This window comes from Mizuhopecten yessoensis, unplaced genomic scaffold (genome assembly GCF_002113885.1).
Source record: "Mizuhopecten yessoensis strain PY_sf001 unplaced genomic scaffold, ASM211388v2 scaffold8807, whole genome shotgun sequence".
Taxonomy (NCBI): Eukaryota; Metazoa; Mollusca; class Bivalvia; order Pectinida; family Pectinidae; genus Mizuhopecten; species Mizuhopecten yessoensis.
Window position 1 is genome coordinate 312573 of NW_018407731.1, and position 72089 is coordinate 384661.

The following is a 72089-nucleotide window of genomic DNA, read 5'->3' on the forward strand; positions in this document are numbered from 1 at the left end:
TTTTAAGGCTACTGTGCCTCTTGTTCTTGTTGTGAGATATGTATACCTTTACAATTAATGCTGCTAACATTAAAAGTGCAATGTTTCTTTACGGGAAGCTATTTTGATCAAGTTGTTAGATTTTTACATTTTACTGCATATATACACAAAGGTTGTTTGTTTAGTGAGGTACCATAGAATAGTTTCAGTCGTGCCTAAGACACCACAACAAGAATGATACCATGTCATTCATTTCAGGTCAGTTTATTCGTTTAAATGATACTCGCCTGATGTGTCTCTAAATGGAACTCTTGCGTATCTCACAGTCACTATAGGGTAAATATACCTTATTCCCTTCAGCTAAAAAGTACTTAGTGCAATTGATGTTTCAAACAAATAGATTGTTTATAAAAAAAAATATCGCATTTTATTGCTTTATGAATACATGCCCATGAACTTTTAATTTACAAATAGAAAAATAATGAATACTCACAAATTCAATGTTCATGTTTTATAAGTAATGCAGTTAAGTTGTTAATTTGTATGCAACTTCTAAATGACTGAAGATATACTCGTAATGATACCATAACATCCTGTTAGGATGGACACATACTACATTTGTGAAACGAAGATCCTAAAACAGAGGTCAAGCTTTAAATCATTTTTATCATCAATTTTAAATCATGTGCTCATAATTGAGTGCAATAACTTCATCAGATATCTTAATTTTAAAGTCCAGCTAGTGATATTTTATAGAGACTAATATAGCAATTATACTAGGTAAAATATCTATACAGATGTGTCTATCAAGGCCATACAGCCTGAGCTACAGTAGAGATTATGACGATACAACATAGACCTGTGTACTAAACTCAACAAATCCATGCCAAGCTAGAGGACACATGTCCAGTAACTGCTTTTAATCTGATGGGCACACCACAAATTATTACATCTTGCAAGAGATATTAACAGTGTTGCATAACTTTCATCATGATTTTTAATGAATGGGACCAATTGATTTCAACAATGGTATTATATAATGAAATTTTGAATTTACTATATCCATTGGTATACTTAAAGGAGTTTGTAATTGATCTTGAAGCTGTTTTATCTCAAATATTTTCATGTCATTGTTTCACGGATAAAGGTTGTTTGTAAACAAAATATTTGTCATAATCATACAGATGTTTATATATTTTGGATTCATTAAAAAGCCTGACTTTCAATATATTGGCTTGTGTCTTGTATAGTATACCACTACTATTTGGAGACATGATCTGTGTCACACATGGTGATGACAGGAAAAATCATAATGAACCACATGTGGTGACGGGAGAACCACATACGATGATGAGGGACATCATACTGAGTGCCACATGTGGTGACAGAAGACATCATGATGAACCACATGTGGTGATGGGAGACATGATGAAAACCACATGATGTGGAAAGACATCTTGATGAGAACCACATGTGCCCATGAGAACCACATGTGCCCATGAGAACCACATGGTGACAGATGACATGTTGAGAACCACATGTGATAATGGGAGACATCATGGTGAGTGCCACATGTGGTGACAGGATACATGATAACGCCATCATTAGGAGAACCAAATGTGGTGAGGGGAAACTTGATAAAAACCACATTTGGTGACAGGAGACATCTTGATGAGAGCCACATGTGGTGATGAGAGACATTATCAGAACAACATGTGGTGACAGGAGACATCTTGATGAGAGCCACATGTGGTGATGGGAGACATTATCAGAACAACATGTGGTGACAGGAGACATCTTGATGAGAGCCACATGTGGTGACAGGAGCCATCTTTATGAGAGCCACATGTGGTGACAGGAGACATCTTGATGAGAGCCACATGTGGTGACAGGAGACATCTTGATGAGAGCCACATGTGGTGACAGGAGACATCTTGATGAGAGCCACATGTGGTGACAGGAGACATCTTGATGAGAGCCACATGTGGTGACAGGAGACATCTTGATGAGAGCCACATGTGGTGACAGGAGACATCTTGATGAGAGCCACATGTGGTGACAGGAGACATCTTGATGAGAGCCACATGTGGTGACAGGAGACATCTTGATGAGAGCCACATGTGGTGATGGGAGACATTATCAGAACAACATGTGGTGACAGGAGACATCTTGATAAGAATCACATGTGGTGACAGGAAATTCTTACCTTTCTTGAGCACCTAGATTTACCTGGGGTTTTATTTTAGGGGGGGGGGGGGGGGTTGGCATAAATCTTTTTGTGTACATAATGCTCATGAATTACTGTAATTGTCTTTGTCAATGGGCCAGGTGAGCTTATGCTGTACTCCGGCGTCTGTGTCAAGTTTTTTCTTTTGAATGACTTCTGAAAAACTGGAGGACCTAGGGTCATGATCTTTGGGATGAGGGTGCTATATAAAGTTTCCTCATTAAAATTATCTTGACCTAGTTTCAAGGACACATGGGTCAAATATGTTAAAAACTTAAAACAACAATATCCTAAGAACCATTTTGACTAGTCATAATCCTTGGGTATGTTATGCAGACAAGCTCACTGCTGTGTGAATCGTTTTCTTAATTACAGTGATGAGGTCAAAGATCAACTTTAAGTGCTAGCCATAGTCAAAGGTTAACGTAGGTTAATAGCTTTAAAATTCAAATTTCAAATTTCAAACAACAATATCTTAAGAAGCGTTTAAGAGATGTTAAAATGTCTTGTGTTCTAGTTACCAAATTTGGTCTGAAGTTACCTATGTCAGTTTCATGAAACAAAAGAAACAGGTGAGCGATACTACAGGCCCTCTGGACCTCCTTGTTTTGTTCACTCTTAGTTCTGTCATTGTGTATGTGTTGACCGTACAGTAGAGTTTTTTCAGTTGGTAAAAATCTAATGTCTGTCAAGGGTTAAGATTCAATCGCCTGCAGTGCAGCAACCAAGTAGCTTTAATTGCATGGTTGTTGGGTTCTAATGTCTCTTTAGAGTTGGAATTCAGACACCTATGATGGCCAGGTAACTAAGTTTCTAAAATGTGGAATAGAATTATAAACCTTATTTAATTTACAACAATTATGAAACAAATTATTGTAACTTACATTAACCACTCGATCTTGTTGGCTTGGATGATAGTGTGCAATATCTGTCTAGAGTTTGAGATCTATCTCCAAGTAGCTCAGTTGCTTCAAGAGTATGACATCGAACAGCTCATGTTCAATTACCAATGACCTAAGGTAGCATAGTTGGTTTGAGCAAGTAATATATGTCCATTGTTCGAGTTCAAATTCCAATATACATTGCTTAAAGTGTCTGCATAGATTTTAAAGGCCCTGGAGCCAGGCCTTTCGACTAAAATACAGTTAGGAAATGCAGAATATAAACTGTTCAAACAGTTCATGTACAACGATGGTTAGGCGGTACATTTTTTGCCAAGAGATGTTATATAAACTTGAAAAACAAGAGGCCCAGAAGGCCTATATCGCTCACCTGAATATTTAAGCAGTCACAGCAAAATATTCTCATTAAATACTATATTGCACTACAAATATTTCACTCGCAAACTTTGTCGGCTCAATCTGTTGAAACTACCAGCCAAATATTATTATAAGATTCTATGCTTTTTGGTTCTTCTTCTGAAGTTGTTTGACATATTTTCTCCTTTGACCTTGTAAGTAAGTCAATGTCATTTTCCTTCTCATACTTTGTTAGCTCTATCCCAAGAAGCTACCAGCCAAATCTTATGAATCCATTCCTTTTGGTTCTTCAGAACAAATCCTTTGAAATGTTGTTGACCTCTGTGGCCTTTAAAGTAGGTTGAGGTCATTTTCATTTGCAAACTTTGGTTAGCTCTATCCCAGGCAGCCACCCGCCAAATATCATAATTTTATACCTTTCGATAATTCAGAAGAAGTCGTTTGATGTTTTTGACATATTTCACACCTGTGACATTGTAGGTCAAGTAGGTCAAGGTCATTTTCATTCTCAAACTTTGTCGGGCTCTATCTCAGGAAGACAACAGCCAAATATGAAGGTTCTATAACTTTTAGTTCTTCAGAAGAAGTCGTTTAAAGAGTTTAAACTATTTGACCGCTGTGACCTTGAAAGTAAGTCAAGGTCATTTTTAGTCTCAAACTTTGTTGGACTCTATCCCAGGAAGCCACCAGGCATATATAAAGATTCCATACCTTTCAGTTCTTCAGAAGAAGTCGTTTGAAGAGTTTGACATATTTAACCCCTGTGACCTTGAAAGTAGGTCAGGGTCATTTTCATTCTCAAACTTTGTATGGCTCTATCCCAGGAAGCCACCAGCCAAATATGAAGATTCTATACCTTTCAGTTCTTCAGAAGAAGTTGTTTGAAGAGTTTGACATACTTAACCCCTGTGACCTTGAAAGTAGATCAAGGTCATTTTCGTTTTCAAACTTTGTCGGGCTCCTACCAACGAAGCTTTCAGTTAAATATCATGGCTCTATGCCTGTTTGTTATTCAAAAGAAGTTGTTTAAAGGAAAAGTTGACGGACGACTACGGACGATGCACCATGACATAAGCTCACTTACCCTTCGGGCAGGTGAGCAAATAAAAACAGAAGGCTTCTCTGGGTAGTATGCATAGTTAAAAATATCATTTTATTATCACAACTCATTGTTATGGTGTACAAAAGGAAAGACTGTACAAGCAAATGATTATCAAACATACAAGCCCCGCATCACCTAACTGGAATGAATTAGAATGTCAATGTAATCCTCAATGGTTACCTAATAATGTTCCACTGAAGTAACTCTTGTATTCACTCCTACTTCCAGGACCTCACAGTTCAAATAGCTGTGTAGCGGGCACAGTGACAGTAACACATTATAACACACTATTTCTGAGGATTGTTAATGCTGTCAAAGGCCTTGAATTCATACACATATACCTTGTTGCCCTTTGTGACACTGGTCACCCTCGCGGTGTCCTTTAACTCCTCCAGACATGTAGCAATGACTTGTTCAGCATCAGCCTTCACTTTCTGCCAAAAACAACACAATTAATATTCAGAAATGAAACAATTACAGTTATCTTAACTTATATTATTCACTTTTGTTGGCCTGGATGTTAGTGTGCGGGGGTTTTGATGTGGGAGGAGACCAGAGTACAGGAGAAAACCAAAATGGTTGGCAGGTGACCCCGTATCTTTTCACGTCCAATTGTATGAAACTCCAAATTAACATATACAGTAGAACCCACTTATTATGATATCAGTTATTATGATATATCGCTTATTATATTTTTCCCATGTACTGATTTTTTCCTTCTTTACTAGTAACTAAGCAAAAAAAAATGTTCATAATGATATGGTCAAAGGTGGGACCCCGCTTATTATGACATTTTTTTCTGCCGTGAATGGATTTTAATCTGTATTCAAATAATTGCAATTAAATTGAAGATAGGTGTACAATTCATTGAAGATAGGTCCAATTTAATAAAGGAAAGGTACAATTGAATTGAACCTATGTATCTTTAATTAATTGTACCATTCTTCAATTATTTGAAGATAGGTACAATTAATTGAATATATGTTAATTTGGCGTTCCATGCTATTGTGGAATCAAACTGTGGGTGTCTTGGAGCTACCTTACAACCCTCAATAGGATAGTGGAAGATGTGCTGTTTCAGCAGAATATATACAAGTGCTCATAATTTATATACAGTTGTGTGAGCGCACAACGCACCAAACACAGGGTCCATATATACATTGTGCACTAATCTAATCGGTACAATTGTTTAATGGACATAACGGAATGAAAATAATCTGGAAGGCTCATATAAAATAAGATACCTTGTATATATTATTTTTTTCATCGCAATAATTACGATGGATATGTTCAATTTTACAATACGTGTTACCCAGTATTACAATGGGTTTGGCTCCAATGCCACAGAACAGGTAAACAACATTTTGATGAGTGCCTTGAGTTTTACTTTGCCTGTGCCTAACAGAGAGCTGATATGTGATAGTACTGAATGATTTTTCACTCATACACCACACTTCAGAAGATATTAAACAGTCAAGAATCTTTTTTTTGACTGGTACAATGCAGACTTGATGTTGAGTGCTTAGCTGTTTCTTGATTGGTTCATGAAACATTTTCTGCGATATACAAACTTGGAATTAGATATATGAAAGAAAGGTGCCCTGTGCCATCTGGTATGTTCATGTTATGATCCATATCCCACTTTACTGTGTTTTTCCTACATGCAGTAACCTCCCCTTAACTTCCATTTAGATATATCTGTAGAACAGTTGGGCCAGCACACTTCCTTGGACCAGGTAGCTTAATCTGTTACAGCAATAGTTAAGCAACCTGAAGTTCAGGGTTCGAATCTAGATCTAATTACCCCACACCGTTTCGTTTTTACATTCAGATCATATCTTATTTATTTCAACTTAATCGTTTCTCATATTAGTCCCGCAAGGTATGGTTTTCTTTTCAGAAATGATGAATAAAATCATACTAGTCATCTAGTCATTCAAGAACAAGAGCCCTAATGGGCCTGCATCGCTCAGATCATATCTTATTTATTTGATAATTTCAACTTAATCATTTCTCATGTTATTCCTGCAAGGAATGGTTTTCTTTTTCTGAAATGATGGATCAAATATATAGTCATTCGAGAACAAGAGGCCTAATGGGCCTGCACTGCTCACCTGGTACTAATCTCACACTTGTAACCTTAAAAGTGGACCAAATTCATTTCTAGTACTATTTACAGTTTGAGGACTGGCTCCTGACAACTTTTCAGCCTGAGGGTATTAGGTTCTGATTTGTTCAAACTGGAATCACCATACTTAGTCTTACACATTGCATTTGCCAACTATTTGAAATTCAAATTACCATACTTTTATAACTATTTGTTATAATACGCTTTTGGCAAAAATTTACTTAACCTATGTTCTATTTATGATGGTAAAGGTTACACCATTTGGCAGACTATTAAAATCATCAGGCTTTTAATTCTAAATTTTAAAATAAAATAATTAGATGGACATCTGATGAAGTATGAGGGAATTGTCATGAGAGCATTAATTAGTGACCACCAATATACATCATGTACTTACCCCTTCCATGGAGTGCTGTCTGACTGGCTTCTTAGAATATCCTTGTGAAGACAACACTAGTTTCACACGAGACCCTTTAAGGAGATTCCTTTTCATAAGCTTTAGTTTCAGTGTAAGGTCTCTATCATGAATGTTAACACTAATATTATATTCTTTAAATTTCTCTCTGTGCTGATCTTTATCTTTTAAAATTGCTTTTTTTATATCAACTTCTGATAAAAGTTTGTATTCATCAACATGCGCCTCTTGTAACCTCTCTTTCCGAACATGAAACAATTTCATTCCTTCCTTTTGTGCCATGATATGTGCCCTTTTTAGTGTCATTTTCTGTACAAGTTCGTTATTAGAATCTAGAATGTGCACCATTTTTGAATCTGGATCTGTTGAGAAAGAACGAACTGGTCTCAAGTTCAGACAACAGACCTTCTGTTGAGAATTGAAACACACTACAGACACACATCGTGTCCACTGGGGTGTACATTGTGCAGCACAAGTCTTATGTAGTCCAAGTTTCCTTTGTAAATGGATACCTCTGGAAATTATAGAACGCAGTTGGCAAAAATTTTGCAGTCTGCAAATAGATGACAAAGGAATCATCTTGGCTTCTTGGTCCCAAACTCATTAATGCTCGGAGACACAGCTTCTAAAAAGAAAAGAAAGAAGATATTGACATTTAACATGTACAGGTACATGTAGATCAAAAGACTTTTTCATACTATTCTGTGCCTTTACACAACAGAGAAATTCCCTAATATATTATCAATAGATAATTATTTTTTTCTCTAACATGATGTGTAAAAATAATGTCAAAACAAATTATATAGTTACACTAGCCAATGCAAATGACAATAACCTAGTCGCTCAAAACTGCAAATTAAACGCATTCTGAATTCCCTCCAGTATTTTAGGAAATATATATGTTGCTTTTCTATTGTAACAAAATGGTCTGATTATTATTGTGTAGGTAATTAATGAAAAAGTATAGAAACATTTATGTATTGTAAAGTATAAAGTATTATTAGAGAGCAGCACTTTGGTCAAAAGTTCAAATCCTATAATCCGTCTAAAGCTGTGCCTTGGTTGACACAGACTGTTGCAGAGGTAGATAGTCCAGGCAAGCACATCCATGGCAGTTACAATGTAGGGGAGCGGCCACAGGGTTAAAATTAGAGATAACTATAGAAAATAAGACGGGATCTCTCTCAGAGATAGAGAGAGAGTGAGAGTACTCCAAGATAGGGCTATGGTCTCTGACTGTTATGGCCACAATTTGAAGTTAATTAACAAGAAGTCAACAATGAGTTGTTCAGTGTGCTATATAATACTATGTTAGACCGAGTCACAATAGATTGAATTTTATTTCGACTCAGGAGCCCATCGGGTAAAATACAGATAAGAAAAAGGTAAAAAGGCTGTTTCCTATCTGCGTCATTGCATTTTTTCCGGCACTGAAGTAAACTATATAGATGCAGGGTAAGCTACTATAGGTTCTTGTGTGTTCAGGATCTGTGTGGAAGGCCCAAGTAGTATAGCAGAAATAGGACTGGATAAATTACCTGCCACCATACAGACCTACTGTAGGTCCTGTTGGTAAAAACATATGTTTATGCGTTTAAGAGTCCAAATTGCAAATATTGTTAATTAGACCATGCCAAATCAGAACAAAATTCCTTTGACCTAAATTAGAAAAGAAGTCTTCAAAAGGTTAACCCCCTATACTAGTATTTCCCCTTTTTGGCCCTGCCTTATGCTTGAGTACTAATATTGTTGATGTGTGAAAGCTAAAGGAATATCAAGGAAACCAGCCGTATCCATCTCTGTGTTTCCTGCTGTACCCCAAAGTGGGAGAACTTTTCAATATACACCTTAGCGGCATGTTGGTAGGTCAAGGTCATTAACTTGAGGAAACTTTATGCTGTATATTCTATCCAACCATGCCACTGGTCAAATACTATCACCCTGGACCTACTAGTAATGTTGAAGGAGTTGTTTCAAGGTTCTTTTAACACATTTGACCCTTGTGATCATGAAGTAATATTATGTCAAGGTCATTTATTAGAGGAAATGATATAACACTCCATCTCAGATACCTTACTGTCCAAATATCACAGGTTTTCCAGTTCTTAAAAAGAAATCATTCAAAGCAAAAGGTTGGCAGATGGTGAACAAATAACACACCATACCATAAGCTCACTGCAGGCACTTTGAGAGCTAAAAATGACCAAACATCTTCTCATAAAGAACCAAAATACCTTAAGTCATTGTATCAGCCAATCACTTGCTGAGAAAAATCAAACATAATTTGCTCAGGTTCTGCAATATTTTCTTTTTTTTCCGAGATCAGCAAAGGAGCTATTTGCAATTGGTACTGTACCATTAACAGCACAACTCTGAACCTAGCTGTAGAACCAGGTGGGGATAATGAATGTATAGATAAACAAACTACATGAATGTTGCATTTATTGCCATCTTGGATTAGTGTAGCGGAACTGGACTGGATCGATCTTCAGCGACCAGATAGCTCAACTGGTAGAGCACCTGTCTAAGAGTTCGGAAGGTCCGGGGTTCGAACCCCGGTCTGGCCGTGCACTTTTCCTCTCCTGGTTCATTGGTTCATTGCAGGTTTGGCAGGGTTCAATTGTACATAGGATTAAGGTCGCCGTCTAGCTTCGAGCTAGAGGGAATTTCCCTTTAGCTCAGTGGTAAAGCGTCCGACTAGGAACCTGGAGATTGAGGGTTTGATCCCCGTTGGAAGCACACTATTCTCTTTCCTGTTACAAATGGTGTCTGTGGCCTGCTCTGTGGTGACAGGGAGTTAGAACCTGGGTTGTGGTGATTGAGGGCGAACACATTTAAAAAGGGGGGAGTAGTGTGGCAGAGTTCAATTGTACATAGGATTAAGGTCGCCGTCTAGCTTCGAGCTAGAGGGAATTTCCCCTTAGCTCAGTGGTAGAGCGTCCAACTAGGAACCTGGAGATCGAGAGTTCGATCCCCGGTGGAAACACACTATTCCCTTTCCTGTTACACAGGTAACACCGTCGTAAGCGTCTAGTCGCTTCTTGAGGTGCTTCTTAATACTGTCCACTTCACTTCAGGTTGCATTTGTAGGCATTTGAAAAAGACATTTTTCTCAAAAACTAGTGAAAATGATTGACATGTGCAGTGGTTGGTAACAAAAGTTGCATCCTAATTCAATATAAAATAAGAGTATTCATTTATAAAAAAAGACTGACAGGCCTGTATAGATCACAAATCTCAAAACAAAAAAAAACAAAAAAAATATTTAGTATGAATACACACATTGTGGTTAAGTTTTTACAGACCTTTCAATGAGCTGTACATGGAAGTATAGATAATAAAAGGTTGCACGAGTTAAAAAATACTGAATTTAGATTGGACTAATTTTATTGATGCCGGAAGTCTGTATGTATTACCCCAGCCACAGGGGCATGGATCGCTTTACTTATAATATTAAAAAATAGGGGTCTCCTATACTAATATATACATTAGTAAAGGAGACCCCTATTTTTTAATATAATAAGTAAAGCGGTATATTATATAGGAGACCCCTATTTTTTTAAATTATAAGTAAAGCGATCCATGCCCCTGTGACCCCAGCTAGTTAGTAGAAGCTGGTCTCAAACTTGTTGGGGTGATTTTTCCAGTGTTTATTTAACCTGGTCTTAAAAGAAAACAGAGATGGGGCATTTATAAATAATTACTGCACTTGATCAGAGAAACCATTCCAGTTATTTACAAGTCTTAATTGATTTATTGCACATAATAATCTAATATCATAATTTGCCATAAAATGTGTGTTTATGTTTATAGCATATCTACTGTGTCATTTTGTTGTATATTACAGCAAATATTAAAAAATAAAACTATAAATAGCTGCAATAACCAGATAGGAGAAGATGTCACAAGTTACTTTCTGTTTGGGCCGAAGTTGATACAATTGGTTTGTCAGGTCATTTATCAACAGTTACAGAATACATGAAATAAAGGACGACACACAGCAGATCTGTCATATGGATGTATGAAGAAATAATATCAAATATGTCTAGCAGGCGAAGTCTGATGTGTCTCACCTTCACGGAGTAATGGGCCCTTTATGCCTATTTTTGTAGTTTTGTCCCTTAACTTACTGACCACAGTTTCGTACACACTCGATGTACTTTATTTCGGAATATTTTGTATTCCATATTCCGACTGGTAGGGTTGGTGTATTGAAAATAATATCACTGATTGGTGTAATCTGATAATTTATTATTTTGATGAGTAATAACTCTTTTGCTGATCTTCGAAAAAGCGAAACTGTTACACCGGCATTTATAAATAAAAATGGCTGCGGTTGAAGCACCAGCCGCGCCAGCCGTAACAGAAGATGATGAAGCCTGGCTCTATGGAGGTAGCGTGAATGTGGACATGTTGTTGTACTTAAATATATTATTATATGTGATCTTAAATACTTAAATGAGTACTTATTCCATGTCTTATTTATTCGATAGTTACACATGTTGGTCGACAATCGTATCACAATCGTGCTTGTCCGTAAAGCTTGTGTACAGTAGACAGGAGTCTGACGTTCTTCCTCTTCTTAGCTGTACAGGGGTGTTTAGGTGTCAGGTCATTTCGATAACAAGTCGTTTCGGGACTTTTTTCGGGTCGTTTCGGGACATGTCAAAAGTAGTTTCGTTTTTTTTCATTTTTTTCCCATTGTCTTTTTTCTTTAAACATATTTTAATGTCAACTAAATTAAGACAATCGATTGGATAAATATTATTACAACTTATAATAGTCATCTCCCTTCATACATTTACCATTACATGATTTTGATAACACATGAATAAATATATATAATATTATCACCGACACAAATACACAACATTATGAACATAGAAACATCGTTCAAACTATATTGGTGGATTTGATGAATTGATTCACATGTCTAAAATATATTCTGCGTGTATCACGTTTTTACTTTCATGAAGTTTAATTTCAATATAGCAAAAATAAAATGCTTAATTAAAACATTGTTAGAATCAGTGTTAACTCATTTGTCTCTTAATGTCAATAACAATTATAACGGAGAATAAAGTGAATTGAAAACATATTATTACAATTTCAAACAAGAAATTAACCTATCATTAATGAAAGAAATTGATGTTGAATATCATAAGTTCCTCTAGATCTGTATTTAATAATATAATGAGATAAGTTTCATCAGGTAACAACACACTGCCAATCGGGTAAATGTTGGTAGGTATCCCCTCAAGCACTAGCAATCTGTTAACACCAACCAAGCATGGGTAGGTCGTGATACAGGTCATAGACTTAAACCATACTTGTGTATTTACATGACTTTTTATGAAACGGGAGCGAAAATGTTATTTATAATTGAAAATTGTATATGTCCCGAAACGACTTCGGGTCTCCCGAAATGACTTGTTAACGAAACGACTAGCATTAAATGTTTATGTCCTTGGGACCATGTGCAGAGGCGTGAAAAAAGGAGATTAATATTTACAGTGATTAGTTGTTGTTTTTTATCATTATACTGTACTGTACATTTTTATTGTATATTGGCCGGAGTATTTTTTATATACAAATTGTAACTATTACAGTATACCAGATACAAGACATTTTATTGATAGTCGTATATGAAAACAAAAACAAAAGTTCTATTGATGAAACGTCAGACTCCTTTCAACAGGCACCTGCATATGGTATGGAAATATGTCAAAATAAAAAATTGTCTGCCAACCCTAGGCGGCAGGCCTACCAGTTGTAGTTTCTTTGCTTTTGAACTTTGTTTGTTTTCTATATTATTAGCAATTGTGTTTATAAAATCTGTTCTTGCTCTACATGACATTAGGTAAATTTACTAGATAATAAACAACACAATACAAGCTGCTAACTACTTTTAGTTTTCAAAAAAGTATTAACCTATTTTATAATAACATTAGTCCGAATTATTCTGACGTTTTATCGACTTTTTTCATATCGAAAAAAGTCGATAAAACGTCAGAATAATTCGGACTATAATAGCATGTGATTGTGAAACCTAACAAAAGAATCAAACACATAGTACATTGTCCCTAGGCAGTACTGCAGATGGTACCGGCCCGGTTGTAATTTTGACATTATGATAGTGCGATAAATGGAAGTTGAAATTTGTTAAAGCATGACATTTCATTACATTTTATGAATATTTCTTAAAATAATTACTGATAATTTACAGATATTGATAATAAGGACATAACTTACTGAAAAGGACATACAGAACGATCACAGCGACTAATGATATAACTGTCAGTTGATTTTTTGTGTTCTACTTTCGTTTTGATAATCAATTTGTCATCCGACGCAACAAAAACCTTTGAATATGTAACTTTTCACACACAAGCGCCAAACGTAGTCTTCATGTCTAAATTTGCCTTAATAGGCAGCCCCTCAATGCCTTCTTTTTCTTGAGAGCAATATGTGTCCATATCCAGTACATTGTTCCCATTTATAATTAAAACGTTAACGTCTGTAGTGGTCCTCCATCTTGTTCCGTCATTGTGTTGAAAAATATGAATCTACGGTATGCCCTATATACACTTCCTACAACACGCTGAGCGAAGAAAAACTTTTGAGACGTTGCAGTTTTAAATAAATTTAGTAATTTAAGCAGTTTTTGATTATTAGAGATTGTAAAATTGAGAGCTTACTTTTTCAACAAAATTGATCGACTTTTGACTCCTTTCGATTAACAGAACACCACTAACTCATTGACAAAAGTGTTACTCTCTGAAAACTGTATACAGGGATAAACTTTGATTCAGCTTTAGTTTCTGTTTAACGTGACCATATTAGATAGGTGTTCATCTACATAATGTACAAGGTTTCATTTCTGACTTGTACATTTGTAGTACAAATGGAGAATATATGCTTGTCCTTGTATGAAGATTTCATGCAGAATAATTTAACTTTTTATTTTTTAGATGAAAATAAAGAGGGAACTCCGACAAATGGGTAATTATTTCTTTCCAGTGATATCTATTACAATAGAAACTTATATTATAGATATAATTCCCCCAGTTTCATTCAACATCCTGCTTATGATTGATTAGCACAAACATATAGTTCACAGTCTGCTTGAATTGATATGTTGCCAAAAATAGGATCAATGTCAAAAGCTGCCATTGTAGATTGGGTGTTATATCAAGTTTATTGTCAAACAATGCTTCTCATATGAAGTGGCTTCAAAATGGATTACATGTACTATTTGAGGTTTGTTTGTACATGTCAGAATAATTTCATACTCGCCACCTAGAGATAAATTACCTCCAGATTTAGTTAAAAGTGCCTGAAATTTTGTTCTGTATTTTGAGTTTGTATCCATCTTCATGATCATTGCATCAATTATTTAAATCAAGTTCTTTATTCTTCTTTGTGCTATATTTCCAAAATTGCAAATACGTATGTAACAGGATGGGAATATTACTATAATAACAAATGGTATCGTTAAAGTACTTGATGATAAGGCCAAATAAAAAAAATTGAGTTTCTGCTAAACCCTATCCGAAGCTACCTACCCTAGAATGTTGTGTCTACCCTGAAGTTTTATCGGCATTTAGTAATATGCACTGCATGTTAAAGTCAGAACTCCTGCTCTATATAAGTATAGTAAAAATATTTTCCAATATAAAAACAATTGCATACCTACCTACCTTTTTTTCTGTCGCATAGCTGAAACACAAGTAATTTTAAAATGATAAAAATCCTTGATTTTAAGCACTGCCTCCCTAATCTTTTCATATAAAAGTGACATGTTTTGCTACAAAAATGTATTGTAATTCAAAATCTGACTCGCAACATACACCAGTATAGCTGAATCATTCAATAACTTATTTGACAGCTGATCCCTCCCTAACACCTAGTTAATTATCAAACTTGTATTGTAGTGATGCTGCAGAGCCAGTAGAAGGTGCCAAAGATGAGAAAAAAGATGATAGAGAAGCAGGAGAGTTGGTAAGAATTGGTGATTATCAGATATTCTTTGAAATCGGTAGCCAGACTAGTATAGTTACACGATTCTGTGTATCTGGGTATGGGGGTAAATGCATTAGTGTAGTTTACTATATCTGGATACTGGGGGTAGACACACTTGTAAAGTTACGTGATATCAGGGTAGTCACACTAGTCTAAACTAATTACAGGGATCAAACCGTTACACTTACCAATGTTGATGTCTAGAGATAAAAAATGGGTATCAAAATGTAAGATGAATACCTTGAGGAGGGGTGTCAGGAAAAAAAACCACTTACTTACCTCATCTTTACAAATGTAAGGGAGCACACTCTTAAATAAATAATAATGATAGCGTTCTGTAATGGAATTCTTTTATATGATTATAAAAAGTGCAATGGTGCCTTTAATTTTGTGGTAACAGATATTGTTTTTATGCTTCCTATTCTCTAGATGAAATTCATTTGTAATTCTGAAATTAATGATGATCAACAAAAATTAATAAAGATAACATGGCAGAGTAATTTTCCAACTAAAATTGTAAAACTATCATTATAACAAAACTTACATTTAATGTTGCGTTTGCATATTATAAATGATAATACCGATAAAACAATGTTTTCCTTATTGACAACAAAATGAAAACAAAGTAATTCTATAACCTCATACCTTTATCACAAAGGTAGTGTCACTGATCTGTACTGATATTACTTTGTTTTACTTTATAGAGTGGTGAAGAGGAATCGCAGGAGAAAGATGACGATGATGATTCTGACGATGATGTTCAAGTGACAATTGGCGACATTCAGACATTTCCTCTTAACGAGTAAATCATTTGTTATATTTACAGTTATACGCTAGGGTTTTTAATTTGTTATAGTTACAGTTATACACTAGGGTTTTTAATTTGTTATAGTTACAGTTATACGCTAGGGTTTTTAATTTGCACTAATGAGTACACTTGTGTATCCCAATCCCAATGTATCACTAAGAATGCTTTAATATGAAATAATGCACAATGGACAAATTTTTCCAGGATTTGTAATTTCTTTTGATGAAGTGAATGTAAAAGAATCGGAGAAGGCAACCGAGAATTGTGATTTGCCATTTCAGCTGAAACTCTTTTTGTTCAAATTGGTAAACCTCTGGCAAATGTTTGTTCTCTGATAACTCCATGTTGATTTGAAAGTTTTCTGACATTATGAAATGTCTTCTGCATCAGAATGCTACTGGCTACGGAGACAGTAACACATGTTTTATAAACTCATCTTTAGATGGATTGTGAATTTACAATATTGATGAATATTTTAGAATGTTTGAGATAAGGTTATTGCACTTAGATGCATAAAAGAAAAATGTTGAAAAAAATACATGTATTTGTACTTATCCACATACTTTTATTCCTTACCTATTTTTCATTTAAAAAATACTTAATTTATTGTAAATTATTTGTTAACCATTGACTGTAGTAATCAGATCAATACTCCTATAAAGATTTTTGATCCTTTTATCTTTTATTGATCTTTTCTTTATTTCAGAGCTCCCAGAAATTTATTCAAAGCACAAAGTGGTTACCAAAAACCAGCTGGGGCAGGTAAGTAACAAAGACATACGAGTTTGTTATCAAGACTTAGTCACATAGACCTTGCTTTATGATCACACAATGTTTCCTGGCAAGGCACAAGTTGTGCAATCTAATGGTGATTATGATTGATGGAATCTTATAGTTAATGTTGACCAAAGAAATCCAAACAGGGAAAATCAGTGGTGATTGACTGTTTATACTAGTGTTACGTTTTGTAATATTAACCCACTTTGTTACTTTTTGTAATAATTCCGCCGCTGCCACCAGTTCAAATTACCTGAACAACACAATAAGTACATTGATATTTACACTTTATTTACAACACAAGTATTTTTATCCGTCATAGAATATACAAGTGTTCACCATTGTGAACGCAATCTCTCAACTCCAAGCTAATCTCCTACTATCAACTGTAAAACTTCACAGACGTAAGACTACAGCTAAAACTACTATTCTGACTAACTTCCTAATTCTTCAACTAATCAACTTTCTAACTCTCCTCTATGTCTCTAGACCTCTCAACTCGGTCTCCCTAACTAAACCTTCTCTCTCCAACTCTTTAACTCTGCTCCTCTATTCCAACTCTCCAATTCTACTCCTCTATTCCAACTCCCTAACTCTACTCTCTTTCTCGAAAACTTAACTACCTTATTATCTGTCCCCTTAGTAAAATCCTGCTTTTGTTGATAAGTTTTCAAAATCCTGCTTTTGACCCCTACACGACTAGGTAAAACTGCAGTCAGCATCAGCCAGTGGCGGAGGCACACACACTACGTCAAAGATTAGACTCCCCCACCCCCCACCCCACCTAGACTACAGACGGTCACACTAATCTACAGATCCTAAACTATATCACAAGCACAACTATCTATGGCTACTTAGCTACTATCTTCAAATAAAACTCTGACACTGACCACGAGCCAAGGCTAATAAAATGCGTAGCAAATCATCGTTACGCTTTGAACAATTTAATGGCTACTAAATGCATAACACTAGCATAGCCTATTATCAGAATTGTGAAATTGAGTGAATGTCACTGCCGAGTGCTGAATATGTACAACTCCTACAAAAAAAGGTTGAAAGTATTAAGTATTTTTCACATGCTGTAGTAAATGATATTGTCATTGTGTATGTTAATGTCATCAATCTTATCAAATTAGAGCAAAAAGAGTTGGAAGAGAAAATTTGTTACCAAATTTCTTATATTCCTATGTATCTGATATCTCCCAGTTCGGGATCAAGATTTCTGAAACTGATACTGTTTCTCTGTTAAGTTGTATATTCAGTATGATACACCTAACAATAATTACAATGGTACAACATAGTTCTCACCTGTTTCTCTGCAATACAAATTGTGAATGTTTATCTTTAGCGGCCGCTGCAAAGTCTCAGAGTGGCACAGGAACCACTGTGAAAGGTGTGGACCTTGATACTCCGGGAAACATCAATGGAGTGAACCAGTACGAATTTGATCTGGACGGATTACAAGCTGATGAGAAGCCCTGGAGGAAACCAGGTATTTATTTTTCAACTTTACCAATTCACCAATATTTCATGAGATTGTTGCCCTTTAATGTGATTAAAGAAAGGTAAATTCATTCATTTGTCGTTGTTTAGGTGCGGACATCACTGATTATTTCAACTATGGCTTCAATGAAGACTCGTGGCGTATGTATTGTGAAAAGCAGAGACGAAACCGAATGGAGGCCAACCCAGGAACAGTCACTAGAATTTACGTAAGCAAAGCCAGAAAATGTGTTACCTTGAACAATTACATGCGGCATTGTTGATAGCAGAATCAGCTGGTCGGGTCCGAGGATCATATCCAGAACCATAACAAGAACAATGGCACTCTGGTCACAATTTGAGGGATACCTAGATCCTTGCTGATCTGGTCACCTCCTCAGGGAATATCCAGAACCATGCCAGTCTGGTCACCTCGTGGAAGAATATATAGAACATAATATATATATCACACGTAAAGACCTATCAATACCTATTGCTCTGATAATCTGTTTATAAACAGGCAATACAGTGGGACTATTCAGTCCCCATAGGACAATTTTACTCAGTGAAGCTTAAAGATTACTTAACTCAGGACTGATGATGAACAGTCTGCGTATTATGTATACCCAAAAACTTCATTGTGTCTGACTTTTAATATACAAAAAGTTGCTGAGTACATTGTAGGGAAGTGATTTCTCTGGAGCAATTTTTCTTTGTCATATATTTCAAATGTTTCCTTGCCTGGGATGAAGTAAATATTGTGTTATTGATTGTGGTTTGCTTTTTGTCTAATTTAGTAAAAATATCAAAAATAGGTAAAAATAACTCAAAAGGAATGAGAAAAGAACCACTTTACAAGCAAAGAACCACTTTACAAGCATATATATGTACCTATTCATGACCTTATTTATAAAATATAATACTTTCTTCTGCAGAATGATCTCTCCCGTTTACCTTCTCCGTTGATCTTTTCAAGGCCTTTATACAGTAGAAAAGTGACAATACATGTAGTAATATTCCATTCTTAAAAACAAGTTTTGTGTTTTACCATTCAGGTTTGTCCTCCAACATTGTCTGAATGGCTAGCAATGAAACATATTTTTGTCTGTTTCCTTGTTTAGGTTCATCAATCTGCATCATCTATGAATAGAAATGAAAAGAAGGATGCATTACACCCTCCAGGTTTGTAACCAATATTTAAGTATGAACAATTCTGACTACATATAAAATTTTGTTCTTTAGCCTATTGTACAAATGTTAACTGTTTTACATCATACCACTATAAACATATAAATTCCCCTCTCCCACCGTCTTCCACCATATTATATATATTCTATATGTTCCTATCTGGAAAAGCTGCGATTGAAAATGTTGTAACCTGTTAAACTACTTATTAATAACAATTAGTTGGATAGATGTTTTTCCTTGTGCACTTTTCAAGTTCCAAGAATCAGATAATATGTTAATTTATATTATATCAATTATTTTTAGTGGCGTATATGATTATGATAATTTGCTGCTTTTATCAAAAGATGTATACCTGAACAAGATAACATATTACCTAAATCAATGATTTCTTCTGAAGTTTTAGTAACCACATAATTTAAGATTAATCGGCCAATTTTAACAAATAGTGCATGTATACGCTTTGTGACAACAGGTACAGAAACTCCACAGACCGTGCCTGTGATTGGCTCTCGTGGTAAGACCAACCCAACACCCAGAAAGATGGCCGGGACCATTGATGTTATTGGCAGCACAGCCAGAGACTCGAGACGTCCAGACGCTTCATCTATGGGAGACCCAATACCAGTGGCTGGGTAATTTGTTAAAGCCTTGTAATCTATAAATAGTAGGAATGTGTTCTTAGTGGAGAAAGGGTGATCAGACACTCCCACATTTCCCCTGTAAAGTAAACATCTGTGCTAAGTAATCTCTGGTTTTATGATGTTTCATTAGATTTAGTTATAGATGTATGTCTTGTTTAATTTTCGAATCATATTTTTCTTTAAAAGTCTCAAAAAAATAGGATTTTTAGGTCACCTGAGCTTTAGCTCAAGTGACCTATTGCTATCCGTGTTCGTCCGTCGTCGTCCGTCGTCCGTCGTCCGTCGTCCGTTAACATTTTACGTTTCAAACTTAAAGTCAAGTTCTGCTGGGCTGATTGAACTAAAAGTTGGTAGGAATGATCGCCTCATGGTCCTGACAAAGTGTTGTTATTTTTTGGGTCAATCAGAAATCCAATATGGCCACCACGGCCGCCATTTTGAAAAACTATTTCAAACTTAAAGTCAAGTTCTGCTGGGCCGATTGAACTGAAAGTTGGTAGGAATGATCGCCTCATGGTCCTGACAAAGTGTTGTTATTTTTTGGGTCGATCAGAAATCCAATATGGCCACCACGGCCGCCATTTTGAAAACCTATTTCAAACTTAAAGTCAAGTTCTGCTGGACCGATTGAACTTAAAGTTTGTAGGAATGATCGACTCATGGTCCTGACAAAGTGTTGTTATTTTTCAGGTCAATCATAAATCCAATATGGCCGCCACGGCCACCATTTTGAAAACATATTTCAAACTTAAAGTCAAGTTCTGCTAGGCCGATTGAACTGAAACTTTGTAGGAATGATTGACTCATGGTCCTGACAAAGTGTTGTTATTTTTCAGGTCGATCAGAAATCCAATATGGCCACCACAGCTGCCATTTTGGTAAACTATTTCAAACTTAAAGTAAAGATCTACTTGGCCGATTGAACTGAAACTTTGTAGGAATGATCGAATCATGGTCCTGACAAAGTGTTGTTATTTTTCGGGTCAATCAGAAATACAATTTGGCTGCCATGGCCGCTATTTTGCTACTAAGTTCTAATAGGCCGATCTCACTTAAAATTGGTCTAGGAATGATCAGCTCATGGTCCTGACAAAGTTAAGTTAACATTATACTATTTTTTACTCAAATTGGTACATATTTCAACAACAAAAATAAATATTGTAGGACTCAGGTGACCGTTAAGGCCCATGGGCCTCTTGTTTTCTACAGTCCAGGTTTCGTGATTGTCATTTAATCAATAAAATCTTAAATATGTTTATGTTTTCAGTAGCAGGAAGTCCTACAACACCTCTGTGCCTCCCCCGGGTATATCTGTACACCCCACCCAGGGGATGCCCCCCATGCCTGACTACTCCATACCCCCTCCGGGCATGACTCTGCCACCAGGCATGCATCCTCCTCCAGGTAGGTAGTTCAATTACAGCCGGAAAAGAAAAGAATCAATCTAACAATAAAGATCTCATCGTGTGTTGTTATTTATTTCATTGACGTACACTATACCAACATAAAAGAAATGGCAAAATATATTTTTATCATACATTCTTTCACATTGATTATGTGCTCAATTATGATATCAGTTTGCAAATGTCAGTGTGTGTATATCAACAACTGCCAAAATAGATTAAACATTTTGTTATTAGCTCACCTGTTCCAAAGGACCATGGTGAGCTTATGCCATACCGCAGCGTCCGTCGTTCGTCCGTCAACTTTTCCTTTAAAACGCTACTAGTCCTGAGCGGCCAAGTAGACTTTGACTAAAGGACTATGTATGTTTTGGCCCCCAAATGCATCAAAATTTAAAACCTCGAAATTACTGTTTCTTTAATTACAAATACTTCCCAAATACTATTATGAAAACATTTATTTATATTTCTAATTATTGTTGCCATGGTAACAAGTTCAAATTTGGATAAATTAGAAAAATTTGAATATTCAGTGAATATTGTGATATTTTGCATAGTTTTTCTCCTAGAAACTATAGAGCGCATGCTTGAACAAACTTATTATCAAAGGATAATGTGTAGGCACCTGTAATACATCTTCAGGAGAAATGTCAAAATTGACTGAATAATAATCAAATTTCAATCATTTATACAAATGTGACCTGGTTACCATGGCAGCCAAAATTGAAAACACAAATAAATGTTTACATAATAGTACTGGGGAAGTATTCAAAATTAAAGAAACACTCGTTTGAAAGTTCTATTGCAGATTTTTAATTTTGATGGATTTGGGGGCCAAAAAAGGCCGAAACCATACATAGTCCTTTGGTCTGGAGCATCCTTAGGCCAAGGGGACTCAATTTTGTATAAATGGTGGGTGTGGCCCCCCTGGGGGCAGAGGGGCGGGGCCCAATTGGGAAAATAGAGGTAAAACCTTTAAAATCCTATTTCTACCGTAGGGATTCAGGGATTTTTTCCTAATTTAGTCTGGAGCATCCTTGGGCCAAGGGGACTCAATTTTGTATTAATGGTGGGTGTGGCCCCCCTTGGGGCAGAGGGGCAGGGCCGAATAGTGGAAATAGAGGTAAAACCTTCAAAATCCTTCTCCTACTGTAGGGATCAAAGGATTTTATCCTAATTTAGTCTGGATCATCCTTTGGCCAAGGGGACTCCATTTTGTATAAACCGTGGGTCTGACCCCCCAGGGGCCTGAGGGGTGGGGCCCAATAGGGGAACATAGCAAATTATTCTTTAAAATCCTTCTTCTTCTGTAGGAATGAAAGGATTTGGTCCATATTTGGTATGGAGCATCCTTGGGTTAAGATGAACCAATTTTGTACAAACGGTGGGTGGGGGCTGAGGGACGGGGCCCAATAGGGGAAATATAGCTAATTCTTAAAAATCCTTCTTCTGTAGATATGGAAGTAAAACCTTTAAAATCCTTCTTCTACCATAGGGACTAAGGGATTTTATCCTAATTTAGTCTGGAGCATCCTTGGGCAAAAGGGACTCAATTTCAAATAAACAACGGGTGTGGCTCCTCTGGGGGCAAAAGGGAGGGGCCCAATAGGAGAAATATAGGAAAAACCTTTAAAATCCTTCTTCGACCATCGGGATTAAGGGATTTTATCCCCCTGGGGCATAGGGGTGGGGCTCTATTTGAAATTTGTTATATCTCAAGTGCTATATCTTTACTTCATACCAATTATTTTAAACATATTCAGGTGAGCGATACAGGCCCTCTGGGCCTCTTGTTGTTATATCGGTGATGTTGACATGTATTTTTTAGAGGCTTTTACCCATATATATCCCTACGCTAGTAGAAGGATCTGTTGTGACCATTTTCTGATATTATTACACAATCTTTATCGGTATAACCTTACTTTACAGGGCCAGCACCCCCGGGTGTTCCTCCTGGTATACCACCCCCAGGATTTCCTCCAGTGGAATTTGATGGTAAGGAAGTAACATTTTGTAGGGGAGCACTGACTTGCTGTCGTTCAGTATTACCACTTTATTCCTAACTAAAATATTAAGTTCTGAGACGTTTGGATAGGAAAATGCTAGATAATTGCAAACTTTAATGTGAATTCCTCTCAATAACATAAACTGTTTGTAACATCAAATTGTTGTATTAAAAAGTAATGTAATGCATGTATGAACAGACACAACAATTTTCTGTCAAAATAAAACACTTATATGAGGCCCCAGGGCTGTAACCAGAAATTATCTTTCAGTTAACAGGTTAAATACTATCAAAAACAAAAATACTATCTTGTTTACATGTGATACTTATGTTGGGTAACTGGCAATATTACATGACATTAACAGGAGTTTATATAGCAACACATCAAACAATCTAAATGACATGCACTATAAAAAGGGGTGCTCAATGATACGACATTATTACATGTAAACAAATCTGATATTAATTTGATTCCTTGGTATGTGTTTTCCAGCCTACTACCCGCCCACAGGTCAGACTTCTGTTAGGTAAGTAAATGTTGACTAATATCAATGTGAAAACTGAGGAGTACAATAATGATCATGTCTTATAACCTGTCATGTTCATTACATTACGATAGAATGATCTCATCATTAGTTTTACTATTAACTGTGTATGTCATGTCTTGCTTCTATTACAAACACACATTGATAATTTTTTCTTGGTTCCATGGAGGTGCTGAAGTTAAACAAGATATATAAAATTATTTTTAAACTTTACTTGCAGTCACTATGATGACCGGAATTTTTCATCCCATCCAACTTTCCCATCAAACTACAATCAGGCAAATCCCTGGGAAAACAAGTAAGTATACAGCACATAATGTCTGAAAACAGGTAAAAACAGGTAAGTGTAGTATGCAGAATATCTGTGAAAACCGGCATAAAGTGTAATCCACTGAATATTTAGGGGTTATTAAACATATTTCAAGGAGAAGAATTTAGTATAATGTAGTAAAATCTACCTGATTCCCAGAATAGCAATGAAGTATGCTCAACATTTCCACCTTTAACTACAATTAGTCCAATCCCTGAGATACCAAATGGAGAACCTTGAGTGGCATTGATTTAATCTGGTGTGTGATGTTTGGAGGAAAGACTGTCCTTGGATGAGAGTGAGTGTAAGTTCATTGTACATAAATTGAGATCATCTCTTGCGACTGTGTACTTACTGAAATTGTGAGAAACGGTTCACATTACACTACTGACTCACGCCCAGTGTGTACAGATCCTGACGTAAGTGAGGAATAGATTTCCAACCATTACTTTTACTCGGTTCAACACACCTTTGTTTTATGTTACAGTCGCCAGGAAGGTTACCGATGGGGAAGTGACTACAGCAGGGAGCGTAGTCCAGCGAGATCCGAGTCAGAATATAGCAGGTTGGTAAAAGTGGCATTTCAATAAAGGTCTACTTCACATAACAGCTGATTTAGCAGAAGAGATTCATTCTGGTTGAAACACAATCATATCAAAGGCTTCTTACCACAATTACAGCATCAGAAATCCAATATGTTGTATATATTGAATCAGTGTACATATACTAAATTCATTTTTGGCTTTGAACTGGGGATATATTGGTATTGGTGTGTAATTTCTATCCCTGATGGAATTTCTGCCGCTTTACACGATAGCTGAATACTGCAATAAGTTGGTACGGAATAATTTGTTTACAAATGTTGTTATGATTTGTGGAGATAGAAAGTTGTTGTGTCTATTGATACCTTTTATAAGTTAAACTAAATCTTCTCTGTTAAAAATTAATGGTGTTCCTTATATGTGTCGAATAGCCCTCGCAGTGACCGAGACCATAGTAGTTATGGTCGAGATCGTCGGCGTGAACACAACAGGTTGGTCTTATTTACCTGTGGTTTGGTCTTATTTACCTGTGGTTTGGGGTTATTTACTGGCGTCTGGGGAGACTTGTGGAATAGGGTTGCTATCACATGATTCCTGAAAAAATGTGTTATTAACTACAACAGATTACATTTTAAAATATAAAACTACAAAATAGGTGTGTTATGAAACATATGTACGCTTATTGAAATCAAAATCATGAACTGTTTTCTTATTGATGGGCTAGTACAGTTAGTGACTTGGCTCCATAACACTGTTTCATGGAAGAAATATTGTCAGCAATTCAGGTTAAATTGTTGATTAAATTTGGGAACATTTTGGTTTTTATGAGATTTCTAACTAGTCCACGTTCGATTCATTAAGTAAAATGGTGTACTGGTTTGATAGACTGAGACCTCAGCATGTTTTAAATTACAGGGAGAGGTAAACTGCATGCTATTAGTAAATGCTATTTTGTTTTAGCTTACCTGGTCACACAGATGTACACAATGTACAAGATTTTGTTAGGGATTAACGCTTCCTTTATTAGATTTCATGGGGTGATGATGTGAGTAGGTCTTGAGAAAAATTAAAGAACTGCAAAGTATTGTATGTTGAATGGTCTCAAGGCCAACTCACTTCATCACCCCGTGAATTTGACCAATGCAAGATTTGATCCTTTTATTTCAATGGCAGCCTACCGCATTACGTCCCTTTATAGTTGGCCGCTAATAAACATTGGCGCTGTCTGTCAACGGTAGTTCCGGTTTGAGCTCGTACGCACCGTTCCAATGTAAACAATCCGAATATTGCGTGACTATTAACGTCTATGTTTAATCATCATGTAGGAGTTTGTGTGTAAATGGTTAAATGTGTTGTGTTGCATATATTCGTTTTGTATTAGCAGACATGTAATCGTTTTGATACATTTGTCAACATTTTTCTCGAGGGAATCCCTGCTGTACTGTACAGTAACCACACCACAGGGGTTCGTTATAAATGTCTGAAATACACATGTACATATTTTATGCTGTACTGATATGGGTCATAGCATACATAAACTTTGTGTTGTTATCCATATCAGTAGCATATGTGTATTTCAGACATTTGTAACGAACCCCTTTGCAATAAGTTAACTTCTAAACACCGACTTGGGAAATGGATCCCTCTACTCCAGGGCCTAGAAATATGTTATGTGTCCGAGTGATCAGCCTATTACGTAATCATAAGTGACACACCTGTACTATAGTGTTTGCCGGCGACGCACATAACCGTGGATAATGAAGTCAAATTAAAGGTCTTCATGCACTTTTACTTGTGAGAGAGAGAGAGAGAGAGAGGGGGGGAGGGTAACAAAGCACATGGGTTAGTTTTATGCTTAACTGATATGGGTCACACAGCATAAAGCTATCATAATCAGTGACTTTAAATGTGAATTTTGGGTCTTTTTATTTTTAAACATGCATATTTGTTTATATGTACTGTGACAGTAAAGTGTGTATTTTAGTCATTTGTAAAAGAATAAACTGTGATCTGAGCAAGAAAATATTTTGATATCCAAGTTAATAGATATTTATTGAATCATTACTAACTGTTGAACAGAAAATTATATGTACATGTCAAGATGTATTTAACTGTGTGATTCACAGTTGCTTCTGTAATTATCCATAGACAAATGTAATATCTAACATCTGTGGAGAGGTCACATTTGATTGAAAGTCAACTTTATTTACATCCCAATTGTTGCTCAGAATAATTTTGAGAAGATGATGCACTTTTAACAACTGGCAACTGTGATTTACCTGTACAGTACAGTTCAACCATACAAGTTCCAGAGGAGTCATCCACTTTTCTTTCCACTCAAACATCTGAACTTAGTTACTTACTAAGTACAACTTGTCAAGTGTATACATGTATTTATTGATGTCTAAACTCAGTTCACAACATGTAGTGACGTACAAGAAAATACACATATCAACTTTGAAATATGCACACATTTAACATATTTGTCATCAATATAAAATTATCTATTTTGATGAGCTCACTAACAAAGTAACTTCTCTAAGAGATATAATGGGTTCTCAAAAAGTAAGCCAGGTCACACAAAAGAAAGAGTCCAGGAATCAAATATCCAATAAAAAAACATCAATATGACAAATCAAATCAAATAAAAACACAATTAAGTTTGATTATAGATATCTTGACTCATATCCTAAAGTTTATTTCCTGAAATGAAAAAAAATATCATGGATGTTATAAATACACTTTTTACACATGTCATAACACACAATATCAATATACATGTACATTATAATAACTAAGATGAAATGAGTATCTCATATGATAAGATTTTTTTTTTTACAAGTTATTACATACAAAGTTCTGTGTCCCTCTAATAACATTAAACAAGGGTTTGTCAATATCTGAAACTACCTGAGTTACACATACATTTAAGTCATTTAGGTTTTCTTGTTTTCAAATAAACATTTGACAAAAATTCTTTTTAAAATGTGTCCAGTTCTTCAATATTGATGCTTAACTATTTTCAATTTTGACTTCTAAAAGGTATTAAATCAATATTGTGATATTATCATTCTCTTATATGGCCTGCTTCTCAATATATATATATAACAAAGTATGAAAATACTTGATCAGTGATACCTAGTAACTTTAACTCTATAAAAAAAACCATACATATTAGTTTTACCAATAGTTGTTGAAACAGACAATACACCCATCAAGTGTTTTGAAATTTTAACATCCCAAAACCTATTACAAAAATCACACATAAGTCAACATTGTTATAGTTAATTTGCACGGTCTAATGGAATGCAAATGTACATACATGTACTGATACACAATTAATTTAACATTATATACCTGAGCCATCTTGGACATCAGTAGACCCAACAATGAGCTTTGACTCGAGTTTGCAAAGATATGTCTATTTAGAATGTGTTTGACTCCTCAGATTTAGGGAAAAGATTATTTGAAATGACTTAATGTCAAGGGTCAACTGAAAATCTGTTCATCTTAAATATTCAAGGGATTTTTGTTGAACAAAATCATTACAGTAGTGATTCTGTAATATGAAGTAATCTAGAAATTTTAAGTACAGGACATTGCAGACAGTATAATTCACTTCAGTAAGAGCTCGTACAAATTTGTCATGGCACAACATATCATAATTATTTGTTCAGCTAAATGAACTTCAGTAAGTGGTAGCACAGATTGTAATATCTTGAAGTTCTTGATTTGCTCCATTTTCATTTCAACAACAATCCTCGGAGCAGCAATTTGTTGAGTTTTAAAGAACTCCTGTACACTCATCTGACAATTAGATCATACAAATGGTGGCGTATTTAGTCCTATATGTGCAGGAAGTAAATCTCCAACAGTAAAGCCTTTGTATGCAAGAATAACATCTCGAGGTTCTGACGTTGGTAAGAAGAGGTCACCATCTTTTTGCACAATATGTCTGCTATCTGATACATGCCCACCCCAAATCCTTTACACAAATGTTACTAGACCATTGGGTGCAACTCCAATTAAACCTTTATAAGTGTTCTGGTGTTTGTATTCACTCCATGTAAGAAATTAAGCCTCTATGTTTCCGTGTTTCTTGCAGAAGAATTATGTTGCATCTATAACTATACGAAACTGAGCCATTTCTGTAAAATGTTTAGGCAAATTGCTTAAAATTTGTTCTCTTGATGGCCATGGGATAAGTGACTTGCATGTAATCAAACATAAAATTAATCCATATATTAATGATTCGAGATACTGTCTTAACAGACACACTAAATAAATCTGCAAGAAACTTTTGCCAGGTTTCTAAATTTTTTGGTTGAAATATTTTCTGTCTTTTGCAGGTAGTGGAGTGCTTTTTCCCCTTTCCCAGTAGGTCAACTATTCTGCACCATGCTTACAAAAAGTAGTAAAAAGCAGTAAAAATGTTGCATAATTTGTATAACCAGTATAATATTTTGTCTTCTCATCATCGTTTTCAATAATCTCTGGTTTAAAAATAGGAACAACTGTCTGTGATGCAGATGATTTCATACATTTGGCCTTATTTAATTGTGTCTGTGTAGCATCATCTCTTACATTTACATCTGATGTCTAGACATATATGGAATCCCCAACTATAGGGTCAGTCTGTGTTTCAGAACTCTCCTTTTAAGACAAGGAACTAATAGTAGTAGATATACATGATGTATCCTCACAGGGAATGTTTTCAGTATTCTCAAATTCAGAATGACTATTTTCCTGGGTGTAGTCAGATACCTTGTTTGCATATATTATTTTCAAAATGTAAATTGCGAAGTCTAGAGTTTGAGCCAATTGGAGTATCTGGTCGCACAAGTTTGATTTTTTGAATCCACAATGATCTTGGTTTTTTTTTATCAGCACTGTCACCTGATGGAATGCAATGAGGTTTTATAGTTGTATCATCCTCACAATTTTTTTCCTGCATAATTGAAGCACAGTAAACAATATCTTTTTCCTCCCTTGACAGTGATAGAATCTGAAACCATATAATGGGATTTATCATGATATTGAGTTTTTTACTGGTAATGTTTTAATATTTTTTCACAAGAATAGATTACACATTTAAACCTGCACATCAACATGGACAAGTGTTGTGATACTATTCCAAAAAGGAAGGATTTCTTGTTTTATACAAAAGAAATTAAAAGTATATCGAGAAATGATTCAAATCTCTGAAGTAGTGTCTGATTTTCATTTTGTAATCATTGGATCAGACAAACACAGGTGAAAGCATTCTAAAATTAGATTTGTTAACCTATGCATGATTTTACTGTGACTGGGATTACAATAGTATGTTTTATCAAATTATAAACAAAAAAAAGAGAACCCATTTTAATAAATGTTATTTACAAATGTAGTGTATAATCTCTTTTTTCTTGTTACAGTGAATGGTAAACCGTTTTTATTATTGTTATTTCCTTAAAAGACCTTTTTTAACTTACCTGTGTACCCATCAGTGTTTTCTGTCTATGTGAATCCAGCCCCCCTCTCTAAAAAAGTGCGATCGTTCAAAATATACTTATGAAAAATTCCCGAAAAACACTGCCAATATACACCAATATGTACTGTAAGAGTGGAGAAATTGTTGGTTATCGGACGACAATAACATAAAAATATGTTTAGTGCGATCATGGGTTCTTACAGAATAGTCCCGGTGGGAGTAAAGCGTTTTTGTTTTGCCGAAAAAACGTATCTGGATAGTGTCCATAACGTTACATTTACACCTTGATATAAAGACGGGCCTATTTCACAGAATGATTTTTTTTTAAATGTGGAAGCTTTCCTCAAAGAATAAGGAAGTTTTCCTTTATCGTCCATGTTATCTGCTCGATCATCTTAAAATCTTTGATATTAAATGGCAACCCCGCATTATGATGGTCCTATGTCACCATATATGTCATCAAAACGACATTTATAGATTGACACACTGAAGATGTCAACACCCTCACAACGTAGACGCCGAACCTTAGTTACACCGGAACTACCTTACGCGCGTCAGCAACTTTTGTCACAAGTGTGGTGGTGTTTGAGGCGCGTCAAAGGGACGTAATGCGGTAGGCTGCCATTGACAGGTGCTTTACAATAATTTGAACTTGTGCAGATCTATATAGTTTGTCATTGAGGCTGGGGCTTGTGCAAGTCTATGTATTGAATTAATGTGAAAAAGATAGTACATCATTGGAGGGCCATCATACTGCTATATAGTGTAAGCTGATACTTCAAAACAGCGATATTATAATATAATAATAAGATACATCAACATATTATGAATGTCATAAATAATTGTATTTTAATAAATCTTGAAAAATTGGAAAATATGTATTAAAATGCACAGGCAATTAAATCTGGTCAACATCCAGGGCAAATTAAACAGAGAAGATTTGTAAGTCATTGAGTCATGAGTAGAATTTTAAATATTTCATGTTGGTATTGACTACATACATATTCAGTATATGTAGATATATGCTAAATATTGGTTGTCTTAGCACTGATAGGTACCTGTGGTGGTTGATATGGACTACATACATGTTCAGTGTATGTAGATATATGATAAATATTGGTTATCTTAGCACTGATAGGTACCTGCGGTGGTTGATATTGACTACATACATGTTCAGTATGTAGATAAATGCTAAATATTGGTTAACTTAGCACTGATAGGTACCTGTGGGGGTTGATATTGACTACATACATGTTCAGTGTATGTAGATATATGATAAATATTGGTTATCTTAGCACTGATAGGTACCTGCGGTGGTTGATATTGACTACATACATGTTCAGTGTATGTAGATATATGATAAATATTGGTTATCTTAGCACTGATAGGTACCTGCGGTGGTTGATATTGACTACATACATGTTCAGTGTATGTAGATATATGATAAATATTGGTTATCTTAGCACTGATAGGTACCTGTGGTGGTTGATATGGACTACATACATGTTCAGTGTATGTAGATATATGCTAAATATTGGTGATCTTAGCACTGATAGGTACCTGTGGTGGTTGATATGGACTACATACATGTTCAGTGTATGTAGATATATGATAAATATTGGTTATCTTAGCACTGATAGGTACCTGTGGTGGTTGATATTGACTACATACGTGTTCAGTATGTAGATAAATGCTAAATATTGGTTAACGTAGCACTGATAGGTACCTGTGGTGGTTGATATTGCCTACATACATATTCAGTATATGTAGATATATGCTAAATATTTGTTGTCTTAGCACTGGTAGGTACCTGTGGCGGTTGATATTGACTACATACATGCTCAGTATATGTAGATATATGCTAAATATTGGTTATCTTAGCACTGATAGGTACCTGTGGTGGTTGATATTGACTACATGCTCAGTATATGTAGATATATGCTAAATATTGGTTGTCTTAGCACTGATAGGTACCTGTGGTGGTTGATATGGACTACATACATGTTCAGTGTATGTAGATATATGCTTAATATTGGTTCTCTTAGCACTGGTAGGTACCTGTGGTGGTAGATATTGACTACATACATGCTCAGTATATGTAGATATATGCTAAATATTGGTTATCTTAGCACTGATAGGGACCTGTGGGGGTTGATATTGACTACATACATGCTCAGTATATGTAGATATATGCTAAATATTGGTTCTCTTAGCACTTGTAGGTACCTGTGGTGGTTGATATGGACTACATACATGTTCAGTGTATGTAGATATATGATAAATATTGGTTATCTTAGCACTGATAGGTACCTGTGGTGGTTGATATGGACTACATACATGTTCAGTGTATGTAGATATATGATAAATATTGGTTATCTTAGCACTGATAGGTACCTGTGGTGGTTGATATTGCCTACATACATATTCAGTATATGTAGATATATGCTAAATATTGGTTGTCTTAGCACTGATAGGTACCTGTGGTGGTTGATATTGACTACATACATGTTCAGTATGTAGATAAATGCTAAATATTGGTTAACTTAGCACTGATAGGTACCTGTGGTGGTTGATATTGACTACATGCTAAATATTGGTTATCTTAGCACTGATAGGTACCTGTGGTGGTTGATATTGGCTACATACATGTTCAGTGTATGTAGATATATGCTAAATATTGGTTATCTTAGCACTGATAGGTACCTGTGGTGGTTGATATTGACTACATGCTAAATATTGGTTATCTTAGCACTGATAGGTACCTGCGGTGGTTGATATTGACTACATACATGTTCAGTGTTTGTAGATATATGCTTAATATTGGTTCTCTTAGCACTGGTAGGTACCTGTGGTGGTTGATATTGACTATTCATAGAACTGTTGATCCTTTACGACAATTTCCCGTTCTAGTGCCTGCTATCATAGCTGTCAGATAATATCTGATAGAGCAAATATTTTAAGGTTAATTGTAAGAAGGTGTTTTCAAGTAGAAAAAATAATATGTACCAGGTAATAGAATGAAATCTCCCACTGTGGAAGAGATTCTTGATTGTCAAAACTGAGGCAAGGGTTACACATTCAAAAATCTCCCTCAAGGAGGGTGGAGATTACTCTTTCTTTTCCTCTCCCATTTTCCCTGAAACAGAATAAATAAAAACAATGAAACACATACAGGCTATGTAAATCATTGACAATTCTTTTTAGTTTAATGTGTGTGTCTACATAATGACAATACTATTAGGATGACTTATGTGGAAATGCATTATAACTACCCAAAAAAGAAACAGATTTATTGCTAATTAATTACGCATTACTTGGCCTATAAACTACATTGCGGTACACACATGTTTAACTTATGGTTTGGCATGCACTATTCTTTCTGATTATCTGGCCAGGGTATGAATTTCAAAGAAAATTCTTTTCATACCTGGAAGTGTGGGTATATATCTGATTCACTGTCAAATGGAAGAGAAACTTGGTTACCCTGTCTGTCAGCTTTACATGTGGTGATTATAATTACTCATTACATTTAAGAGGCAAGATTCAAAATTTATTATAAATTCGATATGGAGATATATTTTTTGAAATAATAAATGGAAAGTGGTGGATAATGTTGAGATGGTTCATTCGAAATTTCACATAATTTTTCAGCTTTTGTTTTTGGTCGGAATAATCCAAAACTATTCCTCACATTTTCTTACTGCTGAAAGATTTCCAGCCTTATGCTTTAAACTGTTTTTATTTTAAATAAAGAATTGAATAGCTTTCTAGTCAATATACTACTTGTATTTCACTCATATGCAAATGACTGAATATGAATGAATATTATACGCTTTGGCGTTGTACCCATAAAAAATGTATTCTACCATACCAATTACTTATGTTTTGTTTTCAACAGGAAAGCCAGTAAATATACCGGGTTTTTTGTGCTTTATTTATGATGTGTTTATATGGTTATACTGATCAAACTTTAACAGTAAAGTTTCTATAATATCAGGGATACATACTGGAGAGACCGAGGTGATCGGGACACCTACAGAGAGCGTGACAGGTCAAGGTCACGTGAACGAGATAGGTCTAGAGATCATCGCCATAGAGATGAAAAACACAGATCAAGAAGGTGATGTATAATTTTCGTATGCTTCATTATTTTAGATTGATATTCTTTTATTAGACAACTGTCATCTCTCACTGTAAGTGGTAAAATAAGCTATATATGATACTATTATAATAAGTAACACAAAAGGTGAACAAACATCTACTTTCCACTAATTCGCTCTGTGTAAATTTTCAAGAATGATAAAAGAGTTGAAGATAAAAAGGAATTGGCCTTTTTGACAGTATGACGTCACTGAGATACAGATTATTTGAAGGTGTTTAACAACTGTCCATTGCCTCCTCTCTCTGACAGGAAGCACAGAGAGGACGAGGATTCTGATCACCATCGCTCCAAGCACAAGAAAAGTAAGAAATCTAAGAAAGACAAGGATGATGATGCTTATGACCCATCTAACCCCAGCCAAGACGACAATGCCAAGGGAGATTAGGGAGGCTGACATGCTAGAAAAATCTCATCTCGCTGAAAAATCATGTCAAGTTTTCATATACTTTAATTATAAGACAGACTTATTTCCACAAACTCACTGTTTTATTGGAACTAGTGATTTTTTTAAATGTTTTTCAAAGAGAAAATGTGTTAAAAGAAAGTCGATAAGCAATATTTGTGATCAGAAAATTTTCAAAAAAAGTCAATTAGTGTTTGATAAGGCATCATATGATTATTGAAATATCAACACGTCACCAGATTTTCCTTTGAAATAAATTAATAATTGAAGCATGTTACTTTGGACAGGTAGTTGAACTGGCAGATGTTTTTGTATCACATTCAAATTGTATTTTGTATTAGTAAAAACTTAACAATGCAATATTTCCATTTTAAACTTTGTCAAAGTCTCACATACAGAAGAGTATCAAAAATGTTTGTTGTATGCTACTTTGTGTCATTGAATAAATACATGTCACCCAAGTTGCTCCTCTATTTTCATTTATTTTGCCAGTTTGATTGTACTGTATTTTTGTTATATCTTGTATGCTAAATGTTCCATAAGTTAAGCACAGTCTAAAAATGTACCTCGACCCAAATCGAAAAAATAGCATTACGTCCAGAGAAGTATATATCCAGGGAGCGTAATCATCAAGAAGAGTCCAAAGTAGGCATCACCAAATACTGTGCTACAACAGGAACTCACACAACATGAAAGTCCATAAGATATGGAGGGGTAGGATAGCCAATGTTTCATTGCAAACAAAACATCAATACTGAATTGTCAGTGACACTTCTTTTTAGCTCACCTGCCCAAAGGGCAATTGAGCTTATGTCATGGTGCGGTGTCTATCGTTCATCCATCGTCCAGCGTCTGCCGTCCGTCCATCATCCGTTGTCCACACATATTGAACCGGTTACACAGTACATCATATCACAGAGACCTGAGAAACAGTCACAGCTTCACCAGGACCCACTCCAAACACCACAGCCCAGGTCCAAATACAGCTGCAACAAACTCACAGGTCCCTGTGAGTTTAGCCTTCACATATCAAGAAACTGAGCAGTGATGAATAGAAAATATACGTGCAAGAAAAAGAAAAAAAACGCAAATCCAGGGAAAGGTACATTTTAAGATTTCACCGATATTTCTTGAAATATAAGATCTTCCTATAACACCACCAATATTGTTATCAATCATAAGTGTGTGACAATATCAGCTCATGTCATTTATTTCCTCATTATTATTGTTTAAGGAGGATCCACCCTTTTGCAATTAGCCAGCAGAATTCAATGAAAGTTTCACATAATGGTTATGTCACTATGTAGAGATGATTTTATGAAAATCAAAGCATTCCGATAAACTGGGGAATTTTTTGTAAAAAATACTGAAAAATTGAATTTTTGTCAAATTCAACACTTTCGCATTTTTTGAGCATGTGGCATTGTTCAAAACTATTACAACAATAAAATAATGAAAAGAAACATTGCTAATCAACCTTACAAATATTTTATTTATCATAAAATATTTACAACATGTTACCAAAAGCGTTTTTTATTGAAATTGTATGGATAAAAGTTACTAAATACAAGCTAAAAGCCTAAATGTCTTTGTATCATAAGCTTTATTTATGAAGTATGTGAGATTACACATTTCCAAGTTAAGTCTCGATATCGGGTGATGACATATCACCTTCACGCACGTGTACTATTGTTTACCCAGTGTTACTATAATTTACACTACGGTAATGGAATGCACGATACGCAATACGGAAATGACGACACGAAAATACAACAAGAAAAACATGTGTATTACGAAGGGTGGGAAGTCCTTAAACTGTAACAGTTCTGGTAACACATGAACACCAGTTAAACGATATTTTTTTTTATAACCGGTCGCATAGACCTTTGTATTCATATTGAACAGTCTCATTATCGGCAGGGTTTACCTGGACAGGGAAGTGATTTGTACTCTGTGTGAATTACCAGTAACAAATATACAATTATCTTAAAGACTATTTGGGGATGGGTTTTAGATTCATCACTGCTCAGTAACAAAAATGACACAATGTAAAGTTAACATGACAGCTCATATAATACCACAAATAGTATACCCGCAAGCGTGAAACGTCGCACGCACAGGAACATCTGCACGTGTTCAATATGGGGCTTTGGGCAAGGTCATCACAACAACCACCAGGAATCACTCCCACTTACGTTGTCTGTATCATTGGAATATATAATTATGGATTGGGGAAAATCAAAGCTTCTGTACGCGCCGACTGTAGACTAGCATTTGATCCTTTGATGTTATCACAAGGATACCATCACGCAACATTCTTGCCACTTTTCCAATGTCTTGTGAGGACAGTTGGAATATGCAGGAGTAGTAGGGTCAACGTACAAACTGAAATATGTAGACAGTGGCAGATCCAGACACCTTCATTGGGGGGTTTCCAAATTTCCAGGGGGGGGGGGGGGGGGGGGGGGGGTTCCATGTGGGAAAAACATAGGAAAATGGTGAAAATACACAAATTTTACAGAAAATTATCAGGATGGGGGGTTTCCCGAGGCCCAAAGGAAAGTGTACAACGTCACGCTACGAATTATCTCCAGAAAGATTAAGGAAATTGAATCTACCAACACTAGCATAATATTTTATTATAGGAGACTTCGAGATCGAAATGTACAAGATTGTAAACAGAATATACGATAGAGAGGCATGTATTTTTGTTAAACTTTGGAGTGAGGAATCAGAAATAGCACAAGAGTCGGTCAACAACATCCTTCATCTTCATCTTTAAACCTTCCTCCTAAATATTGACGATTACGGAATTGTGCTGTTTAAGTGCGTTGTTATGTTGGATTTTTTTTATAATTTGCTATTGGATAAAAACAGGTTAAAAGCAGTGAGTGACAATTGTTTTGGGTAGGAGGTTCCATTGTGTTATGGTGTATGGAAAGGTATCCTGCCTGAGGAGAAAATATTTTAGTTTACGTACAGTCAAACCCTGGAACAATCTTCCGGAGGATGTTGTATCCGCTCCAAATATCAATACTTTTAAGAACAGAATAGATAACTTTTGGCAGAATATGAAGAACTTTATTATAATTAACTGTTATAGAGCAAATCTAATTAACAATGAGCTTAACTTTATATTATACAATTGTTTAATTTTTGAGTTCACTGTAGAGGAGCTCTACCGACTCCTGTACATGTATTTATAACTAACTTAACGGTAACTTTAATGCACAGTTTGTGTGACGGTTACCACGTGCTTTTGTTTTACCATGTGCTTGACGTCACATTGTTTTGAAAATAGTGTTGTTAGGGTCATCGTGGATATGTAAGGCCAGTTTTGATTGGATACTACAAACAGGAAGTCAATAAAATGCACCAATCAAATTAACTATTTCTTTCGGCGAAAGGATCGATTCAACACACGTTGGAACCAGTCAGACGTTTTCGGTGTCAATTTGGTTGAATTTCGACGAAATTTCTTGATTTTTACGTAAAAGGTATGTGTAAATAATCTCTGATCGACTTTCATCCATGTTTATGAAATGAGTATTAATGATTATTCTATTATGTTATTTCAGTTTGACAGGACACATGACTAACTGCTATAACGTACATGTACAGCTTTCTGACGACGAGAGATTTTTGTATGCCTATTGCGTCGTTAGAGAGCTAGGAGCCCGGGTATTATAGTACTAGACTCATGACGTGCTAGATTTTATGCATGTAACTTGTGAGAAAAAAATAATTTACGGTGTGCCTCATTGGGGATTGGATCCTTATATTAAATTATTAAATCGGTGCCCTCTTCCCACAAAACACGAGTCAAATGAGGAGACTGATGAGCTAATCGTGTTTGTTCATATTTGATAGGAAATATTGCTCCTCCAGGCCAATCATTAATCGTTTGCTATCCCCCCTCACACACGCGCACACACAACGAAAATTAATTTGTGTTAGCTTAGGTCAGACAATATATATATATATATATATAACATGTTGGAAAACATTAGGATAGATATAAAAAATACTTTAACAAATAATTGTATACGGTTTATATAAGAGTGATCATGACTTTAACCACAGGGGTTCGTTACAAATGTCTGAAATTATCATCTTCCTGGACAGGAGCTGACTGTAAGGGTAGTCCAACAGTGTTAGAGGTTTACATGGCAAGATACTTTTGACAGACGCTGTGTCGCAGTGGGCAAAAACCTATCGGATCCAGCGGCCTCTTATGTTATAGGTGTAACCCTAAGGGGTGTGCTGCTCCAGTGACATGGTGCACGTATGTCTTGGACCGCCAATTAAAAATTTATTGATTGATTGATTGATAGGTTTTACGTCAGCTTCATAGGGTGCCTCGGTAGCCGTGATCGCTAACGCGCACAGTCATTGTACTACTGTATGCTATCAAGCGTGAGCTTCAGATCACTCGGTCTCCTGAAAATTTCGGTTCGATCCCCACCAGCGGTGGTGGAAAAAGAGTGATGTCTGATAGGGTTAGTTGTTATCCCTCTGATGGCACAGTGGTTTCCCCTCGTGGGGTTTCCTCCACTACGAAAACACCATTTGTTCCCTTAGCGGCGTCGTAATAAAAGCTCTTCAGAGCTTATGTTTGTTGTTGACAATTGTACACGACGTTTAGTAAAGATTATTATTATTATTCACTACCAAGTCATTCGGTTATCCAGCAGTAGAAAAATTTAAAAATAGTGAGACATTTAAAGTGGCTCACTATGTAACAGCTATGAACTGTGTTACATAAAAAAAAATAAAAAAAATCTGGTACTGGTATCCGGCTATGCAGGTTCAGTGGTATCTTCCTGAAAGGTCCTGTAGTCGTAATGAGGACTGGAAGGATTCCACTGAAGGGGTATTGCTTTTACTGGGGATGTGGTTCCAGGTTATGATGGTTGGGATGAAAGGAGTTCAGATAGATGTCAGTCTTGTCAGGGATTTGTTTCAAGCTGCCAATGTCATCTCCATGGGTCCTTGCATTTCCTGCCTGATCTTATGGCTGAAATCAACGTCCACAATGTTGTTGATGATCTTATATAACAACATTGCCCTGGCCCTTGCCCTCCTTACTGCTAGGGGTTCCTATTTCGGATGATGCAGTATGGCTGTCATGCTACCTTCATCTCTGGAGTAGTTCTGCGTGGTAAATCTTGCAGCCTGCTTTTGGACTCTTTCCATCATCATGATATGTTGGGCTTGATAGGGGTCCCATACTGCTCTACCTTTGCAAGTTGGATTCTGTTCAAGTGGTAGTTAGTTTTGGATGTTCCTTCTTCGTCCGGGTTCAAGGCTATCTGCAAATCTCATGTCCACTTGTGGAGGGCGTTGAGATCGTCCTGTAGCTTAACGCTGTCTCTGGCAGAATGTATTTTTCGGTAGATGATGCAGTCATCTACAAATAACCAGATGTTGACATAAACGATGTGATCCATATCAGTATAGCAACGAACCCCTGAGCTTTAACCATGCTTCTTTGAAAATTGCATTCAAAAGCGTAGTGTACACAAAAAATATAGGTTAGGTAGCTATAGGGTTACCGGAAACACAAAATATTTTTGTTTGGCCTTATATTGCTGGTAGCTATTTGAAAATTGTTATAAATTATCAATGAAAATGGAGATCTGACTGCCGTTACCAGTTAAATAATAATATAGTACTACAAATTTTAAGTAGACCATGTGTGTGGCTCCTAATGATTTGTAGGCCTATGTTGTTACCTGTGGTGAGTTGAAATAGTTCAGTACTTTTTCAATGCTTCCATTTGGGGTTGAACCCAGTATCTATGTTTTACTAATCTTAGTTTCCTCTGACCCTGACACCAGACTTAGACATTTTGACAGATAGCTCTATCATCTGGTGTCAGGGCCAGAGGAAACTCAGGCTATTCTTACGATCTACCAAATACAAATGAGCTTTACAAAGATAAATCCCCCTAGCCGAGTCGGATTGAAACAGCGTGTATTTTACCAGGGGGACACATTCCCTCTACATGAAAGAACTTGACTTGAATTTTCCATAGGTCATATATCGATTCTTGTGAAAGTACTGCTGAGTATTTTTGTCAATATTACAAAGGTCTCAATGTGGGCACCAATGTAACAAAGGTAATTGTTTTTTTCAATGATCCACATGAGTATGCTGAGCTTAAAGTTGAGCAAAATTATACTTTACTCTGAGGTTTTTTCACACAATAACTTAATATAATGTATATATGACTGGATAGTTTTTACGAAACTTTTGTAAATGTTATATTTTACAAGAATTGGAAATGTCTTTGGTTTTAATGGTTTAAGATGAATTGAATACAGATGTCAGAAGGGAAGCAGCACAGATTTCATTTTTTATAGTTTGAAAAAAAAGCATACATTTGTTTCTGGGTGTAGTTAGCTGTAGTAAGATAGTTCAATTAGTAAAATCACCTGATATTTCATAATATAAATGTTTGCATCTGGGTCTAGTTAGCCATAGTATACACAGAAGCTATCAATTGTCTGATATAGCCTATTTCTATTGGTGCTTCAGGTTATCATCACATTGATCACTGAGATGAATGCTGCTATAGAGAACGCCATGGAGCAGCAGCTGCTCCATGCAGCTAATGTCATGGAACAGCAGGTAGATGCTCAGCTACACAAGATGGAACACATGGACGATGATGATTTTGAGAGCCTTCGTAGGAGGAGAATGGAAAGCATGAAGAAAGCACAATCACAGAAGCAGGATTGGCTTGCTGCAGGACATGGCAAATATGAAGAAATTTCCAACGAAAAGGAGTTTTTTGATGCATGCAAAAAGAGCAAACAAGTTGTTTGCCATTTCTACAGAGAAAGTACCTACAGGTGCAAAATAGTCGATAAGCATCTTGCAATTATAGCTCCAAAGCATTTAGAAACCAGGTTTATCAAAATCAATGTTGAAAAGTGTCCTTTCTTAGTAGAGCGTCTTAGAATAGTTGTTTTGCCAACCTTGTGTATTGCCAAAGACGGTAAAACCACAGACTACATTGTAGGTTTTGATGATCTAGGAGGCAAAGATGACTTCCCCACAGAAGCGATGGAATGGCGTTTAGGAGTTGCCACTATTATCAATTATAGTGGTGATCTTCTGACCCCACCAGGAGGACTACCGACAAAGAAACCAACCATTCTAGGTCATCAGAAGAAAACAATTCGCGGAGGTGATCGGGATGACAGCAGTGATGAAGACGACTGGTGAATAAATAGGACAGTGTTTTAAAGAAGCAATCGGACATATTTAAACCCATGCTGAACTGAAATTCACTGCCAAGTTTGATATTTTTATTTAGATTTGACTGTCCAATTTTACGCTAAGAACAAGTCTGACAAAAAATTATATTACCTAGCAGTTTGTTTTATTGATGGCATTCAATTTTATGTTGGCATAACATATGTACCAAGGTAATAACAAATCACTTGTTTTTATATCTTAACTCACCGTTGTCGACATCATACCATTAGTCTACGACTTCTATCTTGGAAGTAGAGGATTTCAGAAACAATATAAGAGTGTATTGGAAGTACAAACGAATTACCTTGGGTACCTTTACCTGGAAAAAGAAAACATTCAAAATGAAAGTCAAACTAAACAAGTACAAGAACATCTGATAACTAATTATAAATAAAAATACAAGTTTAAAGACACAACACTTCTAATGACCATTACAGAAGTTTTTCATTGTATTTTAGACATAACTTTACAGATCTATATACATCATCCATGATGATATAGTATACCAGTATTCCTCATCAAATGTAATTCTTTCAGCATCTCATCAAACAGTTTCAGTCATTTAACAAATCCAACTTGTAAGCATGCATTACAGTGCAAACAAGTGTTCTGACTCAGACTGGTCAGTATCAACATTCAAAGATACCATTTAGCTCCTCATATTAATTCTGGATTGTTGTGTTGTGTTTGACCTTTCTTTACAACAGGAAAGTTACAGTACAGATAGGTCACTGTGACCTATATCTTGTCGACCTTGGACCTTGTCACTGATTTTTTTTTTAAGAAAGGTTTACATGAAGTACTGTACCCTGTTACCTGTAAATTACTATGTAAAGCCCCATTTTTGAGTAGATAAATTGTTTGTCTTTTCATTTGGTTGTCATATTTTGTAACAGTCTTAAATACAAACAAAACAGGTCTTGTCCATATTGTCATGATTAGTCTTAATTGTATATAAGATAATATTTATTGATTTTTTTTTTTTAACATGGAGACATTTTATATGTAAAACAATACAATACTGTTTACATAAAATTCAATTCTTTTGAGTCTTCACATCATGTGTTTTATTTTATTTATACTTGACATCAGTAGTAATGAACACAGGGGCACAAGTGTTCTGAGATATAATTATCATCTGTTTTAATACTCCAGCAGTGTTAGAGGTTTACAGGGCAAGATACTTTTGGTACTCATGATCATCCTACAACCAATACCACAGATCAGATAAAAACAGATAGTCTATATAGTGTGTATTTACTCAAAGCCACAGGTATAGGATTTTTATTTTATTTTTGTGTGGAAGGGCCAATCAATTCAATTATTCACCTGTATTTGCCAGATGTTACCTGTTTTGACTTATTACTTATAAGTAGAATGAAAGATGTCTTTCATCTTTCTTTTTTCCTTAAAATTTACAAGAAACTTACAATTCCATATTTCAAGACATCATCTGCATATTTCTATAAAATGTTCCATCATAAACTAAATTATAAAATGTAGTAGATCTAATTACATTCCATAACTGCTGTGCATAGTCCCTGTGTTAATATATTGCACATAGAACAGATGACTACATGGAGATGTCTGTCTGCCATGGAAGTATACTGTCCTCCAGGTCGCCCTCTACACCTCCATGCTAGTAGAGTTCTTGGCCATACACATCCCCAAGTAACACATTCCGGTGCTTGAGTTGAACCCGACCCATGGGGTGTATCGAAAGTCATCTGTTGTGAGAGAATAGCCCATTATTGTTGTCTGGTTATAACTGGGCTCGTCACTGTTTGTAGAAGGTGTCCTGGATGGTCGCAGGTACTGACTAAAAGCTGTTGAGTTCAATGTGATTCTGTCAGAACTTTTGTTTGACGTTACAAAATTTATAAGTGGTCCCAAACTTTTACCTTCAGTACAAACATAACACTTGAAGGATATTTTTTTGGACACTTTGGAACAGAACCTAGTCCTGTTAGCTCTGTCACTGTAGGGAAAATATCTACTAATTCAACTTGGCATCACTATAATATCCTTTGGAGTGTTGTAATGTTGAATAATTAAAACTTAGATTTTCAAAAAATCAAGGTTTATAGTTGCTAATGTTAAAATGAATTAAAGCTTGTGTATTTTGAGTAGATTTTTGTTGTGTTACCTATGACAGGTTTTCCAAGGAACATAAACCATCATTGGCACCCTGACTGCCACCTCAAAGTTGCTGTACTTGGACCATTCTTGGTGTTCTCCCAGGGACCAGCCTACCAAACAAAACAAATAATACACCTGTCTAGCCTCTATACAATACATCTCGATATCGGACATGGAGGCCATCATACTAAACTTTCCCAAGATCATGAAACTTTGACAAGTCTACTAAACAACATGTAAAAGGTACTGGAACAATATCTTATGCCAGCAGTAATCAAAATGTATATTACATAGGCAGTTGTCCTTAATTATTATCATGAAAGTTCATTAAGACAGATCAAACATTTCATTTAGGCTGATAAACAGTTCAGATCTATCATATACTTGACTCATCAACGTAACACATTAAGTAGCACCTTGCACTTAACTCGTCAACACCTCTTGTTGTACAAATTAAAGGTGACGCAGCATCTTGTGGTTCTCCTTTTGTGTAATAACAATTAGATATCTAATTTGTGCTGTGACACAGCTGTAACTTTACAGTTCGGAAAGGAAATGCTACTATTAGTATGGTGAATGACCTGGCAAATCTTTCCATCAGATTACTATATACTGGGAAAGTCTTGCTGCAGTTCAACTTCCGCCTTTTTTCGCCCACCTTAATGAAGGTGAATTTATCATTACAACAATCATTAGTAAATAACATAATATGTACAGTACTAAACTTGAAGATGAAATGACCACTGGGCAAATAGAGACTAAACTGGCAATGGGCGAACATTTTTCGGTATACAGTACCATAGTGAGGGGTTCCAGAGAACAAGCTTCAAGTAAAATCTTCAAACAACTTCTCAATAACCAAAAGGCTCAGGGTACTGAAATTATGCCTGTAGCATGCTGAGATGAAGGACTACCAAGTTTGTTCAAATGAATGACCTTGATCTACTTTCAACCTGATGTCCTTGTTCGACATTCAAGGTCACAGGCATCATATGTTTAAATCTTTTAATAGGTTCTTATGAATCAAACACTGATATTCTGCCTGTAGCTGTATTTTAGTCCACTTTTAAGATTACAAGTGTGAGATTAATACCAGGTGAGCGATGCAGGCCCATTGGGCCTCTTGTTGAGATTCAGTATGTGCTCATAGCCTGTCATAATGCTGATGTGATTTAAAACTATGTTGTTAAAGTTTTCTTAATTCACAATCGCAAGGCTGCCTTGTGTAGCTTTGGACAATGTGAAATCCACTGGTACTGGTCCGTAGGGGAAGCTTACATTATGTGATTGGACATCGTGTCGTCTCCGAAGGTCCATCCAAGGGTTCCAGGCTACTTTTGGTAACTTGACTGGGAGTGTAGGGTCAGGGGCCAAGTGGACTTGTGACAGGAGGTATAACTCTGTTGATGTAAGAAATGAGTGGGTCAGGTGTACTTTGACAAGGGAGACAATTCATTCAAATAATAGTTCTGTCAAGGTAAGAAGTGTGTTGGTCAGGTGTACTATGACGAGAGGTGTAGGGTCAGGGGCCAAGTGCACATTTGAAAATAGGGTATAGATCTCATCATGTATGAAGTGTAGGTCCAGGGGGTAAATTGTACCATGACAAGGGAGATAATTCTGTCAATATCAATAGTGTGGGGTCAGAGATTAAGTGCACATATGACAAGGGGTGTATATAGTTCTGTCTTAAGTCTGGGGTCAGGTCAAGTGTGTAGATGAAGAGGGGTATAACTTCCTGATTGAGGTTCATCATTTTGGTATGAATAATAAATGTTAAGTTTGTTTTAAACACAGTTATTGAAAACTTATTTGCGAGCTTTTGAAAATGTCTGTTTTCTTTGTCAAGAAAAGACTGCCAGTGACCCCTTTTCTCGACACTAAACTGCTGATTGAAAAGCGAAATATCATTACCCTGGGCCTTTTGGTTATTGATAAAAAATCATTTGAAGATTTTAACAGATTTGACCCCTTTGACCTTGAAAGTGGGTCAAGGTCATTCAATTGAATAAACTTAGTAGCCCTTCATCCCAGCATGCTACAGGCCTAATTTCAGTACGATGGGCAATTTGGTTATTGAGAAGAAGTTGTTTGAAGATTTTACGACCTTTGACACGTTACCTTGAAAGTGGGTCAAAGTCATTCGTTTGATGATTTTAACACATTTTACCCCTGTGACCTTGAAATTGGGTCAAGGTCGTTCTTTTGAACAAACCTGTTAGCCCTTCATCCGAGCATGCTACCCTGGGCCTTTTGGTTATTTAGAAGAAGTTGTTTCAAGATTTTAAGACATTTGACCCCTCTGACCCTGAAAGTAAATCAAGGTCATTCATTCGAATACATTTGGTAGGCCTTCATCCCAGCATGCTGCAGGCCCAATATCAGTACCCTTGGCCTTTTGGTTATTGAGAAGAAGTCGTTTAAAGATTTAAAGACATTTGACCCCTGTGACGTTGAAAGTGGGTCAAGGTCAAGACCTTGAATATAACTAAGGGTCATTCATTTGAACAAACTTGGTAGCCCTTCATCCCAGCATGCTTCAGGCCCAAGTTGTTTGAAGATTTTAAGACTTTTGACCTGTGACCTTGAAAATGGGTAAAGGTCATTCATTTGAACAAACTTGGTGGTTTCTTGATGATTTTAACATATTTGACCCCTGTGACCTTGAAAGTGGGTCAAGGTCATTCATTTGAAGAAACTAGGTAGCCCTTCATCCTTTTGGTACCCAACTGCCAGGAAGAAAGATTTCGTGCTTGGCATACTGGGCACGTGTTTGAGGATGCTTACTGCATGGTGCGTACTTTGTATATCTGGCAGTGTTCCTTCTGGCTGTTGGGCCACGTCTACTGGACAGACCACATCCATGTCAAGTCCACAATCAACCTCTGGACATACCTCAAATATACACACATACATGATGTACCTATGTACCAACAACTTATAGACATACCTCAAATAAACACACATACCTATGTACCAACAACTTATAGACATACCTAAAATATACACACATACCTATGTACCAGCAACTTCTGGACATACCTAAAATATACACACATACCTATGTACCAACAACTTCTGGACATACCTAAAATATACACACATACCTATGTACCATCAACCTATAGACATACTAGTATCTATGTACCTACAAGATAGGTTGAGGGTGAGGGGTTGAAGCAAACCATCATTCATGTAATAATGAATTCCCTGGGTCCAGAAACAAATCTCTTGTTGTGTGCTGATCTTTGCCTTTTGGGCCCCCCACTTTCCCCATAGAGGTCAAACCTTACATTCACGCTTGGCCCAGGGATGCTCATTCTGTGCCAAATTAGGTCAACATTCTTTAACCTGAACTTAAAACAACCCCCAACCCCTCTGCCCCAATTTCTTTTGATCTACGAATGATCCATACCAAAATGAGTCAAAATCTCTTCTCAGTCATTCTGATCAAGTAGTCTCTAACATTTCCACATCAAATGAGCTAATGAGCTACATATAACCCATAAATTGAAAATAATCACAGGAATCCACATCATGCAAAGCAAATGCTGTAAAACTTTGTAAGATTTACAGCTCTTACTATCTTCATGTTTCACAAAAGCAATACTTGTTACAGTTGTATTATCTGCCTCAGAGTTCCTTGGCCATTTGGTGTTTCTGTGTTAATGGGTGGCAGGGTGCTTGTGACCGGCTGTATGGGTAATCATCTGTTCCTCCTGAAGCTCGACCTACAACAGTTGCAGACAACTCTCAGTGACCAATATATCATACAGTTTCTATATAATTAGTTACCATTAATAGACAACTCACCCTACAAAGGAAGACAACGCTCTCCAGTGGTCAGTAAATCATACAATTTCTATATAAATTACCATAAATAAACAATCAGAGTATAGATATTCCCTATGATAACTACTTTTTTTTGTAGCTATATATTGACTTGAGCAAGTCTAATGGGTTTTCACCATACAATCAACACATAACTTTTTTTAGAAGAAGACTGATATAGGCAAAGCCTGTTGTCTTATTCTTTTGTCAATACTGTTCAAATATCTCCTTTAATGTTAACTTATATGTTTGTATTATATATGTATTGTCAATAAAATACTTTGAAATTGAAATTGAAAAACACATAACTTGCTCAAGTCAAAAGACAACGACACAATCATACAGACTGAACCCAAGTGTAGCTAGCATGTAAAAAATATATATATATGGTAACTTGAAGGTTAGAGCAACACAAACACACTGGAACAAAACCATTCAGCAATCAGATTAATCAATTGTTGAAGGAAATCTGGCCTTTGCTTTTTTCCTAAATTTGTTATAATTGAAACTTACACATGTGCATTGCACTTAAATCAAGGTGTATGTCCCATGGCTCATGACAATGGCTCTCCTACTGTATAATCATACTGTTTTGCATGGCATCAAATTGTGAATATTTAGGTAAAATAGATTAATGTCTTTACTTAGCAGAATGAAATAGTTTGATATTTTTACTGACCAGGATGACATAGTTTTATGTTTTAACTGACCAGGGTGAAATATTTTGCCGACAGACATTGTGTGATAGCCATTCAGCCTGAAATGTTGTGGCAGTGTGGTGAATTCCTGCCAGTCTCTCTCCAGTAAGCATGAATGTCATACACTCTCGTTGTGTCTGGTCGTCTGCTAGTCAGAAATGAGGCCCTGCTAGGCCAACATAAGGCTTGCTGTGAAGAAAAGCAAAAGAATATTTACACGTAAGACTGTTCACACTGATCACAGACTTACACTTAGACACATGTTTACCTGTATATAGCAGTTAATACTTCTAAGGCATACTATACATGTTAACCTGTATAAAAATCACTAAAACTTGGAAGGTCTGCTTTCTATTAAAGCAGACCATTTGATCAGTTAACCTGTGAGAGGATCTAAAAGTATGCACCAGGTAAGTATACACAAAGACCACTTGGACAGTCTTACTTGTATAATGAGTGCATACATACCTTTTTACCTGAAATCAAACAAAAACAGTGATGACATTATAATTAACAAACTGATGGCTCAGCTAGATTGTCTGGATCAGGACCAACCATGGACAACCTGTACTGGTGCATATGCCTTTGTTAAGACAACAGAGAGACTGCCATGGCCAGGTTGTCTCGGTTACTGACTTACCTGTATATAAGCTGTGGTGAAGATATCAGATTTATAGACCCAGGAACCAAGACTTAAACCATAAACTTACCTGTACAAAGGTTCTGGTGACGATATAAGAGTATGCCCTGGTGAAGACAACAGAATGACGGACCAGGTTGTCTTGGTTACTGACTTACCTATACGTATGCCCTGGTGAAGACAACAACGTAACGGACTAGGTTGTCTTGGTTACTGACTTACCTATACGTATGCTCTGGTGAAGACAATAGAGTGACGGACCAGGTTGTCTTGGTTACTGACTTACCTATACGTATGCCCTGGTGAAGACAACAACGTAACGGACCAGGTTGTCTTGGTTACTGACTTACCTATACGTATGCTCTGGTGAAGACAATAGAGTGACGGACCAGGTTGTCTTGGTTACTGACTTACCTATATGTATGCCCTTGTGAAGACAACAGAGTGACGGACCAGGTTGTCTTGGTTACTGACTTATCTATACGTATGCCCTGGTGAAGACAACAGAATGATTGGTCAGGTTGTGTTGGTTACTGACTTAACTTTATGACGGACCAGGTTGTCTTGGGTACTGACTTACCTATACGTATGCCCTGGTGAAGCCAATAGGGTGACGGACCAGGTTGTCTTAGTTACTGACTTATCTATACGTATGCCCTGGTGAAGACAACAGAATGATTGGTGAGGTTGTGTTGGTTACTGACTTAACTTTATGACGGACCAGGTTGTCTTGATTACTGACTTACCTATACGTATGCCCTGGTGAAAACAACAGAGTGATTGGTCAGGTTGTCTTGGTTACTGACTTACCTATACGTATGCTCTGGTGAAGACAATAGAGTGACGGACCAGGTTGTCTTGGTTACTGACTTACCTATACGTATGCCCTGGTGAAGACAACAGAATGATTGGTCAGGTTGTCTTGGTTACTGACTAAACTATACGTGTGCCCTGGTGAAGACAACAGAGTATTTAGTCAGGTTGTCTTGGTTACTGACTTACCTATACGTATGCCCTGGTGAAGACAACAGAGTGACAGACCAGGTTGTCTTGGTTACTGACTTACCTATACGTATGCCCTGGTGAAGACAACATAATGATTGGTCAGGTTGTCTTGGTTACTGACTTAATTATATGACGGACCAGGTTGTCTTGGTTACTGACTTACCTATACGTATGCCCTGGTGACGACAACATAATGATTGGTCAGGTTGTCTTGGTTACTGCCTTACCTATACGTATGCCCTGGTGAAAACAACAGAGTGATTGGTCAGGTTGTCTTGGTTACTGACTTAACTATACGTATGCCCTGGTGAAGACAACACAATGATTGGTCAGGTTGTCTTGGTTACTGACTTACCTATATGTATGCCCTGGTGAAGACAACAGAATGACGGACCAGGTTGTCTTGGTCACTGACTTACCTATACGTATGCCCTGGTGAAGACAATAGAGTGACGGACCAGGTTGTCTTGGTTACTTGTTTAAATATGCGTATGCCCTGGTGAAGACAACAGAGTGACGGACCAGGTTGTCTTGGTTACTGACTTACCTATACGTATGCCCTGGTGAAGACAACAGAAAGACGGGTCAGGTTGTCAAGGTTTGGAGTGACAATACTAGTGTAATTATAGGAGTAACTCCCCAGGGTAGGTCTTAGGTCATCCACAAGGATGTAGAGAACATTCTGTCCGGAATCTATCAACCAATCATAAAAATGACAACATGTTTAGAATAGACAAAAATATCTTTTGTTTGAATAATAGCTTTTAATAGTTAATGTTAAATGTTTTTAAATATCCGACGTTAAATAAAGTTTAAAATTAAAACTAAAAAAACACACTTCAAAAACAGATATGTTTGCACCTGTAGATGTATGTATTTGTCCAGTTAGCTGATTTATTCTATTGTTTCAGATTATATTAAATCTAAAACTAGCGTCAAAATCTGCGAGATATTTACAATTTTTATGTAATACCTGTTGACATGGTAACACTTTATATTGGTCAGTCGTAGGGCAGTAAAAACTAAAGGACATACAAAATAAACCTTATATATCAAACATTTTGTGAAATTCTCTTGTCATAGGTATTATACAATATATGCGAGATGCATTCAACATCTTTCATTTATGATAAACATTGCTGGAAGTCTTTTGATTTACTATAGATATTGTGATAAACAAACAGTAGAAGTAATCATTGCAAAGTTATCTGCGTCTGGTGTGTAAATATTTGAAAATATGAAGTTGCTAAGATCTTTCCTATACTACTCTACTATATTCAATTCTTTTAGGATAAGGAAGACTGCTTCATGACAGAGAAACAGTAGTCGTAGACTAATTGTATGACTTCGATTTAAATGCTGCGCAGACACATAGCAGACCTATGTTAAATGCATAGACTAAAAATTCAAAGTTAGTCGGCTTCAACAACTTCGCTTTCCTTCCTTTGGCATAGCACAGCGGCACTATTCGGCTGTATTAGTTACCCCGAAATTATGAACCGGGGTATTTTGGACAAGCCCTGGCTGGGGAAATGTCATCCTCGATACTCCAGGGGTTATGTTCACTTTCGCACACCTGGAATATGTCATGACAAAATTGAAAACAATCGCCCAGCTATTTGATTGGTATCAGGTGAAACTACCTGACCCATCGTTATAGGCTGATACATGTTACAAAGGAGCAACATCCGACTTCAAAGAGACCGCAAAATTATTTTGATGTACACCAAAGGATCAAATCAGTCTTTCTCTCACCCACAAGGTGACGCACACTGAGCCTTCGATTTTGCTATGACATATTTCAGGGGTGCGAGCGTAACCCCTGGAATATCGAGGTTGGGGTAAACTTGTGATGTACATATTTTCGTTATTTTACTCTTTGGACTTAGAACTTCTTTTAGCCTGTTAAAACTAACGATACAGTGACCTGCGGTCTCTATACAAAATATACCACATACACCCTCCGATATGGAATGACCAGGATGACAAAAAAATGGATAAGATGTCATATATTAGCTCCATAATGCCATGACGCAGATAACAGCGATTGCAGAGTGTCTTCGCAAAGGGCATCCAGACGCTATTGGAACCAAAGCATCTGATTAATAAATGGATGGAACTATTTAAGGAAAACAGGCAGCCAGGCACAGCGAAGGGCATCCAGACGCTATTGGAACCAAAGCATCTGATTAATAAATGGATGGAACTATTTAAGGAAAACAGGCAGCCAGGCACAGCGAAGAGTATCCAGACGCTATTGGAACCAAAGCATCTGATTAATAAATGGATGGAACTATTTAAGGAAAACAGGCAGCCAGGCACAGCGAAGGGCATCCAGACGCTATTGGAACCAAAGCATCTGATTAATAAATGGATGGAACTATTTAAGGAAAACAGGCAGCCAGGCACAGCGAAGAGCATCCAGACGCTATTGGAACCAAAGCATCTGATTAATAAATGGATGGAACTATTTAAGGAAAACAGGCAGCCAGGCACAGCGAAGAGTTACTTGATGGGTTCTTTCAGAGAACTTTTTTTAGACTTTCTGTAAATGTAAGGTACAAGCGTAAAAGAGGCCCGGAATTTGAAACTGTCGGTAACCCGCTAGTTCTCTGCGCTTGCTGAAAGGTCTCGGGAAACAGCAATTGAATTTGAACGGTAGTGATGTATGTTAATGAAAACATATCGGTGGAGGGAATAACAGTTTTTCAAAAGTCGGACCATGCAACTGAAGCTAAACATGCGGTTGACAGCGTAAAATTGGATTCATTGAAAGGACTTTCCATTTTATAACATATTCTCATGAGGAATTACCTAATTTTGCAAATTTATTTCAAAACGCATAAAGAGCAGGGGCACCTTGATGAATTTCGTTAAAAACAGTTCAGAAGTCACACAAGTTATTTGTCAACACAAAACCTAGTACAGATGACTATATTATGTATACATCAGCATCAGAAAAATGATTCCGTGGGTAACGGAGGAGATGTTACGAGATTCTCCCCAACACCCATGTAGGCTAAAAGATTGTCTGTAGACTATTAACAGGTGTGATTGTTTGGGCTCAAGAGGTTCCTCGTACTTTACAAGGACATTGACTGATGCTCTCAATAAAGTGTGAACTACGCATTTCGATTCGTCTTATTTTAATATACATGGTTGTTTAATTTATTTATTTAATTACTGTGTACTTTAGATAAGATATCGTACACAAAACTGTGCAAAAACCTATCAAATTATGTTCAAGAAATGTGTTAATCTGATCGAAAATTTGATTTAAATTGTTATAGTTTATCAATTGTTCTATGTATATTTTTTCCATGAAATCATTCATTTTCTTGCCCTTTTCGTCCCCTTTTCGTGCCCTTTTCGTGCTGTTTTCAATGCAAAAATCACAATACTGTTTCATGGTAGGTTCATTTTCCAAAATTGAAAGTGCACTATAGGATAAGATATAATTATTATTTTCGTGCATTTTTTGTCGTCAATATCGTTTTCATCTGCGAATAGCATTATTTTGTTTAAAATTGTTTTATAAAGGCACTCCAGTGTGTTTTCTACCAAAAATACCCAAGCTACAAACAAAAAATGTAATTCTACAAACCAGAAAAGAAAAATAACCCTTTGAACAGAATTTCAATTGAATATCAAAATAATCGTATTGCTTATACTATTGCCTAAAACCTCTAAGAAAATGCTAAAATGTTTTCTAAAAACTAATTTCAGATTTAACTCTAATCGTTGTCATTTTGCAACAAAATGGATTTTCATAAATTTTAATAAAGCAAATAGTAGGTCATCAAAATGAATCAAGTTCGGCACATTCAGAATAATTTTTTCAAGGACGTTTTCCACACGAAGGGCGCACAAAATCAATTATTCACGATATTTCCCAAAACTCAATTATGGCTGCCATAAGTGGTGAAAAGAAAAAAATGATTTATGTTGAAAACAAAGTGAACGTAAGTTTAAAAAAGGTTCCAAACGTCCCCAACAAGATCTACATCTAAGTCCGTTATTGGGCTATTATAAACTGCGTCTTTGTGAGTGTTTGCGTTGTCGTAACGTTTGCAGTGTTGTTACGTTTGCGTTGTCGTTACGTGTTACGTTTGCGTTGTTGCTAAGTGTTACGTTTGCGTTGATGTTACGTGTTACGTTTGCGTTGTCGTTACGTGTTACGTTAGCGTTGCTGTTACGTTTGCGTTGTCGTTACGTTTGCGTTACCGTTACGTTTGCGTTGTCGTTACGTTTGCGTTGTCGGTACGTTTGCTTTGTTGTTACGTTTGCGTTTTCATAACGTTTGCGTTGTCGTTACGTGTTACGTTTGCGTTGTCGTTACGCGTTACGTTTGCGTTGTTGTTACGTGTTACGTTTGCGTTGTCGTTACGTTTGCATTACCGTTACGTTTGCGTTGTCGTTACGTTTGCGTTGTCATAACGTTTGCGTTGTCGTTACGTGTTACGTTTGCGTTGTTGTTACGTTTGCGTTGTCGTTACGTGCTACGTTTGCGTTGTTGTTACGTTTGCGTTGTCGTTATGTGTTACGTTTGTGTTGTTGTTACGTTTGCGTTGTCGTTACGTTTGCGTTGTCGGTACGTTTTCGTTGTTGTTACGTTTGCGTTGTCGTTACGTTTGCGTTGTTGTTACGTTTGCGTTGTCGGTCCGTTTGCGTTGTTGTTACGTTTGCATTGCAGTTCTGCTGCCTTTACGTTTGCATTGTTGTTACGTGTTACGTTTGCGTTGTCGTTACGTTTGCATTACCGTTACGTTTGCGTTGTTGTTACGTTTGCGTTGTCATAACGTTTGCGTTGTCGTTACGTTTGCGTTGTTGTTACGTTTGCGTTGTCGTTACGTTTGCGTTGTCGTTACGTTTGCGTTGTTGTTACGTTTGCGTTGTCGTTACGTGTTACGTTTGCGTTTACGTTACGTTTGCGTTGTCGTTACGTGTTATGTTTGCGTTGTTGTTACGTTTGCGTTGTCGTTACGTTTGCGTTGTCGGTTCGTTTGCGTTGTCGTTACGTTTGCGTTGTCGGTACGTTTGCGTTGTTGTTACGTTTGCGTTGTCGGTACGTGCTACGTTTGCGTTGTCGTTACGTTTGCGTTGTCGTTACGTTTGCGTTGTCGTTACGTTTGCGTTGTCGTTACGTTTGCGTTGTCGTTACGTTTGCGTTGTCGTTACGTTTGCGTTGTCGTTACGTTTGCGTTGTCGTTACGTTTGCGTTGTCGTTACGTTTGCGTTGTCGTTACGTTTGCGTTGTCGTTACGTTTGCGTTGTCGTTACGTTTGCGTTGTCGTTACGTTTGCGTTGTCGTTACGTTTGCGTTGTCGTTACGTGTTACGTTTGCGTTGTCGTTACGCGTTGCGTTTGCATTGTTGTTACGTGTTACGTTTGCGTTGTCGTTACGTTTGCATTACCGTTACGTTTGCGTTGTTGTTACGTTTGCGTTGTCATAACGTTTGCGTTGTCGTTACGTTTGCGTTGTTGTTACGTTTGCGTTGTCGTTACGTTTGCGTTGTCGGTACGTTTGCGTTGTTGTTACGTTTGCGTTGTCATAACGTTTGCGTTGTCGTTCCGTGTTACGTTTGCATTGTTGTTACGTGTTACGTTTGCGTTGTCGTTACGTGTTACGTTTCCGTTGTCGTTACGTTTGCGTTGTCGTTACGTTTGCGTTGTTGTTACGTTTGCGTGGTCATAACGTTTGCGTTGTCGTGCCGTGTTACGTTTGCATTGTTGTTACGTGTTACGTTTGCGTTGTCGTTACGTTTACATTACCGTTACGTTTGCGTTGTTGTTACGTTTGCGTGGTCATAACGCTTGCGTTGTCGTTCCGTGTTACGTTTGCATTGTTGTTTCGTGTTACGTTTGCGTTGTCGTTACGTTTGCATTCCCGTTACGTTTGCGTTGTTGTTACGTTTGCGTGGTCATAACGCTTGCGTTGTCGTTCCGTGTTACGTTTGCATTGTTGTTACGTGTTGCGTTTGCGTTGTCGGTACGTTTGCGTTGTCGTTACGTGTTACGTTTGCGTTGTCGTTACGTGTTACGTTTGCGTTGTTGTTACGTTTGCGTTGTCGGTCCGTTTGCGTTGTTGTTACGTTTGCGTTGCAGTTCTGCTGCCTTTGCGTTTAAACGGACAAGAAAAACGGCCAAGTGTCTGTATGTCGTTACATATTTTTATTGCAATTATTTTATTGCAGTCAGAAGAAACTAATCCAATTGGAATTAGCCATTTATTTTTAAAAAAAAAACTTACTTAAAGGAGACAAACTTCATAATTCAAGAAAAATTGGTGAAGTTTTGACTTGAAACATCTGATCCTAACCTAGACAGACAACTGGTTCACATACCCGCCTCGTTATCATAAAAGAATGTGTATTGTCCATGGATGCTACACTCGACTTCTTTTCTGGACCTTGTTTTATTTTAGTGAGATAGCACTATAAAGTTGGCATCAGATCCGCGCTATCACAAGGAGGAAAGGACACAACGTTACCCTGTCTCCTTCATACATACAAGCAAGCACGCACGCATACATTACACACATGGAGGCATGTCCTTAAATAACATTAGCTGTTAATAGGACGTTAAACAAAGTTAAACAAAACAAAAACAAATCCTCCCGGGGGACAAGGACAGTCGCCGTCACTACCGAGACTGGCCGCCGAGTTGTTTTAGGCAAGGACTTTGTTTTGACGAGTGTAACATTGAACGTTTATTTAACTTAAGTTCTGAACAAGACAATATTTAATTTGTAAAACTTCAGATTGGCGTTATTTCGTCCTTGTTAATTTATTTAGTTATATCTCATATGGAAACTGTTAGAGTTATCGCGCTTGGAACGATCTCGCAGCAGTTTTGCAAAACTTTATGTGTACAGGTATAACACATTTGATTACCACACACATTAGAGACGGTTGATTAGGGTTCTTGAGTTATTGTTTACTGTCTCTACTGTATAGAAGCGAGAGGACTCTCTGTACCTATAGAATGGAATTGGGAGAATATTAATGATCATCAAATACTGCAGTAAATTAAAGACAAAGATACCTGGCAGAAAATAGTGATTAGGAAAAGAAAGCGTTTCATTCAGGTCTTATAAAAATTGATGTTGTACATTATTCTGTCCATGCAGGAAACTTTGGCACTAACCAACGATCTACCTATGTTTTAAACATGGTATGCTCTGATTTTACATACAAGTAAGTAATGTGTTTCCACTTATGGGACATGATTTCCTGGGGTATTGGTTATGTCAAATGACGTGTAATAAAAATTTCACTATGATTTTCTACAATCGCTCTTGGATCATATCATTACAAGGTAGCCCCGGTGAACACCTGAAACATTGTCCTTTGCCGAACCAAGGATGTGTAAACATCTGTACTCCTTCTATGTAAGCAAAAATTAGGGTCTCACCTTGCTGGTAAAACTGTTACTGGCTAGTTATTATAGGACGATAAATATGTCCCTAATTTTAACACCTAACCCTATATTACCTACATTAAAATCTCTATAATACCTGCTTGCTGGACATATTTTCCCGTTTAAGATACACAAGGGATCGCGAATGATAAAAGATAAGAATGTGTTATCTGGAGGTTACAGGTCAAATAGTTGAAAGTAATACCTGAGGTACTCTACAGTCTGTCTTATAGAATGTACAAGTAAATGTTTAAGGCAGGTGAGTACGATGGCCGATAGCGGCCGACAGAACACTCAAAACATTACGGTTAAATAGTATGCAGACTTTGACTATGCCATCATTTCTAACAAAACAACTATTAGCCTCCTATTTTTGACCTTCAGATCAAGCACACGGTGTGTAACATGACCAAGAAAGGTTATCCTGCTGCCAGTAGAGTCTAGTGTTACCTTCAGTATTGAACTTGTGATCGTCAATAAATCCTTAAGTTTACATATTCAAAACAGTATACATATATATTTATAATATAAATACTTTTTAAACAGCATTGTTTTACTTACTTCATAGAAGGAATTCTATCTTGCTCCGTGTACACGATGAACAATTAAAAATTCCGTCTAATCCGTGTGATTTATGTTAAAGGTAAATAAGTTCATTGGGGTAGCATACTACGTTCTGCTCAGCCCTTGGAATGTGACCCTATTTCCATATCTCCCTCCTCCCCCAGTGTTTATTTTGTGAAAGTAAAATGAGTAAACTGCCATGCTTGAATTGACAAAGTGTCATGACAGTTTACACTTTTTACAAAATGTGTAAAATGCCCACTTATAATTTGACAAACTGTCAGACAGAACGCTTTTTACTAATATGAGTGTTCTGTCGGCCGCTATCGTCCATCGTAGGTGCGAGTATTGTACTTGCAACAAGTCATATCGTCAGGATGATGGTATATTGTTTACCGCCTTCCATATCAGCACATTTCTTGTCTTTTTACCAGATACAATTTAAAACGTTTACATATTTGTCAAGCAATTATTGCTGAAGATTTGAACCATTATCGGTACTTGTGCTTATTTTTAAAAGAAGAATGATAATTAAACAAATCGTCTGATCTTTGTCCTTTGTCATTTATAACAAAATATATGTAGGGTTATGGGGGTCACTCTCTAATGTAGATGACTTCAGATATAGGGTACACAACACGGATTTCCTCAAATGCTAGGTTATTGTTAATTTTGTAAATGTTACTCGTTACTTTAGATCACAATATTCTATCAATTATGGTAGGATAGGAAATAATTTCAGAAATACATGTATAAGTCTGAAATACGTTCAATGTGTTCTTGTTAGTTTAAACCAGTATACAATTACATACGAATGGTAAAAATGAAAAGTTAACATTAACAGTGGTTTGCATGATCGTCTGTACTTTATTGTGTTGTTATTATTATAGATTACACTAGCACCTCATGGTTAGATAACAAAGCGTTCTTACTTTTAAATTTGTTTTTGCTTGTGCCAGTCCCTCCAGAGTGTTTGACATTTTGTTACAAATCTCAAAACATTAGTGTTGACACGAAGTCTATTTTCAAACAGAATTATAAATATTCATTTTGTATTTAGAAAATCACTATTTACAAATCACCTTCTTAAAACGTATACTAAAAGTAAATACATGTATAATTTAACTCTTACTTTACACTTAAAAAAGATAATTAAATTTTATACCCTCAGTCCTTTATATCAGCATACTGATATATTTTCAGGTAGTTTACTGTATATCAAATACCTCCGCAAATAAACAAAAAGACGCCAAGCACGATATAAAATCTTATCCTAGGCGTTGACATGAAGTGTTTCTATTCAATTAATTTTTTGATATTAACATCACAATTCATGGCGAAGACGAAATTTATCTGATCCGGATTTATAGACCATGACTGATATGTCTTAGGAACACGTTTCTCTTCAAATGTAAAAGTAGGTTCTGAAATACTTTTGGGTTTGGTTTGGTTTAATTTTGTTTAACGCCCTATTAACAGCTAAGTTCATTTAAGGACTTGCCTCCATGTGTGTAGTGTATGCGTGCTTGCGTGTGTGTATGCAAGAGACAGGGTATGTTGGTGTGCTTAATACAAACAAATGAATCTGTTTGGAACAATATACATCATACTGGTACAGATAGGAATTTTACATACATCTGCACCAATGTAAGACATTCATCCATGATGCATTTGTATGAGCATACTATATAAATATAATGTTTCATGTCAGCTGTATCTGACAAACTATCATGTATATATGTGATATTTGAATTTTTCTTTCAAAATGCTTGTGGGAAAAATGGTAACAATATCGATTATATTTTTTGGCATTGTATCAATTTTCAATGATATATTTGCTAAACCAAAGAAAGCTTAAGCTTCGAAATCATTTCATGTAAACGAAAGTACTTATTGCTGATTATACAATTTTATTAAATTGCACATAAACCTTCATGTACAAGTTGTCCTGAGCTCCTAGACAGATAAGAAGACCATGATGAAAGAGGCATTATTCCATTTGGAATAGTTTCAATAGAGACGCACTTCATTAGACGTAGTAAAAGCGACCTGTAAGGGCAATACTGGTTTGACCAAGTTCTATTACAATAATTAAAAACAAATAAAATGTGTTAATAAACAAATTGTCTTTACGGTACATACAAATTACGTTTGGATGTCTGTATTAACCTCTATAGTGGTCAAAGACGAATACACTTTTTGTAGTTGATATAATATTGTATCAATTTTCAATAATATATTTACTAAACCATAGATAGCTTAAGCTTCGAAATCATTTCATGTAATTGAAAATATTTATTGCTGATTATACAATTTTATTAAATTGCACATGTTATCAATGCAGAAAATAACAATATCCTTTTTCTAGTTGTAATTTACGATTCACAACCTGTAGATAGCCCAAAATTGGCTTTGAAGTATGCCTAGACATATTACAAAAAGTAATGAGGTTGTTTTCTAATACCTTATAACTTTGAACTTATTGATCTTTTTTACTTTAAAGGTAATTTATTGACGAAAGGTTAACATAACCTGAATTATATTACACATACATACGTCACTAGGTCATAATATTATTTTTGGGGTATATACTTTGAAGACTTTTTCCATAAATCTTCGAATAAGCTGTTTTATCTTTATGCGTATATACATATCATATATACAATCTCATTTACACCTGTCGTATGTAAATCAGAGTTTTTCAATACAAGATTTGTGATTGAACACCACATTACCTTCCTGTACAAGTTGTCCTGAACTCCTAGTCAGATAAGAAGACCACGATGAGAGAGGCATTATTCCACTTGGAATAGTTTCAATAGAGACGCACTTCATTAGACGTAGTAAAAGCGACCTGTAAGGGCAATACTGGTTTGACCAAGTTCTATTACAATAATTAAAAACAATTAAAATTTGTTAATAAGCAAATTGTCTTTAACAAAATATCTTTATTTCGAAGAAAATTCCAGTTTTCTTCATGGTTGTAAATGCTTTATTGCCTTGCCAAACTATTTAACATGATAAATCGACCTTTTTATGAGAAAAGCGGTATGGATATACCGAGAAGACGCATACGTCCTCTGTCAATTTATGTGTGTTCACTTTTCACGCATGCTGGTTTTCAAATACCAGGGCTCACACTGTTGACTATTCAGAAATGTAAACAGACATTTTGCTAATTCTACCTATTAGAATTCTTTCAAGTGGAATGCCCGGTGAAGAGTAGCTTCTCCGTGGTGAAATATAAGAATCTCAAGATATCAACTAACAGGTGCGTCTTCAAGGATAAGTACTGGAGAGAAAGTGATAAATTGGCAAGACCAAGGTGACAGGACTAAGGTAAGGAAATTTGATACACTGTTTTAACATTATCTCTCGTTTAATCTGTGTCCCGATATACACGTATATGTACTATAATTATGCGCATAAAGCTATGGGAAATAAATCTGTAACCTTATAGGATTAGTGAGTTTATCAATATCTGTGCTTGGATACAATACTAGTATGCGTTAAGATTTGCTGATTTACGCTCTACACTGTTTATAAATTGTTCAAATATACTTTGATAAGGGCTTAGTAACGAGAGCTTTTGTGCTGTTCAGATTTTTGTTCTCCAGCGTTGCTTGATTTTACTAAACAAAACATAAATGTCTGTGTGTTAAGTTTATATTTTGTGTGTTTATTTAGTGGAATGTGTATTTCTAAATCATTACTAAATGTAACAGTAGTTAACTCGATGTAAAGAAAGTCTTATGTAGCTTTGTCATAATGTAACTTTGAAACGTGAGATATATTTTTATTGTAAATCAAATCATGGATCAGCTATGATCTAATTGAGGTGATGTTCCCTGAAACGTCTCCCCATGCAATTATTAGATTGATGACTGTAGAAGATCGCAGTTTTATTCAAATAATATCACTCATACACAGATAACACATATCTTTACAACAACATTAAGTATTATTAGTTTATGTTGGAGGCACGGTAATCTAGTGGTAAGACGCGGGGCTCGTGACCGAAGGGTTGCGGGTTCGAGTCACGGCACGGCACTGTGATGTATCTTTGCGCAAGATACTTTACTCCACTTGTTCCAGTCTACTCAGCTGTAAATGAGTACGTGGTTGGGCAGTGCAAGAATTGTTAAATGCTAGCTGTTAGCGCCAAAATGGCAGCTCCGGCTGTATGCTCCCCAGGGAGTTGAGAAAGTTATTGGGTGGTTGCAAAGACCCTTTAACCACAGATAATAATTTGTGAACCGCTTTGAGACGACCTACGAACTAGATTGTGATAAAGCGGGATATAAGAACCTCGAATTATTAAAGACCTTGTACGTAAGATGTCATTTACAAACGAAAATATATATCAGCAGATCAACTAATATTCTGATTATTAATGTCTTGATTTGCATCTCGTTTGTTTTTTGATTTTGCTTTCTCATTTGTCTTTTCTGTCGACGTAGTCCCTTTGTTCCACACTATTTTTATTATCCTTTTTTTTGCCATTTTTTATACGTAAGAGTTAAACATAATTCGAATAACTGTATGATCAACTTTGGATATCATTTGATAAAAAAATGGAAACTGTTATCTTATAACGTGTTTGTACGGGAATACATGATATTTAATCTACACCCTTAATCCTATAACGGTGATTATCGTTATTTAATTTTTGTCCCCCACGATCGTTCATATGACAGCTAAATCCGACTGATTTCACAAAAATAATAAACCTTGTGTATCACCTGTTTAGAGTTAACACAAAAAATCATCTTATCTACAATTAGCAGTTACGTCATCTTGTCCTTAACAACAAAACACAGGGTCATTGCGTCACGTGGTTAATTATTCTGTACAAGCTTGCTATTAAAATTATAATTGTTCCTTTGGCCTTTAAGAGAAAATTAACTGGTATAAAATTAGGCCAGGGCTGGCAGTGTCTCCTTTGGCTATCGTCACTGAATTACCCCTCCCTGTACAGTTATCATACCCACACATCAACATCTACACCTGTGATTTAGAACATAATTCCATAAAAAAAAAAGTATTTATTCCTTTCCTTTGGCCTTTAAGAGAAAATTAACTGGTATAAAATTAGGCCAGGGCTGGTAGTGTCTCCATTGGCTATCGTCACTGAATTACCCCTCCCTGTACAGTTATCATACCCACACATCAACATCTACACCTGTGATTTAGAACATAATTCCCTAAACAAATAGTATTTTTATATTCTTGAGATAAGATGTATGAGAACTGAGTCCTCGCAGAATTATAGGAAGCCATTTTACTAGATATTTAATGTATGGAAAATGTGATCGGATTGTGTGTACTATGTAGACTCGGTGTTACCGTCCTCCATACCAAATTGAGTGGGTATATACATACGTGTGTAGAGAGATACGTGTAAGGACTTCCCACTCCATTTGATTGATATCATTGTGTTGTACAAAGGTCAATTTATTTACCATGACATCAAACCGTTTTTTATAATGACTCCGTGATTCTAGCTTGTTATATATTTGCATATAAAACGTTGTGTTACTTTTTCTGTTATACTTGTGTACTATGAATGTAGGCTAAGCTGATCTTCCTGAAACACTACACAGAGGTTCAAGACACTTACTTGTAACGTTTTCACCAGTGAAATATCAGGAATTATCCATTTAATACTAAAACATCATACCAGATAATAGCAGCAAACGGCAGAATTGCGTTGAGGTACCCTTTCAAAATGGCGTTCAATGAAGTATACCGATATCTTCACTCAAGCTTAGCAATCGTGAAAAATGTCGATATTCTGCCATACTCGTGAAATATATATAATATTCCACAGGAAACCATTAAGTTCCTCTATCCGTTAATTTTGTTTGAAAATATTTTTTTTTTTCTAATTACTTGCCTTTGGGATTAAGGTAGTTTGTGTGCTGTTGTGAATTAAAACGGGTGTGGTAAATACGTCATACATATTTTGATAGATAAATACCATTCCAATATAATATAATTAAGATGAGTACTGGTTAATTACAAATTAGTCAAAACTGTGGCCGTCAAGATTAAAGTGGTTGCATCTGACGATTTAATAGGTTGTCTGTTGTATTGCATCTTTTGCCAGTGATATATCAATCTCTATCAACTTGCTAAACTGATATCTTTCAGAATGTGTTAAATAAAAACTTTGCTTATGGTATCGACCATTCAGAACTGTAATTTTACACACACACAAATAGATTGCTTTTATCAAACGTTTGTCCAAAACAATTATGAGTGTTTTAGAGGTGTATTGAAACAAGTTTGTTAGAGGATGTTTCCACAATTAAATGTGATCTGGTGGTCGGGTGGTGCAGTGGATAGCGCACTTGCCTTTCACCAAGGCGGCCGGGGTTCGATTCCCCGATCGGATGTGAAAAAGTATGGGGTCACCTGCCCGACCATGTGGGTTTTCCCCGGGAACTCCGGTTTCCTCCCACAATAAGACCACCGCGCGCTAACATCCGAGCCAACAAGAGTAATTAATATCAGTTGAAAGAACTTGTTTCATAATTGTTGTAAAATAAATAAAGTTTACGTTTACAATTAAATGTGTGTATAGCTTGATATTCCCTACAGAGATATCTTAATCTACAGTAGGTTGGGGTCAGTATCAGCCGACACCCACCTTACAAGGGGAGATTAGGGGGATTTCGTACATAATTGATTTCACTTGATAAAATAGGTTATGTCCACCTTACATTTCTCTATCTCTACACAAACAAAAACAGTGGCTTACGAATAAGAATAGTTCCTCATAACGCTCTTCTACAGCTCCGGGTGATATACCAACAAAGCCATTTAGAGACCGATTTCGTGCAAATTTAGTGAATTTTATTTATATCAAGAAAGAACATGGAGTCGATGGTTTGGGGTAAGTTTTGTTGGATATATATCTCAATTTTTATTTTCATTTCAACTCCTAATCCAACAATAAAAAGTGATACATTGCTAGTGTAATCCACACAAACGTGACACAAGACATTAAGAAATCGCGAGAAATGTCATGTGAAATGATCTGATTCTCGAAGAAAGCATCCTTTCATACATGAGTTTTATTGTAAGGTCGAGTAAGCGTCTTGTATAATCATTTATCTTAATAGATTATCTTTTCTCGACAAATCTCTTATTTTGCTGTTGCTCTACATGTTTTGAAATATTTTCTTCCATTGGAATTCTTTCGATAAAGTATCATATGCAGTTTCATATTGTTAACAACCAAATAACTATCCTACAAATGATAATTCTAATTCAACCTACAATTTTGTATGTGAAGGGAGATGACTCACATTAAATTATCAGCATAATATCTGAAATAGCATACCACCTTAATATGAAAATTAGAAAAAATTGGAAGATATGATGTTTCCCCTTGTTTTTTAGTTCACACAACCCATATAAGGCGTCAATATATCTAAATTGTTTATTCTCCCAAAACATGTCTATTCTGTGTTGTGGCTGGATATAAAATATTCTGCTTGAGGAGTTAACGAGAGATCAACCTTCAGATACGTTTGTAGAGTAATATATAAAATATAATATATTGAGATATTCATGTTTAAGCATTGGACCCTGTCCAAGATGTTTTGATATGCTTTTACTGTTCGAGAACGGAGATAAAATTGAAAAGGGGGATTTTGTTGACGCGGGCTGGGAGACCACAGGATCATACAAGCACGACGGACGAAGGTGTATTCCTCTATTTTACGGCACATAAACCACATTGTGCCCTATCTGTCTTCCTACCCCTTTATACATAATCTTGCATATACAATCTTACAATATGATGTAACAGATGTTTAGTTAACGAGGTTTTACTATGAAATCAGCACCTCTTGAACATGTTACTGTATATCAAATTCAAGGGGTGTTCGTTTTTCACCTGATGTCTCCTGTTATATACATTGTAAATAGAAGCCTAACAACATATAAGATCAGTACATGGATTTCTATTTATATCGTTTCTTGAAATATATTTATTTCATATTTAAATTAAATAATTATATTTAACGTATTGTAACCGTGAGATATAGGATCTTATCAACATGTTCAAGGTTATGTCTTGTACTTTAATTTTAAATAAACTGATAGAAGTGCTTCGTTGTAATCTTTGCATTAATACTCACCGTTGTCGACGTCATATACTGCTGGTGTTTGTGTGGAATAGACGGCTCTTTTGTGTCCTCGTGCATATATGACGTTCTAGTATCACGTGATCAAAATAGAAACAAATGTAAAGTATGTAATTAATAAAAATACTTCTTTCGGTAAATGAATAACAAATCGACAGATTTTTGAATGACGTGAAATTCTATAAGTGAACTAGATCTATGTGTTGTACAGACAGAAATTAGCTGATATAGTGAGATGCCGTTGTTACATTAAGTAATCTAAAATCATGCATAAATATTCTTAATGAAGTGAAAATAGCATTCATTCATTAAACTGCCTTACACAAATCTGAATTTGGATGAAAAACTGTGGGAAAGAAAATTAATTACGTATTGTTTTTCGGATTACAAGTCTGGTGTAATATACCATCGTTATTCCGTATGTGAGGCTTTGTTACAAATTTTTGGGGGATTAAATGAACAAAAAAGCGTCAGTGCTTCAAAAATTATAGTTACAAATACACAGTAAGGAGGCATCTGCATGAATTTGTGTAACCAAAAGATAAAAATTATCATAAGAATACGCCATAAAGAATATTATCTTTTTGAATTGGCGTGCAGCACAAATCATTTCAATTCGCAGTTAGGAAACACCAACGTGGATTGGTATACTCAAACGATAAGTAATTATTTATAGGTAAAAGAAGAGGTATTGGCAGTGACATAAGCGGCAGTGATAACAAAGGTAGCAGTATTTGTAGCAGTAATACATTATAGCAGCAGTTTTAGTAATGGTATTAACAGTATACTTCAGAAAAAAAGTATAAAGGTATCGCGCTTATGTGCCCTTGTGTAATTATTTACCGCAGTATGAAATCAAGTCTTGTGTTTCCTTAAACTGCCAGATTTTTCATCAGTTAAACATTGCTTAAAACTTTCTTAGCTTTTACAGACTTCCAATTGATCTAGCATGACTTCCTCATACCTGTGGGATATGGTCGACAACACCCCTGTTTCTGTCTGATATGTGTAACACATGCTTTGTGGGCTGATATCAGGGTACTGTGAATATCGAGACGAGTTTCCACTGTCCTGTCCAGAGTATAATTCTATTCGATTCGTTAGAATTTGTTAACTTTTTAACTTTATATTTCTATTTTGAACCATTTGATAATTTCATGACTTGGGTTTTCTTTATCTTTATTAAGAATATTTGTTCGTTTCGCTCCCTTAAAACCTTGTTTATTTTTTAGATAAAGCTTGAAGAAAATGTTTAAATGTTTTTACTATACATAATCTATGCATAAACTGCTGAACTCTTCTGATCTTAAACACTACCTATACTTACTCTTACCTAGCGACTCAATACTTATTAATTGTCTGTTTAGTACATATGATAGGGGTGTAACCTGGTGATGTTATCAGTACAGCCAGAAAAGCTGATTTACGAGGGCAGTGATTTGTTCTACACACGAGCGCGTTGAAACTCCTTAAACAATCGGATGACAAGGACATGAGTTTTTTTTTATTTTTTTGTTTTTGTTTTGTTTTTGCTCTAAATAAATTACAATAATACTGATAAACATCTGTCCCATCCCATTCTGTTAACAAAGTGTCCATCCGCACATTTTTGATGTTTCTTCATGATTGCTAAAACAATCAGAGATATTTATCACGTGAAATCGGAGACACATCGCTAAGAGTTATGTTTCCTTAATACTATGATTGACAATCAATTCGACGTATGTATTTTTACATATTTCCGCTTTAATACAGAGGCAAAGTCGTAAACATGATTGTATAAAACAGCTATAGAAAGATGTAATCGTTCAATTACACGTGACCTTGTCAATACTACACCAACATTTTAATTAGCGGATTGGAGATAAGGTTTCCTATTATGACCAAAATATTATGAGGAAAATTTAAAACCCCTTCCTTGGCCTCTTTAGATAATGTGTAAAGTGGCTAAGAAAAGATACATAATCTTAGTGATTTATGAACAGTTTATATCCTGTTAAGTCTATAGTAAAATAAATGCTCACAAATCAGCGTTTATTTATGAGATTAATGTGTAACCAGAAAGGTCATTATCACATACGATAATATCATCGTTCCACAGTATGTTGACTGCGCAGTCTAATCATTCGCGACAGGCATTGACGTACCTCATGTCCTGTTGAGGTCAATACTCTGTATATCAATATTACTGACGTATTAAACACTATCAGTTAAAGCTAACCAGATACATTTATATACCCAATTGAACATATGAACACGTGCAAAACAAATCAGTTGATATATTATTCAAACCCACAAATAAACATATATACATATACACACACAATTTAAAAAACTATAAATATTCCTGGGCGAAAACGTTAAATTTATGTCTCTAAAACAACAACATAAAAAGTAGATAAAACTGTTTTGATATTTAGGTTAGGCCGATATACTTGCTTAGTATATTATAATGATCACACCAAACAGATGACATTGTTACCTGTTGTTTGTCATTATTAGAAGTAGATTGATATTCATATGACTCCTAAGTGTAATTGGTAACCAATGTAACCTTGAATAAGAAATTACTTTCCTCTTTTATTTGACAGTATAATTTGATCGTTATAATGCTTTTCTTTCCTTTTAAAACATTGAAATCAAACAAATGGAATCTTATGTTTGTATATCATATGCTCAACCAAACTTAAATTTCTCAACTTTTTTGATATGTATGCTGAAAAAAATTACCAAGAAAATGCAACCACTTTGGATTCGTGTTGCTACATGTATGATAGTGTGCTTTAATAATTTCGAAAAAGTATGTAAATGTGTCATTACACCTCATAGCAGCCTGGCTATACGTACCAAGTGTCAACTTATTGGACGACACTCCACAGATTAGGAGATGTATACCACAAACTTATTGGACGACACTCCACAGATTAGGAGATGTGCCACAAACTTATTGGACGACACTCCGCAGATTAGGAGATGTATACCACAAACTTATTGGACGACACCCACAGATTAGGAGATGTATACCACAAACTTATTGGACGACACTCCACAGATTAGGAGACGTTAACACAGAAACAAATTTGGAATTCAAAGATAAATCTATTTCCGTTTGTAGACTATCATTTCAACACTTTTCTGAATAGCATCACTATTTTCTTTTATTATTTGGAAGACCAACCCGCATTGTTTTATATCATGTATATATATTAAGCTTTACAAGCATCTCATACAGTAAGGACATACATTCTTGTTCATGTGATGTACATATGTTTAAGTACAAGGCGTTGAGTCACCTACTTAATATTAACGTCAGATACGCAGTTAAAAGGTGAATTTGCATACTTAAAGTCATGTTTTAACCTATATCACATGGACACATAACAATTCGGTACCAATGACAAGGAGAATTGTATAAGCAACCTAAGGTCCTGTAAACGGATATTATTTTACATTGTTGCACCGATCGGTACACATTTTATGTCTTTTAATATATATTTTACTTGTAATATCACATACTTTACAATCGTGCATGGTAATTAAATTGTTATAAACTGAAGATAAACACTCGCATCTAACAACTGTTTTTGAAATACACACTTTGTTTTGACCCAGTAAATGAGTGTAACGTGTGTTAAACAAGCGTTAAGATGAATCTGATGGTTTGAGATTTAATGACATTTTTATTGTAAGATATGTTCATGTATCGTGTCAACAATGTATTTCAAATATTACAACTGCTACTGTTGTAACAATTCTTTACACATCTATTAAACTTCACTACAAAACATATTTGAAAATAGTTGTTAAGAATGAAATAATTTTCTCACAAAATAAGAAAATAAATTATCCGTTTTTGATATAAATTCCGACTATAGTTAATTTACGTTATAAAGTAGATATATAGAAATACTATCTATATAAGCTTCTCTAAAACTGGCCTATTGTTCTGATATAGCTTGAGATTTGTAAACAGTACTAGGTATGAAGATAACACGGTAAAACATTGCATGGATACAGAAAGGCACAGTAGCTGGAATTTTCCACTATGGTACTTACAGCAATAAGGCAGGAAAGGCTTACTGCAACAAAAAATGGATAATGTAAAAAGAATGTCTACAAAGCATATGTGAATATACCATAAACTATGTTTATAGAACCGCGGGAAGCTAGGATTTACCAATAACGACGCCTTAACAATGTTATTGTATGGGTTATTTCCCTTCGACCAATGTTCGTATTTATGTCAATGTCTGTCAAAACGTTCCTTGAGCTATGCTTTATAATTTATGACCAATGAAAACTTGCGATAACATCACGGTAAATTAGTCCTATTTAATTGTACGACATAGGAGATAAGTACAATCTTATCTAATTTGACTGTAATAACGTTTTGAGGGGGTCTCACTATTATGAAATGAGGAAATAAAAATAAAAGAAGATCCAAAAAACAAGGCCACGCTTCCACCCTGTATGGCGCCAGTCTTTACGAAGGTTTGTGACATCTTTAATACTCTAAGCTGTTCTGTCAAGACACCCTTGTATAGAAAAGCTCCGTGACCTTGATCCGATAACTTCTATTTATTCCTAGTCATACTTCGTCTGTAAAACAGGAACTTTTTTTATTCGTTGAACATTTATAGCACCAGGATACATAACCACAGCTTGAGTTTTTTAACGACTAGGACGTAAACACACTGATGTATTCACTCGGTAGTTCTCAATATTGGCCAAGATTTGATAAAGTGTTTTATGAACCGTTTATATGTCAATAGTGGTTGCTAGAGGATGAGAAAGTGTTTTATATCCAAATGAATATAACGTCTGCCCTATGTAATTGGGCTACAACCTATCCTTACCTGTTTGGAAATAAACTTATAATCTCCTATCACCAGCATCGGTTGCCTGACAACTTAACAAGATGATTTATTAAGTTCAAATCATGTTATTAAAATAATTTCATTACCTATTTATCTTAATAACTTTTTCCTGTAAAGGTACAACGTTAAATAAAAGTTGATAATTATAGAATTTCTCATCCTGCGTATAAAAAATCAATTAGCAACATTTACTTTCTCAGAAAAGAAATGAGTATGAAATAAGCTGTAGCTGACATTAGACAACTAACGAGACAGGTCGGGTAGAGTATCTGAGTTGTCTGTCTCCGTCTACGAGTAGATATATCTTTGATCACAGACATACATTTCCACTAAGAATAATAATGAGGTGCCCAGATAGCCAGTGTGACGTACTGTTTACTTCGTCCCACAGCTTATTGGACAAGTATAATTATGGTCAAAGATATGGGGCAACAACTAGGACACTTGTTATAAAACTGTTTCGAAGATGGCTATTTTCACGTCATCATATCTTACGGTACTATTTTATGGTCTCGTGTGCGCGACGTGTGTGCGTTATTGCACACATATTTTAACAATGGATAGTACATGTTTATATTCATGGTGACTTGCTCAGCTGTGATAACGTTTCTGTCTACTGCAAATGT

General features: G+C 35.9%; 4 protein-coding genes and 1 long non-coding RNA gene across 7 annotated transcripts; 2 read left to right on the forward strand and 3 right to left on the reverse strand.

Annotated features, from left to right (window-relative positions):
- Positions 1-4587: 4587 nt before the first annotated feature.
- LOC110456546 lies at positions 4588-11628 on the reverse strand. Of its 2 annotated transcripts, none has more exons than XM_021507347.1 (3): positions 11608-11628; positions 7093-7735; positions 4588-5001 (listed from the first exon to the last, which is right to left on the reverse strand). In XM_021507347.1, the coding sequence occupies exons 2-3, from the start codon at positions 7687-7689 to the stop codon at positions 4855-4857; spliced, it is 744 nt and encodes a 247-aa protein (XP_021363022.1). In that variant the 5' UTR covers positions 7690-7735; positions 11608-11628; the 3' UTR covers positions 4588-4854. The 2 variants fall into 2 exon arrangements, with proteins under 2 accessions (XP_021363022.1, XP_021363021.1); XM_021507346.1 differs by lacking the exon at positions 11608-11628 and adding an exon at positions 11184-11308.
- On the forward strand, positions 11400-35324 carry LOC110456545 (pre-mRNA 3'-end-processing factor FIP1-like). 2 transcript variants are annotated; one of them, XM_021507344.1, is made up of 16 exons: positions 11400-11503; positions 14082-14112; positions 15045-15111; positions 15837-15934; positions 16647-16702; positions 18066-18209; positions 18311-18429; positions 19321-19381; positions 19860-20019; positions 21296-21432; positions 23361-23426; positions 23930-23963; positions 24202-24279; positions 24779-24856; positions 34301-34423; positions 34715-35324. In XM_021507344.1, exons 1-16 carry the CDS (start codon positions 11437-11439, stop codon positions 34848-34850), a joined length of 1455 nt encoding a protein of 484 aa, XP_021363019.1. In that variant the 5' UTR covers positions 11400-11436; the 3' UTR covers positions 34851-35324. The 2 variants fall into 2 exon arrangements, with proteins under 2 accessions (XP_021363019.1, XP_021363020.1); XM_021507345.1 differs by lacking the exons at positions 34301-34423; positions 34715-35324 and adding an exon at positions 25265-27474.
- On the reverse strand, positions 26762-30928 carry LOC110456548. The gene is made up of 2 exons (XR_002463596.1): positions 30305-30928; positions 26762-29838 (listed from the first exon to the last, which is right to left on the reverse strand). It is a non-coding gene; the product is annotated as an uncharacterized LOC110456548 (long non-coding RNA).
- Positions 35325-38260: 2936 nt separating the features above from the next.
- LOC110456558 (thioredoxin domain-containing protein 9-like) lies at positions 38261-43195 on the forward strand. Its single transcript, XM_021507369.1, has 2 exons — positions 38261-38365; positions 41409-43195. The coding sequence occupies exon 2, from the start codon at positions 41433-41435 to the stop codon at positions 42099-42101; it is 669 nt and encodes a 222-aa protein (XP_021363044.1). The 5' UTR covers positions 38261-38365; positions 41409-41432; the 3' UTR covers positions 42102-43195.
- LOC110456562 (iduronate 2-sulfatase-like) lies at positions 42880-52099 on the reverse strand. Its single transcript, XM_021507371.1, is given in 9 exon segments — positions 42880-44127; positions 44281-44495; positions 45480-45673; positions 46973-47170; positions 47918-48004; positions 48815-48886; positions 48889-48991; positions 50995-51140; positions 52096-52099. Coding segments are annotated over 9 exon segments (1386 nt in total). The 3' UTR covers positions 42880-43760.
- Positions 52100-72089: the final 19990 nt, after the last annotated feature.

Excerpts from the sequence above, each read along its gene's own strand:
- LOC110456546 (XM_021507347.1), bottom strand. The coding sequence starts at position 7,689 with ATGATTCCTTTGTCATCTATTTGCAGACTGCAAAATTTTTGCCAACTG. Across the intron at positions 5,002-7,092 it reads GACAGCACTCCATGGAAGGG|AAAGTGAAGGCTGATGCTGA; the intron begins GTAAGTACATGA and ends TGTTTTTGGCAG.
- LOC110456545 (XM_021507344.1), top strand. The coding sequence starts at position 11,437 with ATGGCTGCGGTTGAAGCACCAGCCGCGCCAGCCGTAACAGAAGATGAT. Across the intron at positions 11,504-14,081 it reads TGAAGCCTGGCTCTATGGAG|ATGAAAATAAAGAGGGAACT; the intron begins GTAGCGTGAATG and ends TTTATTTTTTAG. Across the intron at positions 24,280-24,778 it reads GCAAATCCCTGGGAAAACAA|TCGCCAGGAAGGTTACCGAT; the intron begins GTAAGTATACAG and ends TTTATGTTACAG.
- LOC110456558 (XM_021507369.1), top strand. The coding sequence starts at position 41,433 with ATGAATGCTGCTATAGAGAACGCCATGGAGCAGCAGCTGCTCCATGCA.